The 72,089-nt window shown below is 30.5% G+C and overlaps 4 protein-coding genes across 4 annotated transcripts in view; 2 read left to right on the plus strand and 2 right to left on the minus strand.

The window, feature by feature from the left end:
• Positions 1-3,061: 3,061 nt before the first annotated feature.
• LOC107635775 (signal peptide peptidase-like 3) lies at positions 3,062-8,953 on the plus strand. Its single transcript, XM_088483890.1, has 14 exons — positions 3,062-3,490; positions 3,593-3,751; positions 4,002-4,113; positions 4,256-4,372; positions 4,946-5,103; positions 5,506-5,685; positions 6,013-6,047; positions 6,178-6,334; positions 7,127-7,180; positions 7,298-7,390; positions 7,551-7,693; positions 7,994-8,064; positions 8,296-8,379; positions 8,479-8,953. The coding sequence occupies exons 1-14, from the start codon at positions 3,347-3,349 to the stop codon at positions 8,574-8,576; spliced, it is 1,605 nt and encodes a 534-aa protein (XP_088340016.1). The 5' UTR covers positions 3,062-3,346; the 3' UTR covers positions 8,577-8,953.
• A 1,780-nt stretch (positions 8,954-10,733) lies between these two features.
• Positions 10,734-15,788, plus strand: PBS1 (Protein kinase superfamily protein). Its single transcript, XM_016339345.3, has 5 exons — positions 10,734-11,534; positions 11,953-12,158; positions 12,907-13,096; positions 14,344-14,735; positions 14,825-15,788. The coding sequence occupies exons 1-5, from the start codon at positions 11,369-11,371 to the stop codon at positions 15,302-15,304; spliced, it is 1,434 nt and encodes a 477-aa protein (XP_016194831.1). The 5' UTR covers positions 10,734-11,368; the 3' UTR covers positions 15,305-15,788.
• Positions 15,789-21,326: 5,538 nt separating this feature from the next.
• Positions 21,327-22,960, minus strand: SAG29 (senescence-associated gene 29). The gene is made up of 6 exons (XM_016341380.3): positions 22,800-22,960; positions 22,674-22,710; positions 22,365-22,575; positions 22,082-22,243; positions 21,887-22,006; positions 21,327-21,800 (listed from the first exon to the last, which is right to left on the minus strand). Exons 1-6 carry the CDS (start codon positions 22,843-22,845, stop codon positions 21,552-21,554), a joined length of 825 nt encoding a protein of 274 aa, XP_016196866.1. The 5' UTR covers positions 22,846-22,960; the 3' UTR covers positions 21,327-21,551.
• Positions 22,961-70,725: 47,765 nt separating this feature from the next.
• Positions 70,726-72,089, minus strand: part of LOC107635778 (NAC domain-containing protein 83) — a 1,395-nt gene continuing 31 nt past the window's right edge. Inside the window, exons 1-3 of the mRNA XM_016339346.3 lie at positions 71,646-72,089; positions 71,027-71,576; positions 70,726-70,847 (exon numbers count right to left, since the gene is read on the minus strand). The exon at positions 71,646-72,089 is cut by the window's right edge and continues 31 nt beyond it. Of these exons, the coding sequence (XP_016194832.1) occupies positions 70,757-70,847; positions 71,027-71,576; positions 71,646-71,832 (828 nt within the window). The 5' untranslated portion in view covers positions 71,833-72,089 and the 3' untranslated portion in view covers positions 70,726-70,756. The remainder of the gene's footprint in view (positions 70,848-71,026; positions 71,577-71,645) is intronic.

The following is a 72,089-nucleotide window of genomic DNA, read 5'->3' on the forward strand; positions in this document are numbered from 1 at the left end:
GAAATACTAGTATTTTATTTGATATTTTATTTTTATACTTTTTAAATTTATAATTTATTATAAATTTTTTTATGAATTATATAACATTATTCTTTATTGTTAAAGACATGCACTCGTTAAATTTATCAAAAATAATAATGATTAGCATATTAAAATATAATTATTTAACTTTAAAAATATTATTTTTTTAAAAAATATTTGTTAAGTGATTATACTTTATATATTTTTACCACATAATTAATTATACATATATTATTAATAAAAAATAATTTAAATAATATATATTATATATATTAAAATTTTGATTATAAATAAATAAGACTAATTTGTATAACATGAATAATTTTTAAAAATTTTTAAAAAATAAAAATTTATTCAGTGTTTAATTTAAGATTCATTAAAAATTAATTTAAATATTTGTTCTTTGATTTTTAATAATTTTTTATATTAAACATTTAAACGTCTTATCAAATGTCCTTGACATATTTATTAGAAAGATATTTTGTAAAATTATTTTGTTGCATCGATGATAATAAAATTTAATAATATTATCTTTCTTTATTAAATGTTAAAAATTATTCGTGAACCAGACCTTATAAAAAAAGAAAAAAAAAATCAGGATTAACTAATTATTAGACTCACTTGTAACATTTAGACTATTTGAAAAGATGTAATATACACGTTTTGGACAGATATGGATTTGAAAATTATAAATTTCAAAATGATAGAAGAATTTACACACATGTAAAATAATTATTTTTCATGTGAGATATTTAATTACTTTATAAAAATAAATAAATAGTAAGACATTTCTAATCTAGAGAGTTATTTATAGTAATAACATTAACTGATTTTGTTCAAAGTGAGATTATTGAAGACATGCTTAATAAGAGAGTTTATGATTATATTACTGAAAATAAATTAAATTTAGAGCATATTATAAATATTTTGAGAGAGGATTGACAATTTATTTTCTGTCTTTAAAATTCGGGATATCATCTGCTTTATTGAGAGCGGTGCTCAAGTTCAAATCTTTAATGAGTAATATAAATTAGGATTAAGTACTTATTTCGTTCTTAAGATATGGGGTGAAAATCAAATTCATCTCGAACCTTTTTTTGTTATTAAAATCATCTTCAACGCTGAGAAACGCTTTAAAATCATCCTCCCCTCTATAAACATTTTTGCCCTTTTAGTTGTTACCGATAGTTGAACTTTTAATGAATAATTTTTATTTATTTATTTATTTATTTTCATAACTGGTTGGAGAGGGTTGAGATTAAATCAAAATCTCACCCCCAACCAATGTAATAGAGCAGCAGCTTCGAGGATTCTTGAAGCTAGGTGAAGCCATGGCTGCCGAGAGCTTACAGTCGTCTCGGAGTCGGTCGTCTGCGCAGAAGAGGGGGCTTCTCTGTGGACATGGTGAGAGACCCGTGCCAAGAATTTCGGAAACGAAGAACAATCTTGGGCGACGACTTTGGGGCTGTGTCTACTATGAGATTCGTTTTTTAAATTTTTGTTCGTGATTGATGACAATGTTTTGTTTGTTCTGGGTACTGACTTTGGTGGGATGTTGTAGACTAAAGAAGAGTGTGAGTTCTTCCGATGGACAGACCCAGAAACAGAGGCTGAAGATCCGCAGATTGCAAGGATGAAGAGGAAAGTTGCGGCCCTGAAAGCAAAAGTGAAGGACATTGAGTGGAAGTTCAAGGTTGCTGCAGTGTTGGGCACGGTTGGATGGGTTGGTTTATTTTTCTTCTAGTCGCAGATTTGGTTGAATCAGAGGTAGGGGCTACCTTGTGTGATGCCACTGAAGTATGCTTGATGAAATTAGTGGAGAATATAGGGTTCTTTTTGGATGTGTTTGAGTGAATGAGTTTTGTAAATTGAGTTGTATTGTGATGTGTTTGAATGAATCTGTAAATGGACAGAGTGTGTGTTAATGAGTTTGGTTTAGGGTGTTGGTGACTAATTATGTGAGTGAACTGCTGTCCTTGTAATTTGATAAGAAATTGGAAAGGAAAATGTATCTGTTAGTCTGGAATTGATAATGAAGAATTGTGTTAATCAACTTTATGTATATGAACTGACATTAAATAGAACCACAAGCACATCTGGCAGAACACAACTATGTCAAATTCATTAATAAGCATAGAAAGATAACAATAAAATGTAGAAATTTCAGTCACCATCAATTCCATTACATGAACCCTGAGTAAAATATTATCTAGTTAAAGGGAAACAACAACAAAAGATGGATACCTTTGACATCCAGAAACCTAGAGCAACTCTGTTGCTATCTAAGAAACATGAAGCATAAACCCTGTTAGGTAAGTTTCAGACCAAAAAAAGTGTCACAAATATTGGATTTACTCAATTTAGCAATACATTAATAACATCACACAACTGAAATTTTCAAAAACATCTAAAGTTTTTCCTGAGTTCTTGGTGGAAGTTTTGCCATGAGCCTCAACTTTATTGGAGATACATAAAGTTGAATTATGTGACTGAAGGAGACAGTCCTGACTGGATGCATCCTTCTCCTTTGGTGTAGGTGGTGGCTGTGTGGAACTTTTAATGGACTTCATCTTGGACCTTTGGTGGAGAGTACCTGCTGGTGGTGTGTTGGGCCTAGGTGATGGTGGTTTAGGTTTGGACCTAGAATGGGTTAACTTGGCTTAATTTAAGTAAAATATAATACACTCCAAAATACTCATCTAAATCTAAAATTATAATAACCATATGCACACTTAATAAATTGAACATCTGATATATCTATTATTTATATTGTTTAATATTTTTATTGTCTACCTATAATTTTTTAATAATTTAATATAATACAATTTTAGTATCAACTTTTATATAGTATAAATAATATATAAATAGGGTATATTATAGTGTCTATATATAATTACTTAATTTATTAAAAAAAAATAAAAATTAATATTTAATTTAAAAATATAAAAATAAATAATTTTTAAATATTTAAAATTTACCACAAACAATAAGTTTGATAATTTCCACACTAAATTTATAGACTCAGAGAATTTGCCTAGATGGATAGATAAATATAGATATATAAGGGAGTTGAAAATTTGGAGTTGTTGGGTGGTTTGGTCGGGAGTTGAGAAAGAGCAGAGGAAGTGAAAGAGCTCAAGCCTCAAATCTAAAAGAATCTACACAGTAAACATCACCGTCTCTTCCTTCACTCTTTAACTGTGTGTGGTAAATGTTAATTGTTCCGGTGCGGTGACGAATTTCCCGATTTCCTTTGCGTGTGAGAAAAGAAACACAAAAACCACAAGCTCAGGAAGACTTTCTATTTCTCCGTGTGTGTGTGAGGATGTGGCGGGGGAGGTGTCATCCTGCTCAGGCCGTCTTGTTTGTGTTTGTGTTTGTGATTGCCGTGGCAGCGGCTGCCGACGATGTTAAACGTGATGACGTCAGGGCTCCCAAGTCTCAATCCTGCGATAATCCCTTCCAGCTGGTAATCACCAATCAATCCTTTCTCATTCTTCCCTCTTTCAATTGGATCTGCCTCCCAAACACGAGAACTAATCTTTTACCCTTCTCTTCTCAATCCCTGCAGGTGAAGGTGAAGAACTGGGTTGATGGCGAGGAAGGTCGGGTCTACAATGGAGTTACAGCTAGATTTGGCTCTTCGCTGCCTGAGAGCGCTGAAAATAGTGATCCAGCCCCCGCCATTCTCCCTTATCCTATCGACTGCTGTTCTGCTTCCACTTCCAAGGTTTCTTCCCTTCTACTCCTTTTCTGTTTCTCCCTAGCTTGCCTTCATCAGATTTCTGGTTTTCTGCTTACTAATCAATTACCCAGTTAATAGTTACACTTGGAAACACAATGATATTATATTATATTATAACTTTATATAAGTTGAGTTAAGAAAATGATTTGATATAATTACAAGTGTCCTGGTTTTACCTCTTGATGTTTTTGTCACAAGTGTACCGACTGCTGAGTGGCGCATTTTCATTTTGTAGTTATCTGGTTCGGTTGCTCTCTGTGTGCGTGGTGGTTGTGACTTCACCACTAAAGCTGCATTTGTGCAGTCGGGAGGTGCTACTGCCATGTTGGTGATAAATGATGCCGAAGGTTCATTTTCTTGCTTTTGTTTTGTTCATACAGGGTTTCCCAGATCACATTGTCTGATTGTCATACATATCTTTAGGCTTGTGGCTTCTCCACTCATTTACACCAATTATTGGCTTATTCTCTGTTTTTTCACATCTGTTAGATCTCTTTGAGATGGTCTGCTCCAATAGCACCGAGGTAAGCATCTCAATCCCAGTTGTCATGATAACAAAGTCAGCGGGAGAAGCTCTCAACAAATCCTTGACTTCTGGAAGCCGAGGTCAGGCCTTCAATTGTTAGAATTTAAAACTTTCTATTCATTATATATTTGTATTTGAGCAAGATTTTTGTGTTGAACATTGAAATATACTTCTAAGATGGTTTTCCAGGTTGAAATTTCATATGGATGTGACTGAAACACTTGCACAAGCCATGAGAGAAAGTAGGCTAAGTCACGTTGAAAATGGTGGTTAGGTTCATGATAGTTGTTTAATACAAAGCCTAGGACATTTTCTGGTTTACTATTATGTTCTTTATGCAGTTAGAAAAGTGACATTATGTCTTTGAAGCTGATGTTAAAAGACCTAGTTTCCCTTATTTACATGGATAGTAGCCTGATTATGATCTAAATTTACTAGACCATAGATATTCATAATTAATAGGATTAGTGGTGTTCAAAACAAGTATATATAGTGACATGACACAATTGTAGGAGTGTAGGACCACCATGTGTTGTTTTGATGGTAATACACAGCCGTAAATTGATGAATCTACATAGGTCTATCTTAGATGTCTTGTTTATTTTCTACATGGCTTACACTACAGATGTTTAATTCTAAGTTGTTTATTGCAGTGGAAATTCTGTTATATGCTCCCCCTCGCCCACTTGTAGACTTCTCAGTCACATTTTTGTGGTTGATGTCTGTTGGCACAATTGTATGTGGTTCACTTTGGTCAGACCTAACTGCTCCTAATCAGTCTGATGAACGCTATAATGAATTGTGTCCCAAGGTTTTTCCTTGTAACCTTCTGCCTTAAAGTATCCTGTGTACATAAATGTGTTTTCTGATGTCTTAAGCAAGCATTTCTCATTATGTGAGCCTGAGAACATGCTTTCATTGAGGGAAAGTACCTACTATTCAAACAATTCTGAGATATTATACGTATAATCACTGACGGATCTTAGCACGTTTACTGGTCTACATCTCCCTATATTTTGTTGACTTCCATTGCTATAGTGATTGGTCACTCCAGTACTTATCACAGTGGAACATAGGAACATGGTTTCTTCCTTTCATTATGCTCATTGGTGAATTTATTTCATTATGCTCATTGATGCATTTATTTCAGTTTATTTGTAACACCTCTTCAAATTTATTTACTTGCAGATATAATTTTCTTTTATTTTGCTAGGAATCTTCAAATGGTGAAACAGCAAAAGCTGATTCTGATAAGGAAATTGTGAACATCGATACAAAGGGTGCTATCATTTTTGTCATAACAGCATCAACTTTTCTTGTGCTGTTATTCTTCTTCATGTCATCTTGGTTTATCTGGGTGCTGATTGTATTTTTCTGTATTGGTGGCATTGAGGTAATGTAGCTAACTGACAAAAGATCATAGTCTGTGTTGTGCATGAAGTGAGTACTGGTTCCCTGTCCTTGTTGATGTCACAAAGATTAAATTTGTTATCCATATATAAACTAAAATATTGACAGTTTCACATATGCTACTCGAATTATACTATGTATCTTTTTTGGATTCATACACAAGGTATACTTAGAAAGGAATTCCAGAGGAAAATGTCCGAGAGAAGTTCTTTAGTAGCACAAGTATCAGGACCACTGTTTTCAACAACGTAAACATTCAAAAGGTTTGAATTTCCTCTGTGCATTAATTAAAGTTTGGTTTATTTTTCAGGGGATGCACAGTTGTATTGTAAGCCTCTCTTTAAGGTACAATCAATGTATTTTTCCCTCCTTTTCCAGTTAGAAAGGAAAATAAATTTTCTTTCTGTTTGATGTGTGTTCTGTTAATTTCTCTCTCTCTCTCTCTCTCTCTCTCTCTCTCTCAAACTGTGAGCAGAAAATGTCAAAGTTGCGGTCAGAAGACAGTGAATTTACCTCTGTTTGGGGAGGTCTCTATTTTCTCACTTGTAGTGTTATTATTTTCTGTGGCATTTGCGATTTTCTGGGCTGCTACTCGACAGCAATCATATTCATGGATTGGCCAAGATATTCTTGTAAGTTCTAGCTACTAGTACCTGCAAAATGGGTCTTTCTATTATCATTGCAGTTTCTGAATTCTTTTAAATGGCTAGTAATTTTTTTTTTGAATTATTGGTTCAATTTTTTTTTAATCCTGTAGTTGTTGCTGGTTACCATTAAACTTTTATTCCTTGTCCTAAACCATTTCTCCCTAAAGTTTAAGTTGTTAGGTTAAAAGATATGAATGCTTTTTATGTTCAACACCATCTCATGCAGGAGCCCTTTGTGCTAAAACCATGAAGAATGCCAAAGTTTATCCTACCTCGTGTAAATTGTGCTGAAAGTTCATCTTTCGATAAGATATGGGATAATTAGGATGAGCTCTAGACCAATTGGTCATATAGGTTCTATAACATATCATTAACCAACACTTTCAGAATTACACTGTTAGTTGAATATACATCAGTGTTATTTTCTTTATTTTTTTTTATAATTTTAATATCTAAAAACTCTCAACATTGTTGACTAGTTGAGCATTTAGCTGGTCCTAAGCTTGTAATATTTTACCAAATTTTCCTGTTTGGTAGTTATCCTTTTTAATATCTCTCAAGTTTATTATTTTCAAATTATTAAGTCATGCATGTTTATACAGTTTTACTTATCAGCCAAATGCCAAATTTGGAATCTTGGTTCCATAGTGTGGGTTTTCTGAAGCATTGCAGGGCATGCTGTTTTCTCAGTTATGTTTGTTACCATTAACCGATGATAAGTTGTTTGATTGATATTTCACTATGTCTTGTAGCTTGAAACATTGTTTTATTATGTAGGGCATCTGCTTGATGATAACAGTCTTGCAGTTGGCTAGACTACCTAATATTAAGGTATCTGAATGGATTTCTTGTCTAAAATAAGTCAGTAATTATTCCATTATTCACTTTGTTCTGTATCTGTATGACAATTCTAATAGTAAATTCTCTTTTGGATCTAATGTACAATAGGTTGCAACTGTACTCTTATGTTGTGCGTTTGTCTATGACGTCTTTTGGGTGTTCATATCTCCATTGATATTCCATGAGAGTGTTATGATAACGGTATGTATTAGATTTTGGAATCACACAATCACAATTCACTTGGTTGGATTGTCTAAGAGCAGTTTTTTCTCTGCCATGATTTTTCTTTTTTATTAAAAAAGAAAGAAAAACGATTAAGGTGTCTTGTAGTTTTGTGATACTTATGGACTTTCTTTTGTAGGTTGCTCGAGGTGACGGGGCTGGTGGGGAAGCGATTCCAATGCTTTTGAGATTTCCTCGTCTTGTTGATCCCTGGGGTGGTTATGACATGATTGGATTTGGAGATATTCTCTTTCCTGGTTTGCTTGCTTCCTTTGCCCATAGGTACTGCTGTAATCAGCTTCTATAAATGCAAGATTATCCAAATTGAAAATGTATAGCATAGGCATAGTTTTGAACATAAAGATGCTTGTTTTCCTACCCAAAAAATGAAAGAAAATAACAATGCATATTTGTAATGATTTTAGGATTACATCACTATATAGTTTTCCTGATCCTTATTACATTTGACTTGATTGTTTTATCCGGAAACTCAATGATTTGTTGGCAGACTACACTTTTCTTTCTAACAAGATGATAGACGGTTTGTTTTAACACATTTCTTCTGTATTTTGGGTGTCTTAGATTTGACAAAGATAAGAAGAAGGGAGCATTAAGTGGATATTTTCTTTGGTTGATAATTGGCTATGGCGTGGGTAAGTTAAATTACACCATGTTTGTATTGATAAGTCATAACTCTTTAATTTTCACCCATTTGCTGAAACTTTGGCCCAAATTGAATTGTTGTTAGTTATCATGTACATTCGATGTCAAATATTTCTAGGCACTATTTAAAACTATAATCGTATTAGTTATTTATACTCACAATGCAGATTTTGTGCGACTGTTATTTTAGTTCTTGACAGAGGAGAGTTTTCGTGTTTCAGGCCTCATATTCACATATTTGGGGCTTTATCTGATGAACGGACATGGACAGCCAGCACTTCTCTACCTCGTTCCCTGTACATTAGGTAAACTAGCTTTGGCTAAAAATAGATGTGAAGCGTTTGTTATCTTTCAAGTATAAGTATTGTGTCTCAACTCTGAGCTATTGCCTAATTGATCAACAGGTGTGACCATTGTATTGGGATATGTAAGAGGTGAGCTAAGGGGCCTTTGGAATTATGGGACAGACTTATCGTCTTCCTTAGAGCCTTCTGAGGTTTAAGATGTATCGCACACTGTTGAATGGGGCCTTTGGAATTATGGGACAGACTTATCGTCTTCCTTAGAGCCTTCTGAGGTTTAAGATATATCACACACTGTTGAATGAATGCAGTAAGGGAAGGAAACGACCTACTCTTTATCTTTTGTATTAATGGATGAATGATTAATGGATCTTCGTTTTGCTGCTACACAGTTCTTGTATACATAAGCAATACGCAGAAAGAAACGTACCTAGGAAAAAGTTTACCGTCACTCGTACCTTTTCTACCTCTGAAGTACAGGAGAATAATGCTTTTTCAGTTTTTTTTGAACAACGTAAATAATAAATAAAAAAAATTAATTTTAAAATTTAAAATTTATATTAATTAAGTTTATTCATGTTTAGTGGATTTGGAATGTAATTTATTGGCTATAATTTTTTATTTCTTAAGTAATTTTGGTTCACTTCTTAGTTTAATTGAGGTTCATTTAGATCCAAAAATGAATTTGACGTGTTTTTGTTATGATTGAGTTTTTTTTACTGTTTGTTCAAATCTGAACTAATTTTGTTCATTTGTATGCTAATTGAGGTTCACTTGATGCTGATGATAAGTTTTGACCAATTTTTTTAGCAAAGAAGAATGAAATTATTCATTATCACTTTATTCAATTGCATTAGATTCCACTTCATTCCATTCAATTAGTTCAGTTCTGAACAAACAGTAAAAAAGACTCAATCATCAACAAAAACACATCTAATTCATTTTTGGATCCAAATGAATCTCAAATAAACTAAGAAATGAACCAAAATTATTTAAGGAATAAAAAACTTGGTCAATACTTAAAACTTGATCAAAACAGCAGTATCAAGTGAAGCTCAATTAATTCACAAATGAATCGAAATTAGTTTAGTTTTGAACAAGCAATTAAAAAGACTCAATCATCAACAAAAGCACATCCAATTCATTTCTGAATTCAAATGAACCTCAATTAAACTAAGAAATGAACCGAAATTACTTAAGGAATAAAAAATTTGGTTAATATTTATCAGCAACATCAGGTGAACCTCAATTAACACACAAATGAACTGAAATTAGTTCAGTTTTGAACAAGCAGTCAAAAAGACTCAATTATCAATAAAACACATACAATTTATTTCTAGATCCAAATGAATCTCGATTAAACTAAGAAATGAACCGAAATTACTTAAGGAATAAAAAATTTGGTCAATACTTATCAGCAGCATCAAGTGAACCTCAATTAATTCACAAATGAACCGAAATTAGTTCAATTTTAAACGAGTCAAAAAGACTCAATTATCAACAAAAATACATCGAATTCATTTTTGGATCCAAATGAACCTCAATTAAAAGGAGGAAAAGAAAAAATTCAGCAACAGCAGTAGCAATAAAAGAATGACGATTGAGAGAAAATACGCGAAGAAGAAGAAGAAATGCGAAGAAGAAGGAGGAGGAAGACGAAGAAGAAGAAGGAAGAACGCGAAGACGAAGAAGGAGGACTGCGAAAAAGAAGGAAGAACGCAGATTAGTCCTTGACCTGTCGAGTTGGGAGATACCGTAGGCAAAAAAAATGACTTTTATTGAGTTTGGGCCAACTTTGTTAAACTTGGTTGGCAAAAAAATTTAAATGTGTAATTTCAAAATATTAAAATTAATTCGCAGGTTGCATTTGACAATAACATCATAACAGTATAAATATTTTATATACATCCATTTTATTGTGTAACATCCATATTTTTTTTATGTGCAAAGAAAACAGCCAAAAGATAATAGATAATATTATCTTTAGTTCACAATATTTAATAGAATGAATAGTGAATATATTCATTATTCTCATATTTTTATTCAAAAATGACAAAAAATTTGATTAGAATGCTAAAAATTAAAATTTATTCATGAATTGATTTTTTATTTTAAAATAATTAAAAATAAATAATTTGGATTTTTTTTAAAAATTTTAATTCCTATTTTTTTCTAATTTATAAACCATATTAAAAAGAGTCTCATTTTTAAATCCACTTAAATATTTTTTAAATTTAAAATTTATTCTATTAATATATTATAGTCTTTTTAAATTATGAAATTGAATTTTAGAAAAAAATAATTTTTTTTCTAAAAAAAATAATTTTTTTTAAAAGAAAAAATATAATTCTTTTGTCATAGTTAAATGTTTTCGAAACAAATTCTAAAAGCGTTGATGTTATGAATGGGGCGGAAGACCTGAAAAGGCGAGAACCCGAGAGGGGGTATAAAGTATAAACAGCGAGGGCAGGTGATTGGGATCCCATCCCAATTCCCAAGAGAAAAGTAACGGTATATGTGTTTTTTTAACGGTGAACGTGAACTGAATTGAAGGTCTCCGTCGGCACTTGGCAGCACGCAACAATGAATTGAAGCCCTTTGTCTTTGATTTGATTTCATAGTTAGTGGCGTTTGGTGGAGTTGGATTCGTTGTGTTGCGTTTGTCTTTTGGGGTATGAATATATGATCGGGCTGGGGTGTGTTTTGTGTGTTAAGTGCTGTAGAGGAGAGAGTTGGAATCTGTTTGGATGAGCGTGTGGTTGACTGCGACTTTGACCCCTTTCCCTTTTTCCCCTTTCCCTTTGGGATTGCTGTAAATATAAGCAGCTCTCCTCTACTCTCCTTGCTAGCTGCCCTCTTCTTTTCCAGAAGAGAATCCTCAATCCATCCATCCATCCATCCATCCGTCACTCGTCAAATCAAGTAGAAGGCTCGAATTGAATTTGATTGATTATTTCCGTTTGGGGGACAGTGACAGAGCAAGGAGAGCATCATGGGTTGCTTCTCTTGTTTCGATTCGAGGGAGGATCAGAAGCTGAATCCCCATGGCAAGCACGATCACGATCACGATCATATTCGCAAGCAGCATCAGCAGCAGCAGCAGCACCCTCACCCATCCAATCCAGCTCTACCTTCTCACATCTCCCGATTGCCCTCTGGTTAGTATCTATCTGATTCTCAATCTCTTTGATTTCTCCGTCAAACAACAAACAAGGCTTCTCCCTTTGCTCTCCTCTTCTCGCCAACAAATTGGATCTCCCCTATCATACTGATTGCATCGCAATGCCCCCACTATCCCGATTTCATTTGGGATTGGCATTTCCTTATTTCCGATTTCAATATGTATCTGCCATATGCCTTAATTAAGTACGACTTACTATCAGTATTAGGTGAACTGAATTGCAGAAGCTTCATCTTGCCACATCCTATTTGAATGACACAGTACATCTGTATTGTACTGTATTCTATTGGGTACTGGTGATCGGTGAATTCAAGGTCTGTTACTGTTTTTTGTCTTGGGGGAATTTGCCAATACTTATGGATCTGCTGTTCTTTCTGTTGGGGTGTGTGTTGCAGGAGCAGACAAGTTGAGGTCCAGAAGTAACGGGGGTTCCAAAAGGGAGCTGCCTGCTCCCAAGGATGGGCCTGGTGTCCAAATTGCTGCTCAAACTTTTACCTTCCGTGAGCTTGCAGCCGCAACTAAGAACTTCAGGCCGGAGTCCTTCATAGGGGAAGGTGGTTTTGGAAGGGTGTACAAAGGGAAGCTGGAGAGCACTGGTCAGGTACAATCTCTCTATTGATTCACTCATGATTATGGATGACATCCAGTTATATTTTCACCCCAAAAGAAGCAAGGGCTAAACAAAATAATGTTCTGTTCCAATGGATCTTTTGGGCCCTGAAAGACACACGTGCTATCTCAGACTCGTTATTCTCTGATTTCTTACATAAGCCATTCCTAGTATCACATGGTAAAAGGATTGTAAAGTTGTGAACCAAGATAAAAGCAAATCTTTGAAGTAGGACAAAGGTTGTGTTAGGTAATTAACAACCAATGACAGCACTGTTGAATCTTTTATGACCAACAGTGCAATAGAAACCGATGATGCTTCATCCATGTAGTGAGACATGTCTTGCTTGTTGTTTTCTTTATGATAACTTGATATATTTGAAATAGGAAGGGAAAGAGGTGGGGGAAAAACAGAGGCTATGGTTGTTATGATTCTTTTGATGAATTTAATTCCAAACTAGCATCCAAATGATTTGTGTGTGTTTAAATCTGATCTAGTTATTTCAGTGAGCTGCAAAAACCTGTGTGTGTGTGTGGCATATTTTAGGATTTGACTGTGCTAGATGCCTGAGAAGATAATAAAGAAACACTGTGCACACACAATTTGCAATTTTTAGTTTCACCAACCTGCTTTGCATGCGTTTTCCTGTAACTTCTACAGCACAAAATGGTTTTAGAATAAAAGCACTTGAGGCCCCCATTAGTGATTGTTGAGTCCTAACGTTTGTTTACATTAACAGATTGTTGCTGTTAAACAGTTAGACAGAAATGGTCTTCAGGGTAATCGGGAATTCCTTGTCGAAGTTCTAATGCTTAGTCTTCTACATCACCCTAACCTTGTGAATCTCATCGGATACTGTGCGGATGGTGAACAGCGCCTCCTTGTTTATGAATTTATGCCATTGGGATCATTGGAAGACCACCTTCATGGTAGGATACTATGGTTACTCTCTCCTTATTCTCAACTTTGAATTTCTTTCTTATAGGTTAATCTTTCTCATATATGTGGAAGTCCGAAATTATTATTCTCCATTTTACATTTCCTAATTCCTTAACACCAGAACACTGGTCAACGTGTTTTAAACAAAATGCAGTCTCAATGGTACTTTTGTAGCCTTAAGCCTTACGCAGATTGCATGCAAGGAAGGACTATTAGAACTCATTATGTATGCTTGTTTAGCATTTTTGTGGTAGATGCAGAGGAACATAATTCAATGGTTAAAAGGAAATAGCTGTCTCATGTAGAATAGCTCTTCTTGCAGAGTTGGCTAAGTTCTTGCAGGCCTACTTTTGTTCTCTATTTTGCATGTTGCCATTCTTTTCTTACTCTCTGCTTAAAGGTTATAAAACAAAATTCGCTTCTGTTGATTTTAACTCTTCAGTGGCCTTCAGTTTTGACCTTATTACAGTGACAACTGACAACCAATGTTTGTTGTGCTGGTATGAGAACACCAACACTCATTATATTACATGCTTTTGAACTTTTTGTTCTTTTTTCCCTCTCATGAATATGGTTATATCTGTTAACAGTGTTTCTAGTTGCTGCTTGGGATTTCAACAAACTGGATTCCATAAGGATTCAGCTTCCTCGATAAAATCATTATCATCTGTGATTGGGATGATTTGTTGTGGTTTCTCATTTTAATGTGCTCTTTTCAATGTGGTGATTAGCTACAAAATGAAGTTAAAATATATTGCTTTTTTGAACTAGCCAGTTTTATATATTTCCTATTTTGTTGTTCTCTTGTTCTCTATTGTTCAACCGGTATATCACGTTGAGGTAGGATGATCAGGCTGGCTTTCAGGTTCAAGCCAGAATGCCCAATGCATGGCTCAGAAATCTGTGGACATTCAAAACCATGAGATAAGGTGTTTTCATATTGAAAAATGAGATTAAGCTCATTAATTGAAAATCCTTCCAATGTTCCAACTTTTCAAGAAGGCTTCCATATAATAAGTAACTTGATAGGTTTGGCTGGTGGTAGAGTTCATTCTTTTCTACCTGGTTGCATATTTTTCTGTCTTCTGAATTCTGATTACTGAGGAGTGTGTTTGAATTTTGAGAAGAGTGAGAACAAACGCCATGTTTAATGCAGCAAAATTACTTCCTTCTTAAGCTTAATGCAATTGACATAATAACAGTTAATGTTTAGTTCTCGTGATTGACTTTCATGCAGATCTTCCCCCTGATAAAGAACCATTGGATTGGAACACTAGGATGAAAATAGCTGCAGGGGCTGCAAAAGGACTGGAATACCTGCATGACAAGGCAAATCCTCCAGTTATTTATAGAGACTTCAAGTCATCTAATATATTACTCGACGAAGGATACCACCCCAAGCTTTCTGACTTCGGTCTTGCAAAGCTAGGTCCTGTGGGTGACAAGTCACACGTTTCTACACGTGTGATGGGAACTTATGGTTACTGTGCTCCTGAGTATGCTATGACTGGACAACTGACTGTCAAGTCCGACGTATACAGTTTTGGAGTGGTGTTCTTAGAGCTGATTACAGGCCGGAAAGCAATTGACAGCACCCAACCACATGGAGAACAAAACCTTGTCACATGGGTTGTCCTTAATTCTTCTCTTGACTCCTAATTTTTAGTTTGCAAAGGATATACTCTGAGAGGTAATGGTGATTTTGTATGTTTGAGCAGGCACGTCCACTGTTCAATGACCGCAGGAAGTTTTCAAAGCTGGCTGATCCAAGGCTGCAGGGGAGGTTTCCTATGCGGGGCCTTTACCAGGCTCTAGCTGTGGCATCCATGTGCATCCAAGAATCCGCTGCCACGCGTCCTCTGATTGGGGATGTGGTGACTGCCCTCTCCTATTTGGCCAACCAGGCATATGACCCCAACAATACTGGGCATGGTTATAGGGGCTCTGGTGATGACAAAAGGAACAGAGATGATAAAGGTGCAAGATTATTGAAAAATGATGAAGCTGGAGGATCTGGACACAGATGGGACTTGGAAGGATCTGAGAAAGATGAGTCTCCCAGAGAAACTGCAAGGATGTTGAACAGAGATCTTGACAGAGAACGTGCTGTGGCTGAAGCAAAAATGTGGGGAGAGAACTGGAGAGAAAAAAGAAGACAGAGTTTGGAACCAGGAAGTTTTGATGCTACTAATGTGTAGTGTCCTATGAGCAAATCCCAGCACCAACGTCATTTACAAGATGGGTTTGTGGCTATGGAAGGTGGATATCCATTTGAGGAGCTCATCTTTCTTTGAGCTGATCTAAACAAATCTGAGTAGCCATTTCGGTAGAAGGATGGGCTCTAATTAGTTTACAATCAGTCAGTCTAGCTGCCATTTCTTGCCATGGCTGCAGCAGCATAAAGGAACCTTGTTACAAAATGTTCTCAACTGAACCTTTTTCGCAACTGCCATCCCTTTTGTTTCTTTTTTGCTTACCTCCCTGAACTCAAGCATAGTGGATACTTGTACATTATCTGCTATTATGAGTCATTCTCAGAATCGTTGGAGCAAAATCATCCTCAGATAAAAATGCTTCTTCCAGCCTTCCCCCCCTTCCTTTTCACATTGAAGAAACATAGAATGGAATCTTTATAGTATGTCTATCGTAATTTCAGGATTTATAATATCAGATTGTTAGAAATTGCTGAGAGTTAAGTAGAGGCTTGATTGGGTGAGTTTTTAAAAGAATATTATTTTAAGTGATTTTTTTTTTAAATTTTATAGAAAAATTAAAATAATTTCATATTTAAATATTTAATATAAGTAATAACAATTATGTTAAAAATATTTTTTTATTTTTTATAAAAGATGTAAATTGTAGTCTTTTTTTAGTGTTTTTATTTTTATTATTAAAAATTTATAAAACACTAAAAAAAAAATTTTTTTCATTGAAAAGAGATTTTTTTTTTAATAGTATTCAAATAAACTCTGAATAATCGTGCTTTATTGATTTACACCTTATTTATCTAGCAAAATCGACTCATTTGATATAAAAGCTAACATGAAATAATCTCTCAAAAATTTAGTTTGTTTAGGTATAGTTTGGGTAAACAATTTAATTAAATTCATTTTAAAAAAATAGCTTAAATAATAAATGACTATATTAAAAGTAGCTTATAAATAAGTTATTTTGTATTTAAGTTTTTAGTTTTAAAAATGCTTATTTTATAGAAATGTGATAAAAGTAGTAGTATTATGAAAGAAATTATTTTTTTAAATTTCTCTATAAACTCCTAAATAGTTTCTTAAAAAACTGCAATTTGATTTTAAAAATTGCACCAAACATTAATACTACTATTTTTTATAAGTTAAAAGTAAAAAAAAAAATTACTTTTAAAATTTTCTAAACAGGTCATTACTCATTAGTATTACTAAATCAAATCTTAGTATAAATAGTATTTGTCAAAAAGGTCGTAAATCATTCTTTCCATATAATGAACAAAAAATTATCTTTCTAATGGAAAGAAATTTGAAAATTTGACTTAAAATTAAATAAAGAGAGAAAGAACTTTGAAAATATTTATTTAGAGGAATCAACTCGATAGCCTCCATAAAAATAAATAATTGTTACGCGAGCTATTTCACAATTTGGTATGTTAATATATACCCTAACTTTTTCAAATAATTATTTCACGTAGTAACCAATATATGTATACTACAACAACAACAAAGCCTTGTCCCATTAAGTGGGGTCGCCTACATGAATCAAATGATGTTATTGAATTCTGTCATGTATCATGTCTACAGAGAGACTGTTTACATGTAAGTCTTGCTTGACCACCTTATGAATGGTCTTCTTAGATCTTCTTCTACCTTTCACCCCTTATCCATCTTCCATCTTATCCACCCTCCTGATTGGGTGTTCTGTCGGTCTTCTTCTCAAATGTCCAAATCATCTGACACACGATTCTACCATCTTTTTCACAATAGGTATTACTCTAACTCTCTCCATTATATCTTCGTTCCTTATTTTATCCAATCAGGTATGACCACTCATGCATCTCATCAATATCTTCATCTCTGCCACACTCAACTTATGTTCGTGCTTCCCTTTGACCGCCCAATACTCCGTACCATAAAGCATAGCCGGTCTTATCGCAGTGCGATAGAATTTACCTTTAAGTTTTAAATGCACTTTTCTGTCGCAAATAAAACCAGATGTACTCCGCCATTTTGACCAACCTGCTTGAATCCTATGATTTACATCCTGTTCAATCTCTCCATTATTCTGTATGATACACCCAAGATACTTAAAACTTTTAACTGTTCGTAGGATGTTTTCTCTAATCTTCACCTCTATATTAGGGTTTTCCCTTCTCAAACCGAACTTACATTCCATATATTCCGTCTTGCTACGACTTATGCGCAGACCATACACTTTTAGAGTTTCTCTCCATAAGTCCAACTTCTTATTTAGGTCTTCCCTTGACTTTTCCCTAAGGACGATATCATCGGCAAAAAGCATGCACCATGGCACAGGCTCTTGGATGTACTCTATGAGTACTTCCAAGACTAATGTGAAAATGTATGGATTTAAGGATGATCCCTGGTGTAATCCTATACCAATAGGAAATTCCTCTGTCACATCACCTTGAGTCTTCACACTAGTTATGACCCCATCATACATGTCTTTAATTGCACGAATATATGTGATCATTTCTCTCTTCTTTTCTAAAATCTTCCATAAGACCTCCCTTGCCACCATATTGTACGCTTTTTTCCAAATCAATAAACACCATATGTAGATCCCTTTTATTACTACGATACCTCTCCATCATCCTTCTTAACATGTATATTGCTTCGGAGGTGGATCTGTCTGGCATAAATCCAAATTGATTTTCTGTTACTTGTGTCTCTTTTTTCAACCTCCATTCTATCACCCTTTTTCATAACTTCATGGCTCATGAGCTTGATCCCTCTATAATTTTCGCAACTTTGTATATTCCCCTTATTCTTGTAAATAGGTACCAAGGTGCTCTTTCTCCACTCATCAGACATCTTCTTTGACCTTAAAATCTCATTAAAAAGCTTAGTTAACCAATTGATGCCTTTTCCTCCAAGATCCTTTCAAACCTCAATCAGAATATTATCAGGTCCTACTGCCCTGCCATTTTTCATCTGCTTTAGAGCCTCTTTTACCCTGAAGTCTCGAATCCTTCGATAGTAGTCAAAGTTTTGATCTTCTTCCCTTGTGCATAACCGACCAAGGTTTAGAAGAATCTTATGTCCTTCATTAAATAACTCGTAGAAGTAGCTTTTCCACCTTTCATTAATCTTCTTCTCTTGAGCCAGCACCTCTCTATCCTTATCCTTTATGCACTTAACCTGATCCAAATCTCTCGTTTTTCTTTCACGACTCTTTGCGATTCTATATATACATTTTTCTCCTTCTTTCGTACCCAAAGACTGGTAGAGACCCTCATATGCTCTTGTTCTTTCTTCACTTATAGCAATTTTTGTCTCTTTCTTAGCCGTCTTATTTTTTTCCAATTATCTGCATTGCGGCATAAAGACCATTCTTTAAAGCACACTCTTTTTATCTTTATCTTTTCTTGTACACTCGCATTCCACCACCAAGACTCCTTGTCTCTTGGTCCTATTCCTTTAGATTCACTAAAATTTTCTTTTGTTGTTCTTCTAATAACTTCTGCCATCTCCCTCCACATCTCTTCCGCGCTTCCATTCCCATCCCACTTTGCCTCTTCTCCTACCTGTCTTAGGAAGCTTCTTTGTTCCTCACCTTTCATTCGCCACCACCTCGTTCTTGGGTTCTTCGTATGATGTCTTTTCCTCAATTTTTACTCAATGCGAAAATCCATGATGAGCATCCTATGTTGTGTTGTCAAACTCTCTCTTGGGATAATTTTACAATTAATGCAAAATTTCCGGTCGACTCTCCTCAACAAGGAAAAGTCGTTTTGAGAGCTTGTCATGCCACTCTTATAGGTTATAAGATGTTCATCTCTCTTTTTAAAACATGTATTTGCGATGAGAAAGTCAAAGGTTGAGGAAAAGTCCAAAATAGTTTTACCCTCGGCATTGATCACCCCGAAACCATGCCTTCATGGATAAGATACCCAGTCACTTCTCTTCCAATATGACCATTTAAATCTCCTCCTAAGAAAATCTTATCTCCCAAAGGTATGTCTTTCTAAATCCTCCCAAAACCTTATCTTGTGTTGTTCGTCCGAACCCACTTGCGGTGCATAGGCGCTAATCACATGAAAAGCACTTCCTTCCACTACAAATTTGATAGAGATGATCCGATCTCCCACCCTCTTGACATCCACTACATCCTTCTTTCACTGCTTATCCACAATAATACCAACCTCATTCCTATTCTTCACCTTTCCTGTATAACAAAGTTTGAAATCAGAAGTATCCAACTCCCTAGCCTTCGCACCAACCTATTTTGTTTCTTGTAGGCACATAATGTATGTTAATCTTCCTCCTTGTCATGGTGTCCACCACCTCCATGGATTTTTCTGTTAGAGTGCCTATGTTTCATGTCCCAAATCTCAATCTTCTGTCACTCCAACCTTTACCTTTTATTTTGTGAACTAACTTATTTACCCTCGTCCGTTCACGAAAATGCGGGAACCCTTAGCTTGCTCATTTAACACTACATTCAGGCACCGATACAGCGGTTCTTGCTCATTTGACACCGTACTCGAGCCATACAACGTGTTGCTTTCGGGCAACGACCTAACTTTAGCACAATAATGTCTTTGATTTATGTTATGGAGATCTGACTATGTTTTTATATTAGTTGTCGAAGACCTAACACAATCCTCCTCAGACTTGGGACAAGCTATGTACCGCAAATGTAATATACGCGGAGTTTAACCATATATATATCACGTAACCGATAAATAATGCTAATTCAATACTCTATTTGTGGAATAAGGGGGTTAAAACTTAAAACCCCGAAAAGAAGCAAAAACAGAAACTAAACGGCTCCTCTCATTCTAAGCGTCCCATGCGAGTTCATAAGCAAAGCGGCAAAGCCTGCTTGACATTCAGCAGTGGCCTGTCAAAGAGATGAACACCAGCTGGCAAACCTTGGCCTTTCTTGGCAAAACAATCAGCGACAGAGTTAGCTTTATGTAAGGTATGTAACCAATCCACCTTCTGCATGCGCCTCACTAAGGTTGTGATATCATCTAGGAGCGGTCTGCACGGGTGAGATGTTGGGCAACCATCCTTGATGAACTTGATTGCTGTGGTAGAGTAGGGGCGGGGTGGGATGAATTTTTGTCCTTCCATTTTGCATTAAAATGATCCGTATAAAATTCGCTCTGTCCTTATTGCGAATAAAAACTAAACTCTAATATAAAAAATTAAACTCTAATCCGTTCCGGTCTTAAAATGACTAATCTCCCGTTTCTTACCTCTATTTAGTAAAATGTTCTTCGTCTTTGTTTTATTTCTCTAACTGCTCTGTGTTTATTTCCGTTAAATTTTAAATTATTTAAAAAAAAATTAATATAATCATAATAACATCTTATACAATTTAATTAAATACATTAAATTAAACACAAATTTAACATAATAAATTTAACATGTTAAATATATTAAAATTGATATCTGATGCTAAATTCAAAATTCCACTGTAAATCCAAAGGTTCTCAATATTTTTCTTGTAAGGAAAGCTACTCTCTGAACTTTTCTTCATCCAAGCACCTGGAATAGAGAGAAAATCATTGAGTGATGTGCTGAGAAGCCTGCTGCGCTAGAATGTCCATACTCATGCTCCACATCCATTTGTGTTTCCAAAATTAATGTGGGTTTCATCTCCAATACGCTTGATACACGATCAAAACAATAGTTTCATACGTCTTTTTAAACGATCAAAAATTACTATTTTAATATGATAAAAACGATAATTTCAACTGTTATTTTAAAGAAACAAAAATTATAATGTTATTAGAAAAGACGATTAAAATAATCATTTTAAATGATAAAAAAATCATTTTATCAAATAAATATGACGATTTTCAACAATCCTTTCAAATGATAAAAATACCACTTTAATTAACTCGGTAAAATTCTATTTTAAACACCAAAAAATACGATTTCAATCCGGTAAAAACGATCATTTCCATCCGCAGATACATATATTAGAGCTGCATTATAATTGTGAGTATGTAATATGTATAGCTAGAGAAGGTAAACATGAAGATGAGTTTATCCCATTGATAAGGAAAGACATACAGAATAACAATGGTAGAATCAGTAGTACAGTAACTACTAATTAACTAGCTAGCTAGTACATGTTATAAATAATCATATATCATTATCATCTAGGTAGCGGCCTACAACTTAAATGGACTAATAAATTCAAAGTACACATACGGAATAATATATATGAGAAGAATGCATGGGTGATGGCATGGCGAATCAATCACACGCATTCAGGTTGAGTTGCAGGTGCAGCGATTTTCTCCTCATGATTTCCATCTTCTTGTTCTCCGTTGATCTTCGCCTTTGCTTGCTGCTGCTCCTCCACCAGAGCCAAAGAGGTGGCTATCACAATGCTCTTGAGTGGCTCTTGCGGTGCTTTCTCTTCCTTTGTTTTGTTGCTGCCTTTCCTGTAAATACCATACAGCACCATCTGGACTAACCCCAGTCCAAAACCCAGCACATTTGGCAGCTGCCATTCACAACACATCAACAAAATTAATAATTCATTATTCAATATTCTGCATGCTGCTTTATCATTCAACGGTATGTACTTACAGCAATGCATATGTCCTTGAGAAAGAGACCATAACCAAACCACATTACAGCACTCAATGTGAGTGTAAATGACAAATTGAAAGGCATAAACTCCACACTCTTGGTCCGAATAACTTGTGCCTGCAGCAAGAAATTATTAGTTAAACACTGAATATATAGGTTGAGGGCATCGCAACTAATAAAGTACCCACGTACCACAATGCTTAGTGGTGCCGCAAAGACACTGACTGAGATAGAAACACAAATCCATCCCAAGACTTGGACTCGAAGAGGACCATGCACAGCGAAGTGTGTGACTAAGAGGATCAAACCAAAGGCGCCCACGTTCATCGACGAAAACAGCTTAATAGTTAAGCTCTGCATGCAATAATGTATATCGCTCGCGGCCAGTTAGTTAATGAATTTGTTTAATTTTTATTATTTCATGCACCAAGTTGTGTATATGTATGTTGATTGTATACTACATATATATACATACCCTAGCATCCTTGGTGGCATAGATGAGGAACAAGGTGATGTAGATGATTTCTACGACACATCCAAATGAGTTAATGGTTATGAGGAGGAGAGCGTCTCTTTTGACCATCGCGTAGTACAGCCAGAGCATGGAACTGAACAATGCCACTAGGTAAGGCAGTGACTGAAAACCCTCCGTTGACTTCTTCTTGTATATCCGGTAAAATGTCGGGCTGCACCAATTAATACAATCATTAAGGCCAGGTTATATATAAATTTAAGTGGGGCCTATAGCCTAGCCTACCTCCCAGCAACAGAATAGAGTACTTACATTGGAGCGAGGAACACCATGAATGAAATGACATTACCTGTGCATAAAAAAATATATAGATATTAACTCCGATCCTACTATTATTGTTATGAATAATGCGATGTAAATTGATGGATGAGTACTTACCAAGCATGCCGAAGGTAAAAGCCAAAGTACTGTGACTGATGGCCATTATGCTTTGTTTGTCTTTAGTTTGAGCAACAAGCTAAGCACAAGGAAAAGAAAGAATGATCTAACAAGAGGGTGGAGCCCCTAATTAGACCTTACTAGCTGGTCTGATTATTATCTCGTGCCTGATGCTGCTCTTCATACCTTCACAACCCCACTCAATATATATGCGCGGTCTCGGACTTGCACTCGCACACACACCCCAATTAAAAATACAGAATTTAGGTACTTCATTAAATTAAATAAAATAATATATAATAACGAAAGGAAACGAAATGTAGTGCAATGCCATTGGTCATACTAATGCCATATATTCTGATATTTTGAAAAAAGCTCCTGTTGCTCCTCCCAGGGAAGTTGCGCCTTTTTGCATAGTGTCTTTATTGACGTAAGTAGAAGCTTTTCTCAAGTATTTCTTTATTAAAAAGGGGAAAAAAAGTTATTTTGTTCCATGTCATTCAATAATCACCGCTAACTATATTTAAGAATTTCTCCGTTCCGATCCGAACGAACATAATTTAGACTTAATTGGTGGTGCCGCACGTACCCAATAGCAATAAGCCACTATACTTGGTATCACTGACACTCATTAATCTTGAGAAAACTGGCACCTTGCACCTTGGAGAATCAGCATATTCCGCATTCTATATTATGCACCATACGCAAACTTGAAATTTCCTTCTAATATTACAGCGTGCAAAGCTAGGGCTGAGTAGTGTAAAGTCACGTTGTAGAATGTCAGAAGTTTAATCTGAGCAGGTCAAGGCAGATAAATTAAAGGAAAAACATATCTCAGATTATGAACCTCGAAAAAATATGTAAATATGAAAGGGTGTTGTTAGAATGAAAAAATATTGGCTAGTTGAGAGGAGCAGCATGGAAGTAATGTTAAAATATATATATATAAAAGCATAATAGGTCCTATTGTTGCCTTTAAGGACATGAATTAGGGTAGTTTAGAAAACGAAAAATTATTTTTTTGAGTTTGAGTTATGAAAAATTATATTAACGGTGTTTGGTAAAATTTTTAAATATATTTTTAATTTTTAAAAAAAAATTTTAAAAATTTTTGAAAAAAATAAAGAAAATGACTTTTTTCTTTTTAAAAATGATTTTATTATTATTATTTATTAACAAATTTTAAAATAAATATTTAAATACAAAATAATTTATCTATAAACTGTTTTTAATTATGTTATTATATTTTAAATTCTTTTTTTTAATTAATTAAGTTATTTATTTAAATTGAGCCGTTAGTAGTGTTATATTGTGTTGGGTTACTTTGAAAAATATCAACGGTTCATAATAAGTCATGTACTATTTATTTATTTAATTATTTATATTTGTTTTGTTTTTTGCTCACAACAGACATACATACATACATTTATTTTCATTTTTCAGCGCTCCATGTAATGAGAGACAGAGAGAGTAGTAGCCTCTAGCTGCTCGCTCCCTTTAACTTTAATAAAAGTTTCTTAGCATCATGACCACCATTTTGGCGCAGAAAAGCTGATTAAGTCAGGTTCACAAATCATGCTTTTGCTTAACAAATTAATAGAGAGGAACGGAAAGGAACCCAACCCAGGATTAAGGAATAATTAATATTTATATATTTATAATTAATTTTGTGATTTTGACAGCGGCAAGTCCCTTACTTTCAATCTGTGGTCGACATGGATCAGTCAAACAAGGTGCTCAAATAAATCTTGATACCAGAATAAAATCCCGGTGCTGCAGTCAAACTAGTACTCTCAACCATGAACCATCATACTTTTTCGCTGTAAATGAATGAATCCATATTCTTCCAACAATAATTCCTCAATCCCTCTCATTGAGGAACTAGCTAGCTAGAAAAAGTCTCCCTGCAGTAGCCACCTTTATATTTATGTATGGTGAATTTTATGGTGCCTTTTGATTTAGTGTTTAAATCATTTTTTAAAGTAAAAAGATTAAATATTTAAAATTTATTAAATATTAATTAGTTTTCTATATATTTTGGTAAATTAAGTACCATTTGTAAGACATCATAACAATTATTTTTATTTATATAAATGCTTATAGCATAAAATAATATATTCATATCTTATGGTAAAATATGATTATAAATTAATGATAAGTGATATGTAAAATATTATTTTTAATTACTAAAATTTAAAATAAAATGTTATTTTTTTAGTAGCCAAATCCTAATACTTCATTAAAAAAAAAAAAAACAATTTTATTGTACTTCATATGAGAATTCAACGTTCTCATTTAATAGTAGTTATTTATTTAATTTGTGCATTTACTCATTTAAAAATGTGCGAACAATGGAAGCAGATTGTTATGAGCTGAGCAAGAAATGAACCAGTAATAGCTTGTTAGTGTAGAGAGTTTTATAATATAATGGTATTATTAATACCTTTAGATGATTTTTAGAATAGTGAATTAAAAAAATGTTAGATTATGGATTGATGTATGGTTTAGGGATTACTTTCCAAACGTCTCATGCCAGCAAATTGAACAGGAGTATATTGTGTATGTGTGTGTGAAGTTAAGTAATCTTATATTTATTATTATTTAATATTAATAATTTAAAAACAATAAAATTAAAAATAAGTTTAAATAATTTAAAATTATTTTATTTAATATTTATTAATTATTGTTAGAATATTGTATAATTTTAGAAGTAATAAATATATAATTATAAATATGATAAATATAAAATTCTAGATATTATGTTATATAAAATCATTTTAGATATTATTTACCTATTAAATATATTAATAAATAAAATATAATTTTATTACACATTTAAGCCTTTTTGTTATAGATTTTTTCATATTTTTATTTCAGACGATAATGATGATAATGAGAAAAAGGAAAAAAAGAAAGAAAAGAAAGAGAAAAAAGGTAAAAATGTCTTATTTAATGCGGTACTTTTTTTCACTTATTCTTTTTTCTTTCTTTCTTTCTTTTGTCTGATGGTCTTACTTCCTCTTTTATTTTTTCTTTTGCTCTTACTTTTTTTTAGGAGCATTACGTGCTTTTTATGTTAGATTTGAATGAATATATTTGTACTGTATTATAATCTTATTTAGTTGAATGAATGTAGATTCACACTTATTGAATTGAATTCTTGCCAAAGTAAAGGATTTGGATCTTCTAAATTTTAAATTTCACTTTAGAGAGTAAAGTTTGATCTCTCACCATTTATTTCACAAGTGGGACTAAGAGAAAATATGAGAGAGAAACTATTCAAAGGTGAGAGATTAAACTTAACTCTCTAAAGTGAAATTCAAAATTTAAAGGATCCAAATCCAAAAATAAAAATAGCATCAAAATTTGTTTAAATTGACACAAAACTTAAAATACAATAATACAAAATGTAAAAAGTAAATTACATACTAAGAGATCACATTGACTCTATAAAATGAAATAATATAGCATTGATGAATTGACACCAAAAGTTTAGTAACACGCCGACACAAAAAATCTATTATATCTATATTATATATTATTAATTTTACAATCAAAATGTGCGACATGACACTCTCTTATTACAATTGAAATTAAATTTTTTCTCAAAAACTAATGAGTTTTCTCCTTCTCTCTATCCATTTTGTCTATCTCATTTCCTCACATACTCTACCTCTTTTATATATCATTGTCAATAATTAATTATAAATTTAACAATCAAAATGTGTAATATAATATGCTCTAATTTTAATTAAAATTAAAATTAAAATATAACTATATTATATTACTAATTTAACAACCAAAATATATCACATGACACTCTCTCATTAAAATTAAGATGAAATATTTTCTTCTAAAATTAATAAACTTTTTTTCCATCATCATATCTACTTCTTTCTCCCTTTCTCTATTTTTCTCTACCCTTCTCACTCTATATATAACTTATAATTTATATTTTATATTACTTTCTTCTGCTCTATATTTAATTTCTCTCTCTTTTTTCTCTCATTTTTTTTTATCTCTTTTTACATTTCTATTCTATCAAAAATAAAATTAATAAAATAGTATAATTCCAATTAATTTATGAAATTATAAAGAATATATTAAATTTATAATTAAAAAATATCCCATAATATTATTTACATAAAAAATATATTATTATTATATATATATTTAAAATTTTTTATTTAATTTCATATTTTCATTATTTATATTTCTAATTTATATTTTTATTTTTCTTCTTTTAGATATTTATTACATATGATTTAGAGAATATACTAATGTAATAATTAGATCAATATTTAATTGTTTCAAAAAAAATTGAATTAATTTTATAACTATCAATATAAATTTTTTATACTAATATCTAATTATATTTATATATATATAGAGAAAAAATATTTTTTTTTAAATAATAAACATGAAAATTAATTATTTTTATTTGTGCAACAAACTTAACACTTAATCAAATATAAAAGTATAAACATTAAATTCTTTCAAGTTTTAGATAATAAATATTAAAATAATTTTTAGTAAAAAATTAAACTTTATCTTTCACATGAAAATAATAACTAAAAACTTTATTATTTGATTTTTTATTTATGAAGACTTTTGTCTTCTTAACTGACGAAAACTTTTATCCCCTACAACTTTTTTATAAAAGTAGTTTGATTTTGTAAATATTTGTTGTCATAATCTATAATATCAGGACAAAGCCGTATAATTTCAAAAAAAATTTATTCCCAAAATTTTATCACGGAAAAAAAATACTAATATTAAATATTTCTAAAAGACATTACACATTCAAAAAACACTGAAATAACACTAGAAGATCACAATAACATGAATACTTACCTCATATATAAAATAACACATACAATTCAAAATAATGATACCGAAATATTTTACTCTAACACTAAAATTTTTAACTAAATGATATAATAGAACTAAACTGATTTCATGAAGACTTGAGTTGCAGATTTATAAATTTTAATAGAGAAGAGAATAAGTGGAAAAATTTGTAGATAATACAATAAAATTAAGTAGAATAAGTATAAAATTTCGAAAGAGAATGAATAGTGGCATTTATGTAAAAGAAGAAGATGACGTATCTGATATATAAAATAACACATAAATTTTTAATAAATAATATACATCTATTTTGTCGATTTTTAGCAAATCAATGGTGGTTCGATATCTAATGGTCTGGGAGCGAAACCTACTCCTCTTTTGCATGTACCAGTTTTTCTATAAGTGCATCAAAGATCCTCGAATTAGACGAGCACTAAAAGGGAAATGAGTTCAAAAGGTGCAAAAGACTGAAAAAGTGTAAAATAAAGATTTCGAAAAGTAAAACTGACTGAAATCGAAATAGTTTGCATTGAATTTTAATAAAGCAATAAAAATGCTTCCGACTGGGTCAAAGGACTTTTGACATGAAAAGTAAAAGTACCGAAATGTAAATTTGACAATGAAATTAAAATATGCTTTGAAGATAACTGAACAAGAAAGATAAAGTTTGCAGAAATTATAAAGTTTAAAAGTAAAAATAATGGAAGGAACCCTACAGAAATCGAATTCAAATGCAGACTCTGAAATTCGTTGGGAATGTGAGTGTGCTTGAGTGTATTTTTTGAGAAAAGTTCCAACTTCTGTGCCGTACTACTTCCTAGTATTTATAACCCTCTTTCCATAACTGATCACTAAAGGATTTGTACCCCTCCGGTGCGGAGATTAGTTAAGGTAAACGTTCCCGCTCTTTTCCTCAAACGTGGGACAGTTATTGAATCTCTTTTCATTTGATAATCTTCGATCTTCCTTATTCGAAAAACCGTTCGAATCACCATGTTGATCGAACCTGTGTCAAAAAACTTCCTACTACTCGATGCCTTCAACACATGATCCTCGATCTCTGCTCCACTTCGAGGCTTTACCAAAATCTCGAATCACTTCGGTCTTCGAATATAATTTATTTGTGGCCAACAATATTAAAATATCTTTATTCTAATACCGAAATTTTTAATTAAATGATGAGATAGAATTAAGATTATTTTATGAAAAATTGAATTGTAGATTTACAAATTTTAACAAAAAAAATAAGTAAAAAAATTGTAGATAATATAACAAAATTAAGCTGAATAAGTGTAAAAATAAAAAAAAAATATTATTTATGTATAAGAATAAGACAATAATAACAACTATAGTAATAATGATAAGGATAATAATAATAATGATGATGATAATAATGGTCATTCTATTAATTGTACTTGATTAGATAATTTATTCAGTTGTAAAAATTTTTTTAATAAAATAATAGATTAATGAATATGTCAATTAATAGAAATAGAAATAAAAACCACCTCTTTAAACTTTTTGTAATACTCATCATTACAGAAAAAGAATAATGCACCTTGTGAGTTATGCTACTTATGTATGTTTAAGTATGCATGAGATTTGAACTAGAATGCAAAAGCGGCAGGCTAATAATTGTAATAAAAAAAAATTAAGTGGCAGTGATACTTTTCTTTTCCCAAAACGTTGGCAGCGGGCGGAACGCGGAACGTACGTGTGTAGCTAGTGGCTCCATTTATTGATGTGTCGAATATATTTAATGGGAATGTTTTCGAGATTAAATTTAATGAATATAAAATATATTAATTTTGATTCGGAAAAATTTTTATTATCTTTTAAATATTTTTTATATTTAATTTGTATACACGTGTGATTTGGCTTTAGTAGTAGATTGAACGTAACTCAAAATATATAATATTAGGAGTGAAATATTTTGTCCTCGATTAATAATTTTAATATCAGGGGTGATAATGAGGTAGGTAGAATAATTTTTTTGTCTTATTTAATTTTGTTTTTTTTTATAATAATTTGTATAGAATTTGTTTTAATTTTATCTGTAAATAATAAAAGTTAAACTATAATCTATTTTTGCAAATAACTTTTTACTTCTATAATTATTAAAATAAAAAATAAAATAAAATTTTAAAATTTATATAATTATCATCATATGCAATATAAATTAAAATAAAAATTTAAAAATAATATAATATTATTAATTATTTTATTAATTATTTTACATATTATATACACACCAAAGTGCGTATGGGTAAATATGTGGATATTACCTAAATCTGTCCCAAAACCTCATCCATCTCACACCGGTTACTCAATTCGAATTGAAAAGAGCCGAGTAAATACTGGCAGATTTGATTCCTAATTAATTAATGTTGTTTCTGATATGTTCCATGTTATTCAATCAAACAACGATAAATTATATTTAGCAGAACTTAATTATGTCTAGATATATAAAGATTATTTTAGATTAGTAATAATTCTCTAGTTGATTTAAATAATAATAATATAAATATTTATTATTATAATAAATTTTATTTATTTTTAATATTTTGTTACATAATATAAATTATTTTAAATTGTTACAAAAATATTTAATTTAATTTAATTTTGTATATATTTCATCATTAATGATCAATATTAGAAACAAAACAAAATTTATTACATTAATAATAAATTAAAGATTCAATTTGTTTGTCTTTATAATTTTACTAAATTTACAATTAGTTTTCTATACTTTCTTTTTATTAGATTTTTTTACTGTTTTTAATTGTATAATTAGATCTTTTTCACGTTAAAAACGTTAAAATTAATGAAATATTTCTCTCAAAAAATATATAGTCAAATATTTAATCAGGTTTTTAATTATAGATACTTCCAATTTGCGAAAAAATATTCCATTAACTAATATTTTTACAATAAAAAAAGACTTAATTACAAAATTAAAAGCAGTGTAGAAATTCAATTGTAAGAAAAAAATATAAAAACCTAATTATAAATTTAGTAAAATTGTGAAGACTAATAGAGTAATTAAATTTAAATTAAATTTATTGCATTAATTTGATAATCATGAAATATATAAAAAATTTATATTAAATATTTTTAACAAGTTAAAATATTTTATATTATCTGATGAAATATAAAAATTAAATAAAAATTATTGAAATAATAATTAAAATTGGTTACATTAACAATCATGAAATATATAAAAAAATTAAATAAAATATTTTTTTAATGAGCTAAAATATTTTAATGTTATCTTATAAATATTAAAAATAAATAAATTTTCTTTTAATCATCATTGTCGTCATCATCATCAAATGTATGTTATTTTAATATTATAAAAAAAATGAGTGTAGGTATATTTCATAAATAAAGGTATAGGTGATGACTGATGAGGAGAGTATCATCACTTAGAGTCTTAGACATTATTTATCATGAAAGGAAACTAAAATGTTATTTTCTCAAAATAAAATTTTAAAATCTGCTAATTTATTTATTATCTATCATGGTAGGTCAAATTTTTAAGAACATTATACTCTTTATTTTATTTTATTTTTTTTTTTTGGAATATTGACATTTGTATCTTTTAAGTCTATGATATAATTTTATTCTTTTAGGATCTATTATTTGTTATTAATAATTTTTCAGGATTACAAACTAATTTCATTATTTTAAAGGCTATTTTAATTTGTCAACTATAAATTAAATCTTTTTAGGTGTGATATATTTTGATGTTCTCCTTCTTTTGGAGAACACAAATAAATAAATAAAAATAAACAACGTGACATGTGGGAAGAGAAAATAACACTACAATAATATAGACTGTTTTTTTGGATTATTATGTGTCAAAAAAAATTAAAATTCATCAAAAAAATAAATTTTGACATTATTTTAACTATAAAAATATATTAATAAAAGTTTTGTCAAAAATAGTATTTTTGACATATAAGTAATTATAAAAAATGTTTAATTTTATTTTGATAAATATTGGCCGTAAAAAATAATTTGTTAGAAAAATTTGAGAATATATTTTTTGTGATACTTATTAATCGTCAAAAATATTATTTATTTTGATACTTATTGACCATAAAAAATTCTCAACAAAAATTTTTAACAAAGAATGAGATGAGATCTTGAAACTGAAGAACAAACTGAGATTTTGAAGATGAAGAATGAGTAATATGATCCCAAATTGAGAGCAGTGTGATGCTAAAATTGACGAAGCTCAACGAAAAAAAAGAATAATGGAGTAAGTTAAAAATAAATAAGTGTCAAAATTGAGGAATAATTTTCTACAATTAAATTATTCATCAAAAAACATAAAAATTTTGACATTTGTGATATTTGTCAAAAATATATATTAATTTTTATACTTAACTATAACCTTAAAAAAAATATGTTAAAATAGTTATCTTTTTTTGTAGTGTATGCATGGTAATTAGTTATGCATTAATATGTTTTTTGAGCAACGATTGATTGAATGTTAGTACTATCCTCTACAAGAATAATATTAGAATTTTTTTTTCATATATATATATATATATATGTGTGTGTAAGAGAGAGAATTGTAATTAAAAATTAAAATTTAATTAAAAAATATAAAATAAATAATTTTTAAATATTTAATATTTACCTTAAAAGATACGTTCCACAAATTTGAAACGAAAATAAATCTTACCAAAGAACTTGTCATGTTTATCAAAAAAAAAAAAAAAAAGAGAACTTGCCCATGTATATACACGTGCTCTCCTCTAATTGCAACCAACCTCCACTTTCGGTCAGCTTCAATTATTTTTGCGGTGTACGTACGGTTTTCTGATTTTTCTGATATATGCTGCCCTCCACCACCTTGCTAAGGTTCTATCTGAATGAGGTAATATAATATCTGCTGCAACTAACCTTCACTAGTAGCTTCTCCTACTCTATTGTCCCACATGGACATCACAATGCTAGTTTTTCCGTCACTAAATTTTTTGAGAAAAAATGACAAATAAATTTTTTATCTTTTAATATCCAGATATTTAAATTATTGAGTATTTAAAAATATATTTAAATTTTTATTTTTTTAAAATTTAGATATATTAATCTCTCATGTTCACTTAAATTTATTAAATCTAACTAAAAAATTAAACGTAATTTTTATTGTACTGATTTGGTTAAAACAGATACATACGAAAAAGAATTTTTAAAATAGGACAAATTAAATCTAATAATTGATCTGTCTAAATTTTAAAAAAATTAAAAATTTAAATGTATTTTTAAATTTTCAAAAACTTAAATATTCATAGATCAAAAAATTAGAGGTCAATTTGTCTTTTTCTCATTCTTTTAATCTTTAGTTGTTAAGTTATTATTATTATTATTATTATTATTATTTGAAATTGTTATTGAATGTTTTTAGCGCTAGAATAATAACTTAAACACCAAGTTGAATTTAGTGCATGATAGACCACAATACTAGAAATTATTGTAAGATTATAATGATGTATATACACTATTCGATTATCTTGATGCATTAGATGCACTGAATTTAATTTGATGTTTCATGGCATTTTATGTGAACGCATGCATTCAGTTATAACAACTTTTTAACTATAGAAGATAATCCTAAGCAACTCAATAGTTGTGAAGAATCCCTTAGCTTGATGATAACGTTCTATCAAATTTTTTTCTGTTTTGTTTTTTCTCCCAATAATTTTCCCCTATTATGGCATAAGGTTGAAAATAAATAAACTGTGACCAAGGTCGGCAGGAGTGGGCATTCTCTAGTGCGCTAAACTTCACTAAAATAGTAAGATGATATGCACATAGACATTCTCTGTGATTGCATGTGACAACTAATGGAATGGCATCTTAAAACCACAATACATGGTTAATTTTATCTTACATATTATTATTTAATTCATAGGATTAATGTAAAATTAATAGAATGACCAATTTTTTATATCTTTATTTTCATATATGAAAATAATAATTAAGATGTAGATATCTTCTATGTTAAATAATTTAGTTCATCATTTTAATTTAAATCATCTAACAAGTTTTATCTATTATTTTAATTTCACATGAGTATATAAAAATATATAAAGGTATCAATAACTCAGATGAAAATCTTGATGAGCTTAGTGAAGCATGAACAAGGAAAAGAGCAGAGAGAATGAGAAATCAAAGAGAAGAGAGGAAGGTGTTCTGTTTTTGAATTGAAGAGAAAAAAGGAGAAAGTAAAATAAGCTACAGTAACAGTGTTTAGTTACTTATAGAAAAGGAAGCAGTAAAGAAAATGTGTGAATTGCCTCTAACTAACTAATTAATTTTAGAGAGTTCTAACTTAACAACTAACTAACTGTTAACCACTTGAGGCAGTGATTAACTAACAGCAACTTGTACACTTTGCACTTGCTTAGCTGACTTGACTCTAAGCATAATGCTAATACATCTATCATCATCTCTAGTTTTCTTTTCTGCTGTTTTGTTCAACACACATGTCCTGTTTTTGTGCTGCTTCTGTATCCAGCTTTTGAGTTGCTTCTGCAACACTTAATCTCTCTCTAAAATGTAAAAAGGCTTCAGACGGAATTGCTTTTGTGAGGATGTCAGCTGCTTCAACTGCTCCTGGGATGTGGCTCACTCTTATACTCTTGTTATTGACATGATCTCTCATAAAGTGGAGATCAATTTCAAAGTGCTTAGACTTTGAATGCAAAATAGGATTTGCAGCTAATAACACTGCATTCTGGTTATCACAGTACAGCATGGGAGACTCTTTGGGTGGAAACTGAAGCTCACACAGTAGGATTTGCAAACTGAAGCTCACACTGTAAGGGAGTGTGGCAGGAAATGCATCCTACCATGTTTGCCTTCCTCATCAGCTCCTTGATATACTTTTGTTGAGTGAGAATCAGCCTGCCACTACTTGTTTTTGTCACTTGAATACCAAGGAAATAGTGCAGACTTTCTATATCTTTTAGTGCAAATTTATTGTTCAGCTGCTTGATGACTTGCTTGACTGTGGTTTCAGATTCATCCGTGACTATAATATCATCTATATAGACTAGTACAAACGTTTTTATTCCTTGAAGACTGCTTTGAAACACTAAGACATCAGATTTGGTGGGTGTAAAACCAATATCTCTCAGACCAGAAGCTAGCTTGTAGTACCATTCTCTTGATGCTTGCTTTAGGCTATAGAGAGCCTTTGTTAGCTTGCACACTAGTGATGATGAATTTCCCTGTTCATACCCTTGAAGCTGCTTCATGTATACTTTTTCCATTAAATCACCATGTAGAAAGGCATTATTGACATCAAGTTGCCTTATTGTCCATGAGTTTGCTAAAGCAATGGACAAAATTACTTTGATATATGTAGGTTTCACTATATGACTGTAAGTCTCTGTAAAGTCGAATCCTGGTCTCTGGGCATAGCCTTGAGCCACTAACCTTGCCTTGTATTTCTGTTAAGACCCATTAGAATTGTACTTTGCTCTGAAAACCCATCTGCTGCCTATTCTTCTTTGTTTGGTGGCAATTGTACTAACTCCTATGTGTTGTTTTTTATCAACGCATCATACTCCAGGTCCATTGCTGTTTTTCATTCAGGCATTCTGAGTGTGTGCCTCACAGTTCTAGGTTCTAGGCTTGCTTGAAAGACTCTTGGTCTCACAATCCCTGCCTTACTTCGAGTGACCATTGGATGGACATTTGTGGCCAGTGGGACTTCTTGGGAAGGCTCAGAGATTGGAAGAACTATCTCTATATCATTGATTGGTATCAGAATTGGTATTGAGGAAGCTGCTGTTGGTCTTTGAGAGTTTCTTGATGGGAAAGAAATGCTAAAGCTGGAATTGGTTGAATTGTTAGGTCTGAGGTTGGCTGAATTGCTTCCTGTTGAGACTGGAGCAAGTGAGATTCTTGATGGTGAACCTGAGCCTTGAACTGATTGAATTGTTGGAGTTGAGACTGGTTGGATTGGAGCTGGTTGAGAGTCCAAACTAGCTGCACTGTTAGAGATGAACTTGTAGCTTCTTATGTTCTCTCTGTTACTGTTGAGGCTGGAATTTTGGAAATGGTGGGTAGCTGTGATACTGCTGGATTAATTAAAGATGCTGGAGGATGACTTTTCTCTTTAAGTTCTTTAAAAGGAAATTTGTCTTCAACAAATACTACATCTCGGGTGATGATTGTCCTTCCATCTTGAGTGAGGAATTTATAGCCTTTGTGAGCTGTGCTATAACCAATAAATGTACAGGATGAGGATCTGAAGTCCAATTTATGTCTGTTGTAGGGTCTTTGATGAGGAAAGCAAAGGCATCCAAAGACTCTAAGATCTACAGATGTTGGTATTTTACCAAAGAGCTTTTCTGTAGGAGATACTCCTTCTAGGACTGGTGTAGGTAGCATAATAATCAACCTTGCAGCTGTACTAAATGCTTCACCCCAAAATTTTGTTGGCATGGAGGCACCAACCAAGAGTATGAGCCCCATTTTCACTATGTGTCTATGCTTTCGTTCTGCTGAGCCATTTTGTTGATGGATGTGGGGACAAGAAAATTTGTGCTGCACTCCTATTTTCTTAAAAATTTTAGACAAACTAACATACTTAACTGCATTGTCAGATTGTAACACTTTTAATTTTATATTCAATTGCAATTCAACCATTTGTCAGAAGTGATTAAAAACTGATTTTAGTTGAGCTCTAGATTTAATAAGGTAAAGCCAAGTAAACTTTGAAAAAACATCAATAAAATTCACAAAGTACCAATTTCCACTATTATCTGGCAGGGGTGCTAGTCCCCAAATGTCTGAATAGACAAGATCTAATGGTGATGTGTATACTATTTGTGAAGGTAAAAATGGCAATTGGTGTGATTTTCCAATACAACAAGCTTCACGGATTTCTTTATTAGGTGAAATGGAAAGGTTACAGGATTTGAGTACTTTTGACACTACACTTTGATTTGCATGACCTAATCTTGCTTGTCAAATCAGAAATTTATTTGACTGTGCTAGTGAAGAGGTGTAAACTGAAGGTGTGTGCAGTAGTGATGTCCCTAAACTTATACAAGCCTCTATCAACACTCCCTTGGAGGATGAGTTCTTTAGTTCCCTGTGATTTAATACAACACTTATTAGCATGGAATTAAAAAAAAACTCTATTATCACAGCAGAATTGATGTACACTTATCATATTCTTTGTGATTTTAGGTACATGAAGTAGTTTGGTTAAGAAGAGGAATTTAGAGCTCAAATCAGTATTAAAGCACATTTTTTCAATATGGTGAATATGCAAACCTGATCTATCTCCTTTTACAACTTGCTCATCTCCAGCATATTCTTCTTTCTCTATAAGGTTCTGTGCATCATCATGAGTGATATGATGTGTAGCTCCAGAATCAGGATACTAATTTGGATCTTGAATAGTGAAAGGTGTTGACAAAGCATTGCTATAGTTTGCCTTTGGCTGAATGATTTGATTGCTGCTGCCATAGGTGTATTTATATTGTTCTTTATCATATCTATACCAACAAAATTTTGCTGTATGACCTACTCTATCACAAACCTGACATTGTGGCCTGCCATTTCCTTGCATTATTTTTCCTCTACCATACTGGCTTCTGCCATGACCTTCATTGCTATCATGTTCTTGTGTAAATCTTGCTGCATTTTGAGTTGTTCTTCCTCATTCATAGGTGCCTCTACCTCCTCAAAATATTCTTCCTGCTCTGCCACGAAAGTTACCTCTAAAATTTTCTCTATTTGCTGAATTCTGAGAGTAGAGATGATTTTGTTGAGCTTGTTAGTATTGTGAATGCTGAGCTATATTTGCTCGCATAAAAGTTTCAGATCTTCTAAATCTTGCTAACATACTTTCATGAGCTAGCAACAGTACTTCTAATTCTCCTACTGTTATGCTAGTTGACCTTACTAACACTGAGGTCATCACATTTCCATATTCTTCAGTTAAGCCATGTAAAATTGCATTGACATTATCACTCTCCTTGATTGATTCACCTACAGAGGCTAATGCATCCATAGTGCTCTTTATTGACAGAACATACTCAGTGACTGACGTACTTATCTGGATTATGCTTAATTTGTTCTTCAACTGCATTACTTTGGCCTTAATTTAAGATGCAAAGTGATCTTCTTATCTTCTCCAGATCTGATGTGTAAGCATGCAACCAACCATCCTTGTAGTGAAGGGATTTGACATTGAGGCCAGTAACCAAGACTTCAAGAGAGCATCTTAACGTTTTTATTTCTGGAATTCTGGATTCATTGTACCGTCAGGGGGAAGCCCTTGAGGAATGTCCTCTCCAGTGAGATGATTCAGCATGTCATTTTCTTCGATTGTGGACTTTTCTTGATACTTCCACTATAGGTAGTTGTTTTCGTCTAGCTTCATGGATATAGGAGTTGTAACGAAATTTTGCACCATGATTCTTCGAGCGATCTTCAGCCAGAGATTCAATTGGTTATTTGTGAAAGCTATGGCACCGTAAGCTCTGATATCATGAAGGTATCAGTAACTCAAGTGAAAATCTTGATGAGCTTAGTTAAGCATGAACAAGGAGAAGAGAAGAGAGAATAAGAAATCAGAGAGAAGAGAGAAAGGTATTCTGTTCTTGAATTGAAGAGAAAAAAGGGAAAAGTAAAATAAGCTACAGTAACAATGTTTAGCTACTTATAGAGAAGGAAGTAGTAAAGAAAAGGTGTAAGCTGGCTCTAACTAACTAATTACTTCTAGAGAGTTCTAACTTAACAACTAACTAACTGTTAGCCACTTGAGGCCGTGACTAACTAACAGCAACTTGTACACTTTGCACTTGCTTAACTGACTTGACTCTAAGCATAATGCTAATATATATATATATATATATATATATATATATATATATATATATATATATATATATATATATATATATATATCAAGATTAAAACGTAAAATATTTTATAAATTAAATTATTAAGTCAATTAAGTGTGATCTTTTATGTTATTTTTAGTGAGAAAATAAAATAGAACAAAACAAAGATATATAGATAAAAAATATATAGGAACAAAAAAAAAACTAGAAAATTCGCATATAACTATCGTACTCTCTAGTCATCCACCAGAAAATTCGCATATAGACTCTAACTAGTTCATCGTTACTATATACAAGGAGAATATAACGATTAAGTAAACATTTGACATGTCTGCAGTACATATTAACCAGAATCATTCTACTATGACATTGTTCAAATGCAGGAAAATTAAAGAACACATCATAAAAAGAATATACTTGAAATTGTGCCATTACAACAAAAACACCATTTAGCGGCGGTTCCTGGAGCCGTTTAGCGGCGGTTTTGAACCGCCGCAAAATATTTCGCGGCGGTTTCATGAAACGCTGGAAGATAGGGCGCGAAAAAACGGATAGCGGTGGTTTTAGTCAACCGCTGAAATAATCGCTGCAAAATGCAATTTGGTTTGGCGGCGGTTATTAACCGCCGCAGTATGTGAAGCATTTTAATGTAATTTAAAAATGACCTTTCTGTCATAAACTAAGTTAAATAAACTCAGCGTTGTACGTTGTTTTCTTTGGTTACATTATACTTATGTAGTTTTTTTTTCAGTTAAATATTTATGTTATTGTGAATTCTCATGAGTAAAAGTAGACTTTTTGGTTCTTTCAACGAATTTAATATGGAAAAGTTAGTTTACGTTAAATCGTTATTCCTTCTATAGTTGTTGTTTTTTCGTATGATTGTATTTTTTATAATCTTATTGTTTATTACGCAATATAATTTCACTAGTGTTACGTTTTGAAAACAATAGTGAACATAACATGACCGATAATAGGATCGATGAAAAATGAGGACTTTTCGTCATCCTCTGCAAGCACAACAATTGCTACAGAGCTTCTGTTTAAGAAAATTGCACAAACTACTAACAAGGGTGATGGTAATTGTCAAAAATTTGTGTTTAGTTTTAAAATTGTCTTAGCATCTTCTAGTTTGGTTTTTTTCTAAGTCAGTATTTAATGACTCCAGAGTTCTCAATTTCTTCTATGTATACTCATTCTGTTATGTGTATGTTGATATTTTCAGTCTTACCTGAATATTCCAGAGAAATAGTTTCTGACAGTCTAGACAGAGAAGAGTCTGATTCATAAGACATTTTAGATGATGTATCCTCTGTCGCAATCGATAGATCCATGCAGTTTGATCCGAATAAGGTTCCGGATGAAGAGGATGAAACTTTAGAAGACCAACAAGATAAACAAGATGATATACATGGTAAGAAAATGTGCTTTGATCTGATTAAAATGCCATGGTATGGAGATGAAATATCAGATCCTCTAAAACGTGAATCCCATAGATTCATAACAGAGTATTTTTTGCCAGGTCAATACGTTGTTGGAGAAAAATTTTGATCTTTTATTATAACAGTTACGCTGATTTCCTTAGTTTAATGATTTGGGTCGTAGTTGTACATGTTTATTCTTGATTTAGGTTTAGTAAGGCATAACTTCAAAGAGGAGTAACTTTGATTTATGCTCTCTAGAACTTTATTTTAACTTCATAAATATCAGAGTTTGATTTTATTTTCTTCTTTTACATGCATGATTGAATACAATTTTTAAATGCCAATAATGTAATCAAGAAAATCTTACTGGTAAATTTGTTCACATGAGTTAACATATAAAGGTTACAAATAACTTGTGAATTTTTTTAACGTAAAACGAATGTAGAAAAAATGTTACGAGTTTAAGTAACAATGATTTAAACATATGTAGCTTTAGATAGTAGTCTTTACTTAACTATATTATACCCAGATGGTTATTACTAAAGAGAACAATGCAATATGTGGTAATACGCATTTTGCGGCGGTTTAAATAAAATCGCCGCAAAATGTAAAACAATAAATCACCCGGCAGACATATAGCGGCGGTTTTTGAAAAAATGCCGCGAATTACAAACCTGATGGGAATATGTCGGCCTTGTTGCAGCCCCAACCTCTAACCGCCCTATATGCGTTGCAGTTTGTCTTTTTGCGATGGTTTCATAAAATTGCCGCAAAATAACCGTCGCTATCTTAAGGAATTGTTGTAGTGTGCATTTAAAACTTAAATAGAGAGATTAAGATGAAAAAACATAATCAAAAAAATTAAAGAATATTTACAAATCTAATTATATTAATTCATTAATAATTAATATCAACAATGTGGAAATTAGCAACAATTAGTAATTTATATTTACTCAAATAAAGAGCAAAAGGTCACATGATCATTTAAGAATAGTTGCTGTCTAGAAAACTGAATTATTTTGTACATACTATGAAGGGGTCATTACTTTATACAATTCGTTGCATGATTAACTGTATTTATGTCTTTATTTATAAAAAAAAGTGTAGGCAAACTGCTCTAAATCGGTCGAAGCAACTATATACACATACTGGGGCTCTAAGACAACGGCAAGGCTAAGGGATGAAGAGGTAATTATGTGTGTATTATCTTTGATACATATTTTTGTGGTTTGTCATATTCTTTTGTATCATGTATGATTGTGTAAATATTTAATGTGATTATAGGAGAAAAAACAGCAAAGGCGCATTAGCAGAAGAGAGATGTTTATTATGACTCATAAAGAAAGGGATGGCTCATATATGAATGATGATGCGCGTGTTGTTAGAGTAAGTATTGGTTAAGAATGATTTACATCTCTTGCTCTATTCATGTTGCTAACTTCGAAAACACAAAAACTTAACTCTGGTATGTCTATAGGAAGCGATTGCGATTATCGAGAGCCAAGGTGGAACCTCGAAGGAGATTTCTGTTACTGGTTCGCTTGCGCAAGTCCTTGGAAAGGAGCATTCAGGACGAGTTCGGGGGTTAGGTTTTGGACCATGTCAAACTGAAATTGTTCGTAAGACTACACAATCGAATTCTGGAGTGTAAATTGAGGAGTATCAGAGAGAGATTACAGAATTGAAGGTAGTGGCAACAGAACAAAAGGCGGAGATTACAGAATTGAAGGCAGCAGCAGCAGAACATAAGGCAGAGACAGCAGAAGACAAAGCAAAGATACAGACCATGGAGAACCTGGTAAAATACATCATCCAACAACAAGGACATACTTTGCCACCTGAAATTGATGCACAGCTAAAGTCTTTGGGGAATGGAGCAAAATAGGGATCTTAAACACAATTTTTTTTCTTTGTGAACAGTGCACTTTGAGAACAAATTGTTATTAACTATTTTCTTTTGTGATCTATATATATCAGTTGGAATGCCTTAGCATTGGGTTTTAAGCCAATTATTTTTTTTACTATAATTGTAAACATAATCAGTTAAATTAATACGTAACATTTTAAAATTAAAAGATTTTATAAATATTAATTATGATGTGAAACCAAAATTCAAATAATCAATTTAAATGAAAAAAATTGAACTTTTAGCGACAGTTACTATGAACGCCACAAAATTCTATTTTTTAACTAAATTAAATAGCGGCGGTTATCTAGCCGCCGCAAAAAAATTCTAAATTCAGTCCTGAAAGATAGCAGCGGTTGCTAACCGCCGCAAAATATTTTCGACGCTAAACACAGTTTGGCAGCAGTTATTCTAACGGTCATAAAAATCCGCCACTAAAGGTATACTGGCACCCTTATTATCAGCGGTCGACCAACCGTTGCAGAATGTTTAGCGACGGTCAAAAAACCGCCGCCATCCGAATTTCCAACCGCCACCGTCTACCGCGTTTGTTGTAGTGGTTGTGAATGTTCACATGGGACGTATTTTAAAGCATGGTCATGCAAGTATATATGTATATATACGTGCCTACTATTTCAAAAATAATAAAACTGAGTGTACAATTTTTAAGTATTGAGAGTTTATCATTTTCTTTTCAAGAGAACAGAGATTTTTATTTTATTATTGCTAAGTAGGAAATTTATAGGTTTTATTGTATCTTAAAAAAATATTATTATCAATCCTATAATAATTAAGTATAACGACAAATATTTCTTTAAAAAAATAATCTAATTATGTCTTAAAACCACGATAATTTTTATCATATTTTAATCATATTTTTCCAATATAACACCATTTCCATAATTTTTTTCAATGACGTTATTAAAAATTAAGTCTCTAACTTATCCTATAAATTAAATTAGCTTAAAAAATAAGAGTTAAATTTCACTTATAAAAATTATCCGATTTAAAACATGAACTTTGACTTATATATGAAGTGAAGGTGGCTCAACAACATTTTTTTTTAACTTTTACTATATATATATCATATTAAACATTAAGTGAATTTAATTTATTTTAAAAACTAGCATAAAATATAAAATTTATCTCTCACTTATAGAGACTGTGAGATTTTAATTATAGATTATATAAGAATTGATGGACTTTGAAAAAAATGGTCTTAGGTCATGTGGATGTAATCTCAGCCACAGTTCTTGGCGGCACACACTTGACACTAGCAGACTACCTGCATCCGCATTATAAAAAAAAGTAATATTTGTATTAAAAAAGTTTAATTTCGTTACTAAATATTTGATAACATAAGTAAAATTGTTATATAACAGGTCTTAATATAAAATATTTTTATAATAAAAAATAAAATTATTACAAAATAAAATAATATTTCGTAACAATTTTTTTTTAATATGAACTAAAATCTGTTACAAAATCAATAACAATTTTTTACTTGAAAAATAATTTTTATAACAACGTAAATTTCATGTCATAAAATATTACTTGTTTTTTAATATTTTTTATTCTTTTAATTAAAAAACAAAATATTTTGTAATTACTTTAATTTTTTAACACAAATGACATGTATAATTTTATTTTATTGATTTCCTGAATAAACAAGTCAAATCTATAATATGTAATGACCTATAATTTAAATCAAACATGGAATTAAGATATTAATAATAACAAAATACAATTAAAGTTAATTCTATAAATTCAACTAAGTACATTACTTCAACTAAATACAAGTTTTTCTCAGCATTGATTAGTGTCATATAGGATTATATATCCAACAAAAGAGAGAACTTCAAAATATTTAAATGTATCAAAAGTTGTTGACTCTTTTAACATGTCATGGTTAATACAATACGTAACATATTGTCGTCAACTTTGCACCTTAATTATAAATGTGAAAATAAAACAAAATTTAGAAAAAAAAACATATGTACACTATCTTCATCAAAATAAAATATAAAATTGATCTTTCTTAATAAAATTTGCACAACAAAAGTGTAAATCAATGAATATATAGAGAGAACTTTATTTCTTTTTCCTTTTAATAAATGAAACTCTAAAATTAATTACAACTTTTCTTATTCACTTTTATTAAAAAAATTTAGAAAAAATTTGAGAAAATTTTCTCTTAAAATCTGATTATTTTTCATTGTTTACATACACTTTCATAAAATACAGCCAATTCTTCACTCATTTTTCAATAATTCTGTAAACCAATCTATATTAAAAGATCTATATATGCAATTAAATATAAACAAATATACTAATATGTTTTAAAATCATAAGTCATCTCTTTATTAGAGATATAAATATATAATTATTCAGGTTGTCTATTCTTATTTTGAGTTTGTAAGAAAAATAATATTATGACATGGTATTAAAATTTTATATCAAAAAAATTTAAAGTTTAATTAATTTTTGATGAATTTAAAAATAATAATAATAATAATAATAATAATAATAATAATAATAATAATAATAATAATAATAATAATAATAACATAAGATAAATAAAAGAGGAAAAAAAAGACATGCTAAAAAATCAAGTAAATCTAGAAAATAAAACTCGTTTGACAAAATATGTTAGAGATATAATTATTTATGTTATCTCCTCTTCTATCATCAGTTTAAACTTTTAAAAAAATAGTATCATGACACTCATACAATACTATTATACTAATAGTAAAGATCCTTATAAAATTAAACATATACCTCAATTTTATTTTCTAAACATTTTCATTGTCAAAACACACTATTAAAAAAATTCACAAATGCTTATTGAGCTTTTAATTAAGATTTTATTTGAACCAACTCTTTATTTTAGTGTGTTCGTTGTTCTTCAATTTTTTTTTTAACTTCATTTAATTGCATATTGTAATCTTGCTTCCTGTGCTCCATGGCCTCCTAGGTTTTATCTTTGGTTGAGTTTTCAACTTTTTCACCGACTTCTCACAAACGCATTTTCTATTAGCCAAATTGCTTTCATAGTCTCTTCTATATGTATGTTCATTGTGAAATGTCTTGATTTCAAAGACTTTGCTCACATAATTTTTAGACACATAAATTAGCTAGCCAAGGACAATTCTCCTTTGTACATGTGGTCTTGACTCTTCCGGCGCGGGTTCATTTTTGATATACATGCAGTCCTTTTCTTCCTAAACAAACACATTTTTCAAAACCTTCTTAAACAACTCCATAGTAGCAAATTGCATCCCAAACTCAAACTTAACATCTCTATAGGCAGTATCCTTGTTAAAATCTGGACCAATTAGACCTTTCTTCTCATCTGAAAACATAGAGGTGTCAAAATCCTCAAACTTGTAGTCATAAACTTTTTCACTGTTAGAGTAGTCCACATCATCATCCCTTAGGCGGACCTGACTAAGGTCCATATCAGTACCTCTATGTGGGCTTCTCATACTATTTCTTTGAGGCCCATTTTCACCTCCATTGCCTTGGGCTTAGTCCAACACATTCTCTTTACTTACATTAATATAGAGTTCACTATCAGTCTCATTGTCATGTTTTGTGTTAACTTCAATATCATCTCCATTTTTTTTCTCACCATTTAAAACATGCTTCTTTTTCTTGGCCCTAGTGTATCTCTTTAATAACCTCTTTTTCTTCCTCTTTTGAGATTTTGAAAACTCCTTACTGTTATCACTCTCATCCTCAAGAGGATGAGGCTTATAAGCTTTACCATTATCAATCTGGTAGGAGTCATATGAAGATGATGAATCGATCTGCCCCAAAGGATCGTCAATAGAAACAACTTCCTCTGCCACAAAGTCATCTCCAGAAACATCTTCTTGAATCACATTGTCTCCAAGACTACAAGGCTGATGGACTGGATGCTCAAAGTACAGGGTGAAGTCACACATATGTTTATTTAATTTCCTTTCACCAACAAGCACGTGCAATCTATCCTCAAACACAAACGCAGTTGTATCATGCCAATATATAACCTTATTCTCCAAAGATTCCAACCCTTTGAACAATTTCTCTAAATCCTTGTTGTTTATGAAGTCCACATCCATTGGAAAAAATTTCTTTACTTCTTCATTTTTAGAGCATAGCTCACCCTTCAAAGATCTTTTGAACCTCCCACCATGATTAAACACAAGAACAACAAAAATAGACATCTGCAAAAAATAGTACAAAATTTTATTTAACTTATTAAAAAAAATTTCAACAATGGTTAACAAGAAACATAAAATACCCAGTAAAAAAATCACAAAAATTTCATCTTTTATTGTAGTTTTTACACAAAATAATACCTAGCTCAGCACAATAATCCATGAAGACATCACAATTGCGACCTTAACTCAGTTTTCAACAACATTGATTCATGAAAACAATGCAACAAAACTCTCTAGTTGATCAAACGAGTTAATTATAACGCAATAAAAACCAAAACAGGAAAGTACAGATATAGGAAACTAACAACTAACCTTGTTGGTTCTTATCAATTTTCATCAATACGTCGTTTGAAGAACAACCACTTGCAACATTGTCATTGTATTTTGGAGGAAAATGAGGTTGGGAAGTGATGTTTTATTGACTTTTTTGTGAATGTGTATGCAAATGCAAGAAATGAGATCAATGGAAAAGCGAAGAGTTCATGGTTTCTCATACTCCCAATTGCGGCTACATTTAATGTTTTGGGGAAGGGCCAATCAGTCCCTTAAGCAATTCCCAATAAAAATGGACAATTTGCTACATTTGCTACATCACATTCAATTTGACACATCATATGGACAATTTTGCTAACGGGTTACAGGAATCGATTTGTTCAACGTTTCGGAATTTGGGAATGTTTGAGGGTACACAATGTCTCACAAAAAAAATGGTCATGGGCCGAAAAGCTCTAATAATTAATAAGGAAAATCGAAGAATTTTCGGTGATATATCCTTAACTTATGAAGTATAGATATTTTGCTTAGTTGTCATATCTATATGTCGAGCATATTTTAAACATAATATTTATCGATACTTGTCAAATATGTGTCTTTTATATTTAGTCATGTTTTAATAAAAATAAAAAATTTTTACAATACATTTAAATACCATTTTGTGTCAATATATCTAATTTTATTCTTAATATATATTCTTAAAATGAGTTTAAAAATAATATATACTATTATTTATAAAAATAAAAAAACTATTTTAAATAGTTAAATAATTAATTTATATTTTATTATCAATAAATATTATAATATCTTTATAATTTATTTAAAAAATATTTTATATTATACATATACTATATTTTTATATCTTATAAAAATTTAAAATTTATGTGTTTATATATTTTGTATGGTATTATATTTCGTGTCTGATATCCATGCATTATGGCGTAACATAAAAATTATGTGCAATAATACCTTCACTTCAGAGTCAAGAAAGGAAGAAAAAGCAATGTATTCTTAGTATAAAACTGGTGTACTGTAAGAGACGGATCTACTTGGTAGGGTGTAGGAGTAAGTCCATTAATATTTTAAAAACATACAAAAGAATATATGTATTATTGTCAAATTCTCGAATTAACTCGTAAACTCGTACGAGTTTACGAGTTTAGATATGGAATCGAGTTGACTTGGCCATAAACTCTATTCTGAGTAAATTCGGATAAATTCGTGAGTCTAGGACCGAGTTAGTAAGTTTGTGTTTTTTTTTATTTTTGCTAAAAAAACGTTATTTTGAAACCAAAAAAACACTTTTTTTTTTATGGAAAAGTATAGGTAACCAACAAGATTTTTGAATAATGTGTAAACAATGTGAATTAATAGGGTTAAAAAAGTAAATTTAATTATTAGCATTAAATTAGGATGTAGTGTATTTTATTAGGGTTACAATAACACTCCCAAAGAATAAAAGAAAATTCACTCACAATTCACTCATCTGCGTCGTTTCTCTCAAGTCTCACTTTCTCCATGTCCTGCCGTAGTCGCCGTTCCCGTCGAGCTGCTGCCTGCGTCTGCTACCTCTACTCTGATTTGCGCCATTGTCTTTGTGAATTTTACCTATGTTGCCCTCTGCTTTGTATTTCTTCACATCTCTACTATCCGCAACTCCATCGCTATCACCGTTCACGAGTTTGACTACTTCTCATACAATCCTATCTCTGCTATGGTTTGTGCCGTTGTGAAATCCATGACTCTTTGTCGCCATTATTTCGTGCTGCTGCTGCACTTTTGTCTTCGATCTGCTGTTTTTGGGACTTTACCCCTTCTTTTCTTCTGTATCCTCTATTTTGTGTGTGTCTTTTGCCCTTTCTTTTAGTATTTGCTTGTTGATTTAGTTTTTTTTTCTTTTTAAATTTTATTGCTTCTAATTTTAGTTTATTGCTTATCGTTTATTTTAAATGGCCAAATGGTTCATCCATTAAATTTTATGCCAAAATATTTTAAGAATTTCACTAATTTATATCATAAAGGTACATCTTAAAAACACCATAAATCGTGTCAAGTCTTTGTGTTTTAGCTCAAAATCACATGAATCTTTATAGGGTGGGACGATTTATGTGTTACCTATAATCCTGTGTGCCCTGTAACGATTTACTCTCTATTCCCCTTGATCATCCATGTATAAATCGTTTTTGGATGGTATGGTTAACATATTATATAATTCTCATGACCCTGGAACAATTTATATAATAGTAGAAAGAGGATATTCACGTTTCAAAATTTGATTTAGCAGAATCCAATAATTTTGGTATTTATTTATTTTATTTAAGTAAAAAAACCCTATATTTAAATACGAGTTAATATTCGTTGATTCATAAATTTGTAGTCAAATTTTAATATTGTTTTCTAATTTAAAATTGTTTTGAATTTATTCTTAAAATTTAATAGTCGTTCTCATATATTTTTCAATTACCGAATGATGACATAGTTGAATAAAAGTCACACTGAAATGTTGAACAGTAGGACTGATAAAACATGGCTGATTTATTTTTGATATTCAAATAGAACATAAACCACGTCGTTTATAGTATTTTGAGAGATTTTAACATATTTGAGGATAGAAAACTCTTAAAATACCCAAAATAATGTCGTTTCTATTTTATTTGAAAACAAAAAATATAACAACGATATTTTACCAATCTAATTGTGGTTTCCGTCCAATCACGTCATCATTTTGTCATCGAAAAGAATCTCAGAGACGACAGGCGATTTTAAGTTTAGAAACAACTAGAGGTGAAGGCGGATCGAATATGGCCAAAATCTCGATCCGATCTACACTAAAATCATTGGATCTAATATTCGCAGTTTTTAAAATTAGATCCGATCTAATCTGCACATTTGTGAATCAGATCGGATCGGATATCAAATATATCCGCAAAATACAAAAAAATATTTTAAAAGTTTATGTTTATTAAAAAATATTAATAAAATTCTTTTTTTCTACTCTACAAAATATATATATACATGAGTCATACAAAGTATAGCACATCCAAAAAAGAGTAAGATTTTTCAAAACAGAAAACAAAATCTTGTTTTAACTACTTTAATTAACGTATTCTTTCTCTTCTTGAACTTTGTGGTTATCTTTTACACAAAATAATGATACAAAAATTTTATATAAATATGAAAAGAGGTCAAGACAAAGAGGAAAGGAAAAAACACTAACAAAATGAGAGAAGGAAAAAAGAAAGAAGAAAGAAAAGAAAAAGATAGAAAGTAAAACTTGTTTGGATAGTTAATTAAAAAAAAAACTTATTTATCTAATGTCATTGATAAAGTAAAATGGCTAAACATACACGGGTTCTGTGGAGCTGTTGGTGAATATATAATATTAGGTGAATTTCATTCAATTCTCTCTTGAATAAAGGATAAGTTATTTTTTATGATATATTTAATAATTATTGGATGAAATGAATTATGTCATCATCATAATTAATATTAACTCTTAATTTAATTTAAATTTTAACAACTAATTAAATTAATTAAATATAGTATTTTTTTGTAAATTATAAGAGTTATAAAAGAGATCTTATTTTATAATTTTTTTAAAACCACACATATATTAATTAGATGTAATGATAAAAAAAAATTAGAAAACTAAAAGAAACAAATAAACAAAAATTAAAAAGCCAAATCACAAATTTAAAATTAAAAAGTAGAAAAAGTGTTAATTAAATAAAGATAAATTTCATAATTGTTAATGGGATTGATATAAAAATTGTGTGATTTTGTAGATATGAAATTTAAATAATTTTACTATCATTAATTAGTTTGATTGTCAAAATTCAAGTTAAAATAAATTAATATTAATCATCTTAATGATATAATTAATTTTATCTAATAACTATTAAATTTATTATAAAGAGTAATTTATCCTTTAAGAAAAGATAAGATAGAATTTATTATAATATTAACTATTTTTTTAAAAATATATAAATGCAACACATACGTATACAAAAAGAAGGGTTCATGGTTTTTACATCAAATACACAAAGAAAAGGACAATTCGCTTAAATAAAATAAATGAATTAAATATTTATTCAAATGTAATAATTAAAAACTGATTACTTATTTATCCTATTTTTATTCTATATAAATCGTAGAATCCATTATACTTTTTACCAAAAATATATAAAGTGTGGTACTTCTTCCACGATTTATGAACAATGTAAATAATACACAAATCGTGATACCCTTTCACGATTTATGAATAATAATCATGCATGAGTATGAATATTGGGAGAAATACTAATACGAAGTATGTTCTCCGGTAGCTTTTCTGGAATATTCTCCTGACTTTGTTCCGTACTCCACCACAGATTTTTTGTGTGCTTTTCTTCTGTTATCCATGACATTCTCATCTTGTCTCTTCCCACCAACAAAATATGCACCTTTAATAATTTACAAACATTTTCAAATCATAATATTCTATGAAAATATTTAAACATTAAAAAATGTCTTAGAAGCTAATTAACATAGCACAGTAAATATTGCAATAACCATTTAACGTAAAAAAAAATATTTAAAATTTTTGAAAACAAGAACATTCCAAATTCAATTCAAAAAAATATTTATAATCTCAACAAAAATTTATTTTAAGGAAATTTAATTTCATACTAAACTTATTTAACAAACGATTATAATACCAATTTTATACCATCAGTCTATACATATTTTTGTATAAGTAGAATATTGTTAAAATTAAAATCATATATTATATAGATGTAAATATTTTTGCAACGAAAAAATTTGTTGAGAGATTTAGACTCAGATGATTGATGAGGAGTAATAATGGTTAGACGAGTATGAAGGCGAACAAAACCACCAATATCATGACATAAGAGAGGTTGAGGGAATAAGAGAAAGAGAAAGTATAGGGTGTGTATAAAGAGTGAGAAAATAGCAATAGACTTTAAACATTTTCACATGATGCTAATGTTGTTGTTATTATAACATGGACTATTTATTGATAATGATAGTTTCTTTAATTTGTAGCTGCTGCAAGTAGTAAAGGATAGCTTCTTGAACGTGGTGATGGAGGAGGAACATCCATTCTTATTATATAATGGGATTGTGAAAACAGAGGGCAAGAGAAAATATATTTAATTAAAGGTTGATCTTCTAATATCTATATTCAGGCATGTTTACTATTCATAAATTATGAAAAGAGATTACAGTTTATGTGTTATTTATATTATTTATAAATCGTGAAAAAAATACCACAATTTATATATTTTTGGTAATAAATAGAAAAAAGTCTACTATTTATATAGAATAAAAATAGGATAAATTAATTTTTAATTGTTGTATTTAAATAAATATTTAATTTATTTGTTTTATTAAGGTGAATTGCCATAAAAAAAAAAACTAGTGACGAGTAAAATAAAGGATATTGCAGCTCCACCAAGCTCCAAACGGCCAAACCCCAAAGGCCTTCTGATGTAAACAATTTCCACTGAACATCTTTTTTACTCAAAACACAATAATTGCAGCCTTTGACGTTTCTATATATCTATTCTATTGTACTCTTTTATAAAGCCCCTGACAATGCCTGCACGCAAACACCTTTGACCTCTGATCTAGCAAGAGGGAGAGTAAGGGAACTAGAAATGTCAAAATAAAATAAAATAAGTAAATCATAGCTGCAATGTGGCATACGAATTGGGATGGCAATAGGTGTTTATGAGATGGGGACTCCTCCTCCACTCCCAGGTTTCATCTAGTAAAGTAATTTTTTTTATTCTTGTCTTATTTTTTTCACTAGTTTTTATTTATTTTTCCTGTAGTAAAAGAGGTAGATATCCAGGTATGAGGTATCTATGAATATTAAATTTTTTAAAATTTTTAAAAAAATTTAATATAATTATAATAAAATTTTTAAACATATTAAATTAAAATACAATTTAAATATAAATTCAATATCATTAACATATACTCAATTTTTTTAACATATAAAATAAAATAAAATATAAGAATAAATTAGGATTACATAACTTTTATATATCTATATATAAAGACATTTAATTAAATATCTTTTGCAAAAAAATTATAGATTTCCGTAAAATAGGTACCTCAATTTCTATTTGTATCCTCATTTATTCTCAAGGACAAGTGGCCGTCCTGTGAAAATTTTGTGAATCTTTAATTCTTTATTAGTTCTTCCGTCATGAATAATTTTTGCAGGTAGAATATTTTTTGCCAACCCCTTTTCCTACCTTTTTTTTGGGGTCGTGAAACCCTATTTCCTACTGAGGAGTTAAAATCAAATGCGAGTGGGCTCACAATATTTTGCTTGTGGGAAACACATCTCATCGATACTTACTCATATATATTACACTTTTTTTAAAATAAATATTTTATAATTAATAAAAGCATTTTTTATTTTTTATAGATGTTTAATAAAATTTAATATTTATTTTAATAATTGTATATAATTAAACAAATAATTGAAGAAAGAGTTAATATAAAATAAAAATAAAAATTAAATAAATATAAAATTATATCTAATTGAAAGTTTTAGATTATATATATTAATTAGAAAACATAATATATAGTTATGTAATATATTTTTTAAAAAGTAATATATAACAAAAAGTTGATCGAGTGATAGCTAAGTTACTCTTCATCCGTCAAGTCTCTTATTTAAATTCCACATATATATTCTAAAAAGTATTTTAGAGATGAAATTTTGATATATTTTTTATAAATATTATTAAAAAAATATATTTTTATCTTTAAAATTTAATAATTTTATTTAAAATAATTAAAAAAAATTAAATTGTGAATAATTAAGTTTATTTTTTGAAAAATAAAAAATTCTAAAAATCAAATTTTATTATGTTTTTTTGTGTGTATATTTAAATAATTATTCAAATGTCACCACAAAAATTTGAATCAAATAGATAAATTATTTATTAAATACAAACTTTTTTACTATTTATAAAAATATAATATTTATTAATTATTTTTATTGCGTTTTCAAATTATTCAAAGACTTATTTATCATTTATATCTTTAGATATTATTTTTATCAACAATATAAGTTTTTGGATATTATTTTATTAGTTTATTCTTTTTCTTTGCAATTTTTTCTATAATTTCCAATTTGGTGCTTCATATTTTTTCCAGCAGAAAAAGTTTCCCTTCTACTTACGGAATTTGGCTTCGTCAATTGTCCATGTTTGAGGCTGCCGTTTAACAACAATGTTAATCGTCCCACGTCTCCACAACGACTCACTCATCAACCCACTTTTCGATGTTCCACAATCACCCCTTTTATTTTTCCACTTTTATAATTGAGGCATCCAGCATCCTCTTTAAATGCTTGCCTCCTCTCATTTCGTTTCTAGTAATAATAAATTACTGGTTCTCTGTACTTAAAAAGATATATATTGCCTCATATGAAACAATAATATGAAACAATTATTATAACCCCTCTCCCTCTCTCGCTCGCTGAAGCCGTTCTCCTCCTTCCATTGCAGGCTTTTCTAAACAATTGTTGAAGTAATCCTGTGCTTTTTGTGATTTTTGCTATTATCTAACAATTTATATATTATGGACTTTAAAAATTATAAGCCCTTTATATTAGTACAACATTAGCCTAGAAATAATGCCAAAAAATATTTTATATTTAAGTATGGCAAATTTATATTATTGCAACATAAATCCAAAATCAAAGTAATTATGTCGGCCAATGAGGTATAGCTCAAATGACATAATGTTTCCATACTCAATTAAAAAGTCGCGATTAAAGTCTCCTATCTTTAATAAAAAAAAAAGTAACTATGTCGCATAACGATCTACAATTCAGTACATCGGCCACTAAAATAACTCACTTTATATCAAATCACCAACTAAAAAGTACCAAGTGTACCGTTCATCTCATTTAACCAAGTGCACATTAAAACTCACCAGATCCAAATAGGCAAACAGAAAGACAAGAAGATTGAGGAAATCTTGAAATGGGGCCTCACTTAAATGTACCATTTTGTCACCTACCCTCAGTGCTACGTGGCTGCCCGTCGTTTTGGAGGCAACTGGTCCCGCCACCTTTATTCCCTCGCCCACCCTTCATCCATTCCCTTCAACATTTTTAATGGTGAAAAAAGATAAGGTCAAGTCAAGCTTTATAAGTCAGGCCTATAATAAAATTTATTAACATGAGTCTGACCTGTAATTTATTATAAAATTTTTTAGTACTAAGTAGTAAAATTTGACCTGTTATGAAGTCTGTTTGGTCAAATTAAAAACATGTTTAAAACATAATAATTTTAAAAATAAAAAATAATCAAATAAAATTAAAAATATTAAAATATATTAATCAATAAAAACGCATACATGTAATTAAAGAAATAAGTAATTTATTGAAATTTTTTAAATATTATAAAAGATAAAAGTTCAAGGCTTCAAGCACACACCATTATATTTTTTAGTATAATTAAAATATAATTTTTAAAATATTTAAATTAGCCTAACAGATAAAATAGACTATTTTACAAACCAAAGTTTGACTTTTTAGGAATTCAAATTTGTAAGTTCATTTTGAATTCTCTTATATATACACAGATATATACACATAAAAATTTCTCATAATCAAATTAAAAAATAATAATAATTCTAAAAAAATTATAACAATACTATTATTCAAAATTCAATTTTTTGTGGGGCATGAAAATCGGGTGTACCTATTATAATTGATAGCCAAAGGTGGAATTTACTTGATCGTAATTTTTTTTGGCTTTACATATATGTGTGTGGGTAAAGCAGACTATACTTAGTAGAAATAAATTTTTATAGTTTAATTTAATAATTTTTAAAACTAATAAGTTATATTTATAATTAATTGTTTACTATTATAAAAGATATACTAAATTGTAATTTAGAATTAAATATTATTTTATTTAAACTAATAAATACAACTCTAAATATATATGTTAAAAATTAAAATTTGATGGTTTAAATTAGATATATTGAATTGGAATTAAAAAAATTAGAATTTAAATTTACATTTAATTTAAATATAACTTCTCAATATAACATAGATTTTTATTTTCCTTAAAAATTTTGTTTAGTTTTTATTTCTTCAAATTCAATTAATTTTATTTTTTTAAAACCAAATGATTGGCAAATTCTAATTAAAGGGTTGCTATACATACAAGTCTTTTTGGTATATAAGTTCATATAAGTTGTCTCAAACTCAACAAAAACAATTCTCAATTTAGATTACGTGTAAACACGCGCTTCCCTAACTCTTGAATAGCGCAAACGATTCTTCTTCCTCAATCAAAACCGCAACGCTCAAAATTCAAACAAGGATCAAAATCGTCGCAAAAATTGAAAGAAGTTGCGAAGCTGAATTCGAAAAGAATTATGAGAAAATGAAATAAGAAGATAAAAAGAAGAAGTAGCAAAAGATGAGGAGAAGGAAGAGTTTTGAATTATGTAGAAATTATCAGCACATATACACCGAAAATTCTTAAACAATATACTTAAATATCTTCGTGTTAGACCGAAATTTGCTGCAAATACAGAAAAATATTTTCTCTAATGTTGTATTTTTTTTCTTCTTCTTCTTTTCCTTATTTCTTTCTTTCTTTTAGTTGAATGAATCTAAGTTCATTATCTTTCAAGTAATTTTGCAGCATTATATGTTTCTTCTTCTTCTTTGTTTGATTTTTTTGTTTTATTATTGTTAAGAGAGTAAAATAAGAAGGAACTTGAGAATGTAAAACAAAAAGAAAAAGATGAATAAGAAAAAAAAAAGAAGAAGAAGATAGTGATGATGATAAAAAAAAAAAGAAAAAGCAGCAGAAGATAAAGAAGAGGAAGATGAAGAGTTTTGAATAATTATGCAGAACTTATCAGTACAAAAACACCAAAAATTCTTAAACAATACACTTAAATATTTTCGTGTTACACCAAAATTTGCTGCAAATACAGAAAAATATTTCCTCTAATGCTGTATTTTTCTTCTTCTTTTTTTCCTTAATTCTTTCTTTTTTTTAGTTGAATGAATGTAAGTTTATCCTCTTCCAAATAATTTTATAGCATTATGTGTTTTTCTTCTTCTTTGTTTGATTTTTTTTGTTTTTATTCTTATTAAGAGAATAAAACAAGAAGAAATTTGAGAAGATAAAACAAGAAAAAAAAAGATGAATAAGAAAAAAAAAGAAGATGATGATGATGATAAAAAAGAAGAAAAAGAAGTAGAAGATAAGGAGGAAGGAGAATAAGAGTTTTGAATTATGCAGAACTTATAAGCACACATACACAGAAAATTCTTAAACAATATACTTAAATATCTTTGTGTTACATTGAAATTTGCTGCAAATAGAAAAAAATATTTTCTTTAATGCAGAACTTTTACATTACATTCAATTCAAACCATCAACGATGAACAATAATTTTCACAAATAAAAATAACATTATTCACCTACAGAATCATAAACTACTAACAAAAATATTAACTAGAATCGAACCACACCTCAGCCACTTGATTGGATTCAAAACAACAATCAACTTTGTTCTGGTTTAATTGACAATCTGAATTTAAATCATTCATTATATTCGACAACGAGATAACTATTCAAAACTAATTTTAGAGCTTGATTTTAAAAACGTAGAGAGTGAACGAAGAGAAACGCAGAGATGGAAGAGAACATGGATCGAAAATGTTGAGAAAATTCAAAAACGAAAACGAAATTCTTTCGAAAAATGCAGTTATATATTTGCGCGTTGAATGAAAAGTTGGTTAGATAGTGACGCGTGAGGTGAATTAGGTTAAAGAAACTTGTATGGACTTGTATTGAATAATAACTTGTACGTAGAGAATATTTGTTCTAATTATAACATTTTGTATGATTTGGATTTTCAATTTAAATGATTTGGATTTTACTTTTTCACAACTCTTATTAAAATGATCTCAAATTTAAAATTTAGAATGCTATTATTTGAATTTATCAATTATTTAATTTTAAAAAAATAAAATAATTAAATTTAAAGAAATGAATAACCAAACAATTTTCTTAAGGAATTTTACATTGAGAAGTCATGTTTAAATTAAATATAATTTTAATTTTTTAAATCTAATAAATCAGATCTAATTCAAATTATTAAATTTCTATATTTATATTTAGAATTGTATTTACTAGTCAAAACTAAATAATATTTAATTTTAAATTATAATTTAATATATTTTAAATAATATTAAATAATTAATTATTAATTTAATTCATTACTTTAAAAATTAACTAAATTAAGTTAAACTATAAGAATTTATTTATACTAAGTACAAAAATTTAACTATTCAAATTTAGGTATTTTAGGCATTGCTCGAAATTGCTTCACTCTCAAATAATTTTGGAATTTTGCTATTCGACATGTAATATACTTAACAACCATTCAGCCTAGTCGATTCTTCAATAATAATTTTTTTTAAAAATCTTTTTTAGCACATTATCAACTTTATCAAATTTAAGAATATTTTATTGTTTGGATTATGCATCAACCTTTTCCAATGGAAGATTAAAATTGGACCCAAGAACTAAAAAGTACATGTTCTTGTATTTTAAAGATAATATCAAAGGATTTGCTCTTTTTTATTAAATTAAAAAAAATATTTCAAAAAATATTATCTTTTATGAGGATTGCTTTTTATATTATGTGATTTCTGATCATTCTCATCAACATGACCAACTTCAGTTTGCATTCAACTTACATTAAAATAATTTTGACCTTTTTATTGGTGACATTACCAACTCATGACCCTTTGCTATTCAATCCTACACAAACTAAATCTCCAAACGTTGTATGTGGGAACAAACATCTCCCGAGTTTCATTACATCACATTTATCACAAACTATTCATGCATCATTTATACCTCAGTTAGCACACAACTTTTCATTGCACACACCAACACCTCCAACCGAAGTAAAAAAATCTTCAAGGATAAAGAAAATGCCAATTTACCATAAGGACTATCACTGTAAAATACATAATGCATTTATCGTCAATTCTCTTTGTAGGTATCCAATATCATAATATATGCCTTATGATGCACTTAGTCCCAAACACAAGTTCTTTTTCTTTGGACATCGCTACAACTGATGTGCCTAACAATTATGAGGAAACAGTTGTTCACCTTGCTGGAGAGACCATTTAGAGCGAACTAGAGACTTTGAAGCAAAATCAAATTTGGTATATCACAAAACTCCCTGCTGGTAGGAAAGCTATAGGTTGCAAGTGGATGTCGAGTCAAATTTCACCCCGACGGTTCCATTGAATGTTACAAAGTCAGGTTTGTGGTAAAAGAATTTACCCAAATAAAAAGAATCGATTTTATAGACACGTTCAGTCCAGTGGTCCACATGACAACCTTGAGAATTGTATTGGCCTTGACTAAGACCAAGCAATAGCACATCAAAAAGCTAGACGTTAATATCGCTTTTCTTCATGGCAATTTGAATAAGGAAGTATACATGAAGCTTTTTCCTAGGCTCGATCATACAAACGTAGGATCAGATTTAGTTTTCAAACTGCAAAAATCTCTTTATGGCTTAAGACAAATGAGCCAACAATGAAACTTAAAATTGACTGAAACTCTCAACATTACAGGATTTACCAAAACTGAATCAAATCACTCTTTGTATATGAAAATCACCCTTCAGGGCGTTACCATCATTATGGTTTATGGTGATAAATTGGTTTTAACTGATAATGACTTGGATGAAATTAAAAGAGTCAAGAAGTTACTTGATCAATGGTTTAAAATCAAAGATTTGGATGATTTAAAGTACTTCTTAAGAAAAGAAGAGGACAAATCCTCCAAGAAAATTCATCTATTAAGAGGAAATATGTCCTTAACATCCCCAAGAATTTTAAATTCTTAGATTACAAACCTATTAGCACGCCTATGGATTACATGTGTGCTTCCAAACTATCCAGAGAAAGTGGCACTGTTCTAGTTGATCGCACTCCTTATAGGCAACTCGTTGGAAAACTTATACTTAACCAATGTATGGCGAAACATTACTTATGCTATGAGAAAACTTAGTCAGTTCATAGATTGCCCAACTGATGAGCACATGTGGACAACTTTTCATGTGTTAAAATACTTAAAAGGATGCCCTTCTGTTGGCATTTTTTCTAAGCAGACGATGACCTAAAACTCATTGGTTTCTCCAATGCTGATTGAGCAACATGTGCATATAATCAAAAGTCTAACACTGATCACTACTTCTATCTTGGTCATTCCTTGATTAGTTGAAAGAGTAAGAAATATAGTATTATCGCCAAATTTTCATCCGAGGCAGAATATAGAGCCTTGGCATTGACTACTTGCTAAGATCAATGGCTATCTTTCATCATTTGTGACCTTGGATTGCCTCTAACTGAGTCCATTACTCTGTTTTGTAACAACAGATCTGCTATTTAAAATCCCACTAATCCTACTTTTCATGAACGTATAAAACATATTAAGGTGGACTACCATATCGCTCGAAATCAACATCTTTCTTGCCTCACTCACTTGATGCTATCTCCTCGTCCAATTAGATTTTCTAACAAAAGCTTTAGCACTAGGCCTTTTTGCGATTAATCTTTTCAAACTATAACTTCTAAACATTCACAACCCTAATTTGCGAAAGGATGTAATTTGAGTCATTGCTGTTAGTTACTTCTAGTGGCTCAGCAAAATTAGTTAGTCAATTATTATTATTGTGTACATATATATACACTAGCTATTAGAATATTCATCAATTTTTTCTGAATTCATCGGCCACTTTTTAATATTGGTTCTCTCTTTTTCTTCTTTTTTTTTTCCTTTCTCTCTAACCATCTTTTTTCTTTCTTCCTTCTCTCTATCCATTCTTTCTTCTAGGTTCTTAGACTCATTTGACCGTATTTGATGAGATTGAAACCTTTTTTCACTTATTTTCACAATTTCAATAAAATAAAAGTTAAAAATAAATAAATAAATAATCATCCAAAAAATTAAAACACATCCAAAAGTGATTTGCGCATTCAACAATCACAAATGAATGAAATTAAAGGAAAAAAAACAAGCTAGCACTGAAAAAGAATAAGGGAGTGTAAACACATCCAAAGTGATTAAAAAAAATAAGAAAATATATCCATACACATTTAAAAATCATTTACGAAATAAAAATAAAAAGAAAAATTAAACGAGAGAAACGAGAGATAAGATGGGGGATTGTGATTTTTGTTGTTTTCAATGTGGATTAAATTTCTCAGAATGCTGCTGTGCTGGAGATTTTAAATAGACAACAAAGCTATTTTTACAACTAACTCAAACTCGCATGAAGAAGCAAGCGGATCAACATAAAAAGGAGAAGGAATTTGCGAACGATCGAGGATTGGGTTTTATTGAAGGCAAAACTCCTATAGGCAGAAATTCTTAACATTATTAGTGTGTTTAGAAACTTTTAATGATTTGAAATTAAATTGAATTCTATTGTTTAGAGTGAATTGATAAAATTATATAATTAAATTGAATTTTAATTATTAAAATATTTATCAAATGAATTAAAATTTTATAATAACATCTTTATCTTTTATTAATATAAAATCCGTATTGGAAACATCTCTTATCCTTTATCAATTAAACATAGAGTAAATTACCATTTCTGACCATCAAAGATGTGAGCGCTGACAAAACTAACCATAACAAATTAAAACTAACTTAGTATCTACAAAAGATTAGATCTGCTTGACAAAACTAACAAAAACGTTAATCACATGTTAATTTTGTTGAAAATACCATTATTACCCTTCACTCTTTTTCCTTTCCCATTTCCTTTCTACCTCTTCCTCTTCTGAAATCCAAAATTCTCTCCCTCAATATCATAACACATTAACATCGACCAATCTTAACAATGAAATTAACCTATCACTCCTAACAATGAAATTAACCTCTTGGTTCTAGAGACATAGGAATTTGAATCCCAAATTCATCTTTTAATTTGCAAAAATGCAAAAACGTACCAAGACGTAACTGGAAGCTATGAACCGAAACTAAAACTTCGTTGAACAGTGAACACCCATCATCAAATGCTTCTCAAAGTTCAAATCTTTGGACTTCAATTAACATCTTTGTGCTAAAAACTTCCATGGTCAGGTTCAGGTTTGTGGAAACATAATTTTGATGATTGCCACCTATCATCTAAATGCAACTATTAATGAGTTAGCTTCCTCACCTCTGGAGATGTCAGAAGATGAAATTGAAGTAAACCCATTGAGATTAACCACCGAAGTTAATAACTTTGGATCTTCGCCGCTATCTTCAGCAACAACTCATAGTAAGGTCTCTTTGGTACTGCACCCATCAAAACCGACGATGAGGAAAATGGAGCCTCACCATGTTGTTGTTCCATCAACGGGGCCGTAGCTATGTTTCGCCTCATACTCGTCTAAAAAAAAGAAGATTATGATCGAAAACGGGATACATTGGCCGGATCTAGCCATTATCGAATACATTATCGGCGGAAACTGGTGAAATCATGGGATAGGAAAACTGAAGCCAAACTATTCCTCTTCCTCCTACTCCAATTTCCTCTTTCTCTTGTTCTTCGTTTCTTGTTCTTGTTCTAACTCTTCGTTTTTAGCTTTCTCATAATCGTAGATTCTAAGCTTCACTGCGAAATTATTTTGATTAAGTGTAATTTCAGATTTGAAAATTTTAGGGTTTGTGTATGTTGGGTGATGATGGATATTGCGTTGGTGCTGTTAGTGATGATAATGGCAGCGATGCTTAGAGAATTTTAGAAGAGGAAGAGATAGAAGAAAAAGAAAGGGGAGAAGAAAAAGAGTAAAGGGTAATAAAGGCATTTTAAACAAAATTAACCTATAATTAAGGTTTTTGTTAGTTTTGTCAACTATACTTAATCTTTCATAGATACTAAATTAATTTTAATCTGTTATGGTTAATTTTATCGATGCTCACATCTTTAATGGTCAAAAATGGTAATTTACTCATTAAACATATATATAAATTCAAACATAAGCAAAGTATATATAATTGATTTAAAAATATATACCTCTAAGGTTAGATATATCTCGGAAGTTCATTCATACAAGAATAATTGGCGCCGTCTGTAAGGATGAGTAAAATAATTTCATCTCCCTTCAGGTTTATAAAACTTGAATTATATTTAAATTTTTGAATCAATTTTAACAATTTTGTTTAAGATTTTATTTAATACTTTTTATCAAATTTTAATCTATCGTAATTTTTTATAAAGTATGTACTTTATACATTCGAATTACTTCACTTTTATATATCATCATATTTCACATATCATAAATCGATCAATGAATCAATTCGAGAACAAACTCAGCTTTCAACCAATCCGAGAACAAACTCAGCTTTCAACCAATCAAAAAACAAATTTGACTTTCAATCAATCTAAAAAAAAAAAACTCAATTTTCAATCAATTCAAATACAAATTCGCCTATCAATTTTGCTAACTTTTCCAAAATTTTTTATTTACAGAAGTAAAATTATATATTTTATTCACACATACTTTTATATTTATATTTTGTGTAACTAATATTTACTAATTTATTAGTTATATTCAAACTTCAATATATGTTCTATACTTTGAATAATTCTTACAATTAGTATACCTTTTTTTTCGCTTTCTATTCTTATCTATATTTTTGCAAGATAATACTCATCGTTTTCTATTTCTATTACTAAAGATCATTAATTTTTGTGTTTTTATTTCTCTATATATTTTTACTAAATGAAGGTAATTTTTGTGTTTTTATTTCTCTATATATTTTTACTAAATGAAGGTAATGATGAGTTCAAATTTCGAAATTGAATTTCATCAAAAATCAATTCTATATCAACTGCATATAACTGTTATACTATTTCCTTTATGCTATTAAATTTCATGTTACTATTTATTTAATGTAGAATGTTAAGCAAAAAATAGTTACAAACATGCAAATTTGTTACTTTTACACAAGGAATATACCTCATAGCTAAACAAAATTTATTATATTATTAGATGACTAATTATTTTATTGCTTCATTAATAAATTAATACAGATTCTACGAAACAAAGTTATAATATTAACAAATAAAATTAAGTAATTAACATTTGGTATGTATGACATTCATATGTCATCTTCTTCTTTACCATTATCAACTTTCAAAGTATATTTTTCTATTTTAAACTCCTGTATTTTTATAATATATATTAATCAATATATGTTCCAATTTTATATATATTTATTTTCTCAATTTATCTTATTCATGTCATATGACCTTCAATATAAATTGTAAATATCCAAAACTAATTGCTTTGAGCGAGAAATTAATCAATAAGTTGTTGTGGGTCAAAAAAATTTTTAAGATAATCAATCATTATATATTCGGATCATACAATCGATTCCGACAATGGATACATATTTCTGAACTTTTCGGTTCTCATACAATCAAATGCTATACGCATGTCATAAAAAATTGTTCTCAAACGAAAAAATATCCCCCACACAACTATCTTGATTAAATGACTCTTACTACTCAATTATTTTTTGAATAAGTGCCGACATAATAACCCGACTAAACTTGGGGGCTCACCATATCATTATTCACTTATCTTTTAACCGAGTTATAACTCATTTTATTTTCTAAGCTTAGTTTGGATCATATGATCGGCAGACAAAGTTTGGAGGCTGTGATCTGTCACCTTATAGCTTGGTCTTTATTGTGCATTATGAGTCATAATTCGGCCTTAATTATCATTCATTCTTTGCTTGTAACCGACACCTTCATTACTGACTTAATGGTCATTATTTCCATCTTAATGATTCATCAATTCTATGCCTATAAAAGAACCTTCTATATCTAATCTCAGAGACACATATGATAAGTTCTATTTCATGTTTAACATTCTATAATCATAAAATTCTTATACCTCTTAAACACTTACTGACTCGAGCGTTGGAGTGTCTTTTGCAGATACACATCTTCTATGTTTTCTTGTCGAAGTATACATCATTTGAGAATGAAGAGATAAGTTTAATTTCTTTTAAGGCGAGATATATCTCGAAAGTTTATCCACACAAGAACAGTTTTCAATTTTTCTTTTTTTTATTTTTTATTTTTTAAAAAAAAATCTGTGGATATTCGATTCTCCGGCGGGAACGGAATCCCCATTACCCATCATGGGGACAGAGAGTGATATTGGAGGGGGGTGGCTGGAGACCCATTGTCATCTCTAGACTCTTCAACCTTTTATCCAATTTTTTGATGCGATAAGAGAGGAATTCACTCAACCTCACTTGTCTCTATTATAATTTCATCACGAATCTACTCACTCAATTTCATTTGTCCACATTATGGTTTCATTACAAAATCAAAAAAAGATTTCACACTTCTAATCACTAATGATGACTATAATAATTTATAAGATATTTAAAATTTTTTATGAAATTAAAAACTTAAAATAAAAAAAAATCCTAAACTCATATCATAAAATCTAATTTAATAACTAAATAAATAAAATTAAAATATATTAAATTAAATTAAATATTTTAAAAATATAAATTAATAATTTTTAAATAATATTTAATTTCTTTATATCACAAATATTTAAAATAAAGGAGAAGAGCTGGGGTTCAAGACCCATTTAAGGATGAGATGAAATTATCCCAAGTATAAAGTTTTCATCTGCAGCAATACCAAGAAGTAATGGGCCAAGAAGAAAGAGTGCAAGGTCGAGAGTAGCCCCCAAATAAATGAAGGATTACGTTACTAATTAATAAATAACCTATGCTGTATAAGGTAGCGTTTGAAAGAAGGATAAAAATAAGAATAAAGTTTTAATTTAATTTATATAAAAGATAAGATTAAAATTAATTAATTAAAATAAGTATATTTTAAGTATAAAATATTATTAAATTTTCAGTTTTTATTTTAAAAAATTTTAATCTCTTATTTCTGTATTTTTTAAAAATATTAAAATACTAAAATTTTGAGGACAAAAACTAAAATTTTAATATCAATCTTTAGACCAATAAATATGACATTAGATTCTAATTTTGTTAAAAATTTGTTGCAGACTTACCATTTACCGGGTATATTGAGTTAAACAACAACAAAGTCTTGTCCCACTTAGTGGGGTTGGCTACATGAATCAAACGATGCCATTGTACTCTGTCATGTATCATGTCTACAGAGAAACCGTTTACATGTAGATCTCGTTTGACCACTTCATGGATGGTCTTCTTAGGTCTTCCTCTACTTTTCGCTCCTTGTCCATCTTCCATCTCATCCACCCTCTTGACTGGATGTTCTATCGGTCTTCTTTTCACATGCCCAAACCACCTGAGACGTGATTCAACCATCTTTTCCACAATGGGTGCTACTCCAACTCTCTCCCTTATATATTCGTTCCTTATTTTATTCAATCGCGTATGACCACTCATACATCTCAACATCTTCATCTCTGCCACACTCAGCTTATGTTCGTGCTCCCTTTTAGCCGCCCAGCACTCCGTACCATAAAATATAGTCGGTCTTATAGCGGTGCGATAGAAAAAAAAATCTAGTTAGAGATTCATGTTTCTCGGTTGCGTTTATAAGGAGTTTTATCCCTGAACTTAGGGTTAGCAATGGATAGTGTAGGGTAGGGTTTGGACTCTACTCTAACTTTATCTGCGGGTTGAAAATTTCATTAAAACTCTATCTTATCCTATCTGCGGGTTGAAAATCTCTCAACTCTAACCCTACTCGTACCCTAAAATTCTAAATCCTACCCTACCCTATCCTACCTACAGAAATATCAATTTTTTAAAATAAATATAAAATTCAATCGTTTCGAATTTCATACATATTAATAAAATAAAAAATAAAAAATTAACGCTCTAAATTATTAAATTAATTAACTAATTTAATAGTTATTCATTTATTATAAATTATTATATAAAAAAACTCGTAAATTTAACTCTCACCTTCTTCACTATATACCTAGTATTATAAAATATATTTATAAAATATGTGTTATATACTACCCTATCTACAAATATACCCAAACTTATCTCTAGTCGAGCAGCCGAGGGATATGTTGTAAAACAACTAAATAAATAAGGATAAGGTAATATAAAATAAAATAAAGAAGTATAAATAGAACAGAGGAGTATTGATATTTACTAATATAATTATCACACTATAATATAAAAGTAACTTAAGAACTAACAGAGAAAAATAAAGAATTGTGTATGAAAGGAAGAAGAGTATTTTATTATTGATGTGTATAATCAACGGAGGCTTAACCTCCTATTTATACATGTATAAGAGTCCTCTTTTTCTTCTTTCATTAAATGTAATTTCCTTGGTAATATGGCACTTTACTATTAGAAAGTTAAGTCATCCAAGTCATACGTGTTTGGATGACCATTAAGGATTATGCCTCGTTAAAACCTTATTAAAGAAAAATCCAATGGGAAAAAACTTTAGTGAAGGAAAAAGAGTACAATATCTTTTGTGATGGGGACTGCCTCATTAAAAATCTTGTCAAGAAAAACCCAATGAGAAAAAAACCTGACCAAGAAAAAAAGAGTACAGTCTCCCACTCTTGTCGACTCTCGAAATCGGCGCATCCCAATCTGATGTACCAATCTTTCAAAAAAAGATTTTAGGAGTGACTTTGTAAATAAATCTGCCAGATTATCACTTGAGCGGATCTGTTGGATATCAATTATCCCTTGATTTTGAAGATCATGAGTGAAGAAGAATTTGGAAGAACTATGCTTTGTTCTATCGCCTTTGATATATCCGCCCTTAAGTTGAGCAGTGCATGTTGTATTATCTTTAAACAGGACAGTTGGAGCTATCTTCTAATCAATCAATTCACATGATGACATAATATATTGGATCAAACTCCTGAGCCGAAAACACTCGCGACTAGTTTCATGTATCGCGAGTATTTCAGCATGATTAGAGGAGGTTGCTGCTATCGTCTGTTTTGTGGACCTCCATGATATAACCTTTTTATTTAAATCATGAGTTGTGATATAAAATAAGAATAAAGAATTTAAGAACTAGAAGAGAGGAGTATTGATATTTACTAATATAATTATCACACTATAATATAAAAGTAACTTAAGAACTAAAAGAGAAAAATAAAAAATTGTGTATGAAAGGAGGAAGAATATTTTATTATTAATGTGTATAATCAACGGAGGCTTAACCTCCTATTTATACATGTACAAGAGTCTTCTTTTTCCTCTTTCATTAAATATAATTTTTTTAGTAATATGACACTTTACTATTAAAAAATTAAGACATCCAAGTCATACCGGTCAATGGTCATCCATCTTGTAACAGGATACACTTTATTTCTATTTTCGGTGTCAATTACACACTTATTATACACGGTTACCGTTCTTCACTCGTTACAACTAGTTTCTTATTTTAGCATTATATATTTACATTGAGGCCTGCTATATATACAAGTCTTTTTGACTTACAAGTTTTACAAGTTGCTACACATACGGGTCTTTTAATGCGTTATTCAGTTTCCAAAGCGCTACACTCACCGTATATTATCTTCTTCTTATTCTTCTTCTTCTTCTTCTTCTTCTTCCTCTTCCTCCTCTTCCTCCATGTATTTTTTCGTTATTCTCTTTGCCTTTTTATTAGTTTTTTACTTGCGTTTATTACTGGTATTCTTGCTTCGTTTTTTTTCGATTTTCATGGTTTCTGAAATCAAGCTTTGAAATAGTTTTGAAGATAATGGAACTTTAGAAATACACACAAACGATTACAGAAATACACTCAAACGATTACAGAAATACACCCAAAAGGTTACAGAAATACACCCAAACGGTTACAGGAATTTACCCAAACGATTATAGAAATACACCCAAAGGATTACAGAAATACATCCAAAGGATTTAAGAAATACACCCAAAATTCGTTGAAGTACAACGATTTTATAGAAATACACCCAAAGGATTACAAAACTACACCCAAAGGATTTAAAAAATACACCCAAAATTCGTTGAAATACACTTTATGCATAATTCAGAACTCTTTCTCTTTCTCCTCCTCATCTTCTGCTTCTTCTTCTTCTTCAAAAACGATTTCAGAGCTTGATATAAAAAAATAATGGAAATCGAGAATAACAAAGAAAGAAAACAGAGAGAAAAGCACGTAAATGAAGAAGGAGAAGAAGAGGAAGAGGAAGAGGAAGAAGAATGTGCAGCAAGAAGAAGAAGAAGGTGCAGTGAAATTGTGCAGTAACGGTTGAAGAAGGAGAAAGAGAAAGTAAGAAACGAAAGAAAAGAAGAAGAAGAGGAAGAGGAAGAAGAACGTGCAGTAACGGTTCAAGCGTGTTAATATAATGACTTGTAAAGACTTGTATAAAAAAATGCTTATATGTGGAGAATTTCTCATTTGCATTTTAGATGCTAACATAATCCACCGGACACCTGTTGCACCGTTAACACAATGATGTAGAAGCTTAACTAATAAGCTTGTCGTCTTTGAAGAGTAATTTTTTGCACCTAATTTTTTTTTTCACTATTTATGTATATATCTTACATAGAACCGAGGGAGTAGCAGCTAATTGGAGACGTATATGAAACATCAATTACCACAAATTGGATCCATAAAGAATCGACGGTTTTTTTTTCTAAAATAAAATAATTTTTTTATTATTTTCTTAAACATAATTTTTGAACTTTAATTCTCCATATACGATTATTTTTTTTTTTGTATTTAAGTAAGTTTGTCGATTCCCAGCGAATTTTATAAAAAATAACAAATTTGTTTTATTCTGGCGAACTCTATAATCACCTTATCCTCTTCCGAACTCCTCTTAACGTTTTTTCTAAAAGAGTATATAAATTTACAAACAGTATATAGGAGTATACAAAATACACAGACAACCAGCATGACTTATTCAAGAATTTTTTTAATTATAAATTAAAAAAAACAAGTCATATTTAACAATAACAACCATTGTTATCGTCTCTAAAAATATACGGATATACTGAAATAAGCCAATTTTAACAAGAATTTTTTAATTAAAAATTAAAAAAAATATTTTCCAAAAATAAAATACAACTTATTTTTTGGATGGTCTATACGACTTATTTTTCAAAAAAACTATTTCCCAAAAAAGTAAAATACACAAGAGTACACAGGAATATATCGTATTTTATTTTTAGAAAATAATTTTTTTTAATTAAAAAAATCATTGTTAAATATAGTTTTTCGGTGTACCGTGTATTTTTGGAGACCATAATAATGGTTGTCATTATTAAATATTACTTGTTTTTTCTTAATTTATAATTAAAAAAAATTCTTGAAAAAACCATGCTTGTTGTCTATGTATTTTTGTATATTCCTATATATTGTTTGTAGATCTATATACTCTTTTATCATCATGATATGGATTTAAAAACGTGCATTTTAAAAACTTTAAGGGGAGTTGGGGAAAGAGTAAGGCGAACTCTGTAAAAATTATAGTGTTTGCCGGGGTAAGACGAACTTGCTATTTTTTATAGAGTTTGTCGGCGTACGACGAACTTGTCCAAATACAAAAAAAAAAAAATCGTATTTAAAAAATTAAAGTTAAAAAATAGTGTTTGAAAAAATAATAAAATTTTTTATTTTATTTAAAAAAATTAAATTAATTATGTTTATTTTTCTATTATCTTATTTGTTGATTTTGTTAATTTACAAATATGATTCGTTAAATGACATTTCAATATATACTTAGAACAAATAATGTTAATAATCAAATAAGATTCATAAATAAATGTGTGTTGAAGACTTAAAATATCATTTAATGTGTCACATTAATAAATTTTAATATTTTAATTAATAAAATAATAAAAAATTAATATGACTAATTTAAAATTTTTAGAAGATAAATTTAATTAAAAATTTTTCATTGACCAATTTTAATTTAAAAAATGAGTAATTTTTTAGAATTAATGGGCCCATGTCAGTTTTTTATTTTCCCTTTCGGCAAAGTTAACCCATGGGGAAAGGGGAATAAGTGCAACTAACAAGTGGGATGCTGATTTCGCAAAGATAATATGCTCTTATTCTCGTTATTTGGTCGTTCCCCTTAAATGTTAAAACACAATTGTTAGATTCCACAATCGGTTCCACCCTCTTTTTCTCTCCCTGTTTTTCATCTTTTTCTTTCCTCCCACTTTTTCTCTGTAAAAGCACCTTCTTCAAAAGGGAAATCAGTAGTTTTCTTTTCTTTTCTTTTTATTCCGTAGGGTGAAAGAACAAATGCATGGTGAGAGCATTACTAGTACCAACTAGAAAAAAAAAAAAGACGGAAAAATGGAAGAGTTTAGAATTGTATTGCATACTAGTATGAGTAGAAGGGGATACTCTTCAAATTCAGATTTAAAATATCTTTAATGCCGGTCGGTTTCCTGCCGGATTGATGCTTGCTACATCTATTCCATCAAGGGAAGAGGCGATAGTTAATTAATTAATTAGTTACACCTAAACAGAAAAGGGAAAGATAGAGGCAGAGCGCAGCGTGCACACAGTTCATGTGTGGAAGTGCACTAGCGAGCTAGCCAATTACTAAGACAAGAGTAACAAGTAAAATTATATTTAAGGTTGTTTTCACCTGAAAAAAGGAAAGTTGTTGCAGCTACTGCTGTCTTCATGCTCATCGGATTCGGTGGTGATTCCACTGGTGCCAGAGGTCGAAGAAGCAGGAGGGGTCACGCGGTTCAAATCAGCCCTGTTCTGTGCCAAGAAATCGTAGAAAACCACCTTAGAGTTGCTGCCCTCATGGCTGATGGTGAAGGCCTCTTCTGATGCTGATGCCGAATGGGAATTGTGATCCAGTAGAACATTCTTAGCAGTAGCAGGTGCTCTCCTCTTGAAGAATATGCGACAGAGAACCCAATTTTGCATGGGAAGCAGGTGGGGGTGGGAGACAAGGCGATACTCGTGCATGATCCAATCTGTTCTTGATCCATAAGGAGGCTTGCCTCTGTAAAAGACGAGAGTCTTCTTCATGCCAATAAGTTGGTGGCCTTTTGAAGTTGCGATGTGTTTGTCCAAGCCCGTGGCTTTCCAGTAGCCCGAGTTGGTGGCTCTGTTGGATCGGTTCCCGTTGGGGTATTTGGCCTCCCTCGTGCTGAAGAAGTACCTCTCTTGCTCCAAATCACCTGATGTATGTGTACTTGAGCAAAACAGGCTTGAGAAATAAAATGAAAAGAGTTGTCAACTAGTCATACCTGGTAAATCCCATGGATCGGACTTGCAAATATCAACCTCAGGAATGAAAGAGGCCGGCAACGGGCAGGAGAAGACCTTGCGCTTTAAGTATTGAACCACCAGCTCTTCATCCGTCGGGTGAAACCGGAATCCTGGAGGCAATCTCAGCTCCCCATTCTTCACAAAACTACTCCCTCTCCCCTCCATCCTTTTCTGTTCTATGCTCCCCACAATGGTCAGTGGTAAGACTATGTATTTATGTTTGTCCGCTTGGGTGACAAACAGCGAAGAGACTGAAGGCACTCGTGCAGCCTCCAATTCCCAATGTTAGCCCATCAAAGTTGAGAGAGCACAAGCAAAAGAAGAAAAGAGGAAGAATATAACAAAAGCACAAAAGGAGGGCCAGGAAAAGGAAGAGAGAAAGATGTAGAAAAGAAAAAATTAAAACAAAAAAAAAAGGCTAG

The sequence above is a fragment of the Arachis ipaensis genome, chromosome B4 (genome assembly GCF_059453495.1).
Source record: "Arachis ipaensis isolate K30076 ecotype BB chromosome B4, ASM5945349v1, whole genome shotgun sequence".
Classification (NCBI taxonomy): domain Eukaryota; kingdom Viridiplantae; phylum Streptophyta; class Magnoliopsida; order Fabales; family Fabaceae; genus Arachis; species Arachis ipaensis.

Coding starts and splice junctions, on each gene's coding strand:
- LOC107635775 (XM_088483890.1), top strand. CDS start 3,347: ATGTGGCGGGGGAGGTGTCATCCTGCTCAGGCCGTCTTGTTTGTGTTT. Junction 3,491..3,592: donor GCGATAATCCCTTCCAGCTG/GTAATCACCAAT, acceptor CAATCCCTGCAG/GTGAAGGTGAAGAACTGGGT. Junction 4,373..4,945: donor CTTGACTTCTGGAAGCCGAG/GTCAGGCCTTCA, acceptor TGTTTATTGCAG/TGGAAATTCTGTTATATGCT.
- PBS1 (XM_016339345.3), top strand. CDS start 11,369: ATGGGTTGCTTCTCTTGTTTCGATTCGAGGGAGGATCAGAAGCTGAAT. Junction 11,535..11,952: donor CATCTCCCGATTGCCCTCTG/GTTAGTATCTAT, acceptor TGTGTGTTGCAG/GAGCAGACAAGTTGAGGTCC. Junction 14,736..14,824: donor AACAAAACCTTGTCACATGG/GTTGTCCTTAAT, acceptor ATGTTTGAGCAG/GCACGTCCACTGTTCAATGA.
- SAG29 (XM_016341380.3), bottom strand. CDS start 22,845: ATGGCCATCAGTCACAGTACTTTGGCTTTTACCTTCGGCATGCTTG. Junction 22,711..22,799: donor TTTTACCTTCGGCATGCTTG/GTAAGTACTCAT, acceptor TTTTATGCACAG/GTAATGTCATTTCATTCATG. Junction 21,801..21,886: donor TCAAGGACATATGCATTGCT/GTAAGTACATAC, acceptor TGTGAATGGCAG/CTGCCAAATGTGCTGGGTTT.